This window comes from Ammodytes marinus (assembly GCF_949987685.1).
Source record: "Ammodytes marinus genome assembly, chromosome: 14".
Taxonomy (NCBI): Eukaryota; Metazoa; Chordata; class Actinopteri; order Uranoscopiformes; family Ammodytidae; genus Ammodytes; species Ammodytes marinus.
The window spans coordinates 8,358,669-8,414,714 of record NC_137218.1 but is presented as its reverse complement, the minus strand read 5'-3'; the positions used below and the strand labels follow the sequence as shown (position 1 = coordinate 8,414,714).

The 56,046-nt window shown below is 37.0% G+C and overlaps 2 protein-coding genes across 3 annotated transcripts; both read left to right on the top strand.

Annotated features, from left to right (window-relative positions):
- The first annotated feature begins 844 nt into the window (after positions 1-844).
- On the top strand, positions 845-14,508 carry LOC307261129 (hexokinase-2-like). Its single transcript, XM_080041589.1, has 12 exons — positions 845-942; positions 1,581-1,653; positions 4,317-4,433; positions 7,936-8,098; positions 8,485-8,633; positions 8,964-9,083; positions 9,457-9,552; positions 10,168-10,267; positions 11,669-11,852; positions 12,371-12,526; positions 12,977-13,210; positions 14,175-14,508. The coding sequence occupies exons 3-12, from the start codon at positions 4,317-4,319 to the stop codon at positions 14,350-14,352; spliced, it is 1,497 nt and encodes a 498-aa protein (XP_079897715.1). The 5' UTR covers positions 845-942; positions 1,581-1,653; the 3' UTR covers positions 14,353-14,508.
- Positions 14,509-19,663: 5,155 nt separating this feature from the next.
- Positions 19,664-54,229, top strand: LOC307260275 (uncharacterized protein). Of its 2 annotated transcripts, none has more exons than XM_080040471.1 (12): positions 19,664-19,783; positions 32,085-32,237; positions 33,868-33,975; positions 40,495-40,702; positions 41,555-41,797; positions 41,897-42,000; positions 42,261-42,408; positions 43,217-43,269; positions 45,599-45,696; positions 45,823-46,006; positions 46,487-46,690; positions 47,439-54,229. In XM_080040471.1, the coding sequence occupies exons 1-12, from the start codon at positions 19,763-19,765 to the stop codon at positions 48,687-48,689; spliced, it is 2,775 nt and encodes a 924-aa protein (XP_079896597.1). In that variant the 5' UTR covers positions 19,664-19,762; the 3' UTR covers positions 48,690-54,229. The 2 variants fall into 2 exon arrangements, with proteins under 2 accessions (XP_079896597.1, XP_079896596.1); XM_080040470.1 differs by having other exon boundaries at positions 41,552-41,797.
- Positions 54,230-56,046: the final 1,817 nt, after the last annotated feature.

The window sequence follows — 56,046 nt, the reverse complement described above, 5'->3', positions numbered from 1 at the left end:
TTAAATATTTCTGAAACAGTCTCATGTTTCCTCTGATGATCATAAATTACATGTAACAGCAAACGAGACCATCAGTGCAAAGAATGCTATTTTTAATTTAGATTTTCTTAATGCCTAGTCATGGGTACACTCACCCAGGAACAACAGCTGGCATAGTAAAAACAATGCTGCTTTTGTCCAAAGGGGATGCAAGAATTAAAACAAACTGAAAGTTCCTCAGAGCACCTTTAAAATAAATTCAGCCATGAAATGTTATTAAATTTAAAAATATTATAAGCAGTTGCTAATTGATTTTCAACTGTGCCTGTATAAACTGGGTATACACTGCGCACTGTCAGTGCAAATACTTGATCCGAAATCTAGAAATTATTCTTAGAACGCCTTGGCCTTCTTCAGTATTCTACTTATTTACATTCCACCATTTAGCCGTCATGATGAATCTTTTAAAGGGGAACTTATTTTGGGGAAGAAGCCTTATGTAATTGCGGTCACCATGCGCCTTTACGCACAGAGAGAAACCTGCCGCTGCAAACTAAGCAAACTCTCCAACTTTCACTTTATCATCTCTCGGCCCCGGCTGTCCTTGTCGGTGTCGGACTGTTCCTTGAAATCAGCTGTTTTGGATTCGTGCCTCTGCGCGTAAAACATGAGAGCCACAAGCGTCATCGTCATTCATCGGACTCAAACACACACACACACACACACACACACACACACACACACACACACACACACACACACACACACACACACACACACACACACACACACACACACACACACACACACACACACACACACACACACACAGCACGTCTCCACGTGTTACGAAATTAAAGCTGCAGATGAGATGGGTGTCAACACTCTCCCAAACGGAGCTCTCGCATTTTTTTCTTTCTCATTGAGGAAGTTAACTCCTTTCAGCTCGATCAAGACGCACAGGTAAGAGACTTTTCTTCACTGTTTTTCTTAAAACAAAAACACTTCAGGGCAACATGTTAAATGTTAGATTATTTTTTTAAGATGCTTTATCAAGTAGATTAAGTTGTTCCCATCATATGCCATTGAAAAAAAGCCAAAACAGAGCCTGTAAAATATTATTGTTTGTGTTGTATCCAGTCTGAGATGATTTAATTTTACAATTTTAAACGTTTTTATCCTCAGATTCTTTATGCTAATTGTAAAACAGCAGCAACTCTGCTTCCCTTTTAAAGGACCCCAGAGGGGCCCCTGAACTTCAGATTTTAAACCTTGAGCTGTATTTCTTGTGATATGTTTTTGTGACTTTAGCAGTAATTTTGGCTGTTTGCAAACCAAATGGACTTTGACTAACAGCTTGACTTTAAATGTTTCTTTAAACCTTTTTATTCTTTAAATAAGTCCAATATTGTAGTAGTCCAGTGGAAAGCTAGACTTTATTTCAGGTTACAAATCAGATTTTACCTGTGCTAATTCCAAGTTATTTTAAAAACTGTCTGATATGAAATTGCAACAGATTAGTCAGATCTGTTAGTAAAGACTTTACAAGAGTAGGCTACGGCTGAAATGAGTTAAAGCTGATTTTTTTTTACCCCGTTCAGGTGACCCAGAGACTTTGAGGAGGTGTGGCTTAAACACAGACTTCCATAAACTGACTGCATCCAGGTGAACAAAGTGAGTGTCACAGTTTTTCATTCATGACCTTCTCTGACGTTGACGGATACGAGTGTAAGTGAGAGTGCAGTTTTAGGCTCCTAAGTTCTATGAATGCAATGGGCGGAGTAGAAGAGCTGCAGGTTATTCATACAATGTCATGCTGACTCTACCCAAAAACACAACCAAAAAACTTGTATTTCAGGTAGGAGGACCATACACGTAGCAACAGTCTTGTATTCATCATTTGACTTGGGTAAAAGTACAAGAAAAAGCAACAAAATATCCTTAAAGTATTATACAGAACGGCAAGTGTCACTGCCATTATTATTATGTAATGTTGATGTAATAGGTGGTTCTTTCATGTTTTCGTTGATCTGGGAAACTAATTCTTGTACTAAGTATAAATTAGCCTACAATATAGGCTATTTCCCTCTTAAATGTATTGGAGTTGAAATATAAAATATCATAAAATTAAAATACTCAAGTAAGGAATCTCAAAATTTTACTCAGGTACAGTATTTGGGTAAGTGCATCTAGTTACTTTTCACCAAACGTAAAAGCAAACTGAATTTATTTGAATTCTTGACTTAATTTAGACACATTATTAAACTAATTCCATATAGATTTGGTTCAGTAGTTCAGTGAGTCTGATGGCTGAAGATGAAAGGAGCTATCATGTGACTATCAGATGCTTGACCTTAGTATCAGGAAATTGACGTTCCCAAGATAGAAGTGCTCCCCATGTTAGATGTATTACAGTGTCTTGAAACCAGCCTGATGGAGGACAGCAGCTGGAAGTGAAATAAGGGTTTCTTCCCCTTTTGTGCGTCGCTGGCGTTTCCTGTTTATAGGTCAGCACTTAACACATTACAATACTACATTTTTGGACAGTGGTTTAAACTCTGAAATCTAAACCATGAATCTTGGAATCGAATTTCATGGTAATCTGTCAAATAGTTCTCGAGATATTTCTAAATATAACCTACTGGTGGCCTTAGAGGAAAGGTCACAAGATCACCAAAGTTCATACATCGTTTTGGAACTATGAATGTTTGCACCAAAATGTGTGCCAATCCATCCAGTAAATGCTGATATACTTCACTGGATAGCTTAATGTGCCCTGTTGGTGGTGCTAGTGGGAAAATCACCAGGTAATGAATATCATTAGGATTCATATTGTTAACATTGGTAGCCCCCAGCGAGGCTATTAGAAATACAGATGACACAATGCTTGCAATCCAGCTCTGCAGGTTCGAGCTTCATTTTTAACATGCACACGCACACACACACACACACACACACACACACACACACACGCACACACACACACACACACACACACACACACACACACACACACACACACACACACACACACACACACACACACAGTACAAAGACAAGAAAATGTGAAGTGGCTCCAACCAATATTGGTTAAAGGTGAGCTCCAACAGCTTGTAAAGCTTCACAAATATTTGAGCATCATTAAGACCATACTACTGTAGTTAAAGCTATTTACAGACTGTAGGTCTGTATCCTTAAGTAGGCCTAACCCAAGCTTTTTATTTCTGTCAACACCACATTTTTATAGGCTACTGTTTTATAGGTAGCCTAAGTAATATCACTTGTAGTACACAGTAGCCTACAGTGTGTTGGATTTACACTTGAAGGAGAAAAGTCAGTGTGTCTGGTAAGTCATCAAACACATGAGATGTTAGCTTTCTTAACAAGAGTGTGTTGTAGCCTATGCTAATATAAAAACTGTCTTTTTGTATTGATACATTTTCTGTTGGTTATTTCTTTCTTTGTATTGTATTGTCCTGAAAGATGTCTTTTTGGTTTTTATTTAATGCTTGGCCTGTTAAATAGAAAAAATAAAACCCTCCAAGAGCAACACATTTACATTAATCTAGCTTAACTTGTTGTCTTTTTGGGATCTTATGTTAGGCTACTAAATAAATAAATAAAATATCCAAAAAGTTATTATATGGAGGGTAGGCCTAATGATTGAACCTAGTTGAGCTTTCAAAGTTTAAATTAGCAAAACTAGCTTATTGCTTTGTTAGCTAGTTTGCTACTAGATCACCTTCTGAACATGTGGGTAATGAGCTAAATTAGCATAGAGCTATCTTTTTAATCTTTGTAGTCATTTGGCTAACATTTAGTAGCTATGTTAAATAAAACTACCTTGAATTTTTGATAGCATGTACTTGTTGAGAGTGACACTGTTGGTTAACAAGATATATTATGTCAAATGTCAGCATTAGGCCTAGTTAGCAGAAATGGACACCAGTGTGCTACAAACAGAAAACCTCAATATCATGTTCCAGTTTTAAAGGTGAAACGCTTGTTTATTTTACGCTCAACATTAACCGCTCACTGCACAAGCTACAAGCTAAACAGCCATAATTTTTCAGTTTTGTTTATACATATGGACAGCAGGAGTGGTTTAAGACATTTCAATGGATATTTATTTTTTATTTTATTTTTTACATTTGCTAAATTTTTATTGTATTTGAGTAACATGGTACGGATGCGTTGTTGTATTTTGTTTGTTTGTTTTTTGCTCTAACTACTACACCACAAGCGCCCCCTGGCAGTGGAGTTCTGAGGCTAACTACATACATAAACAATATGTTTTGTAATTTGGGTGAACTGACCCTTTTATCTCCTCCGTTTAGATGAGCAACATGGTGGCAAACGGTAACAACAGCGAACCTATATCCAAGAAGTCCAAGATGAGCGGAGACACTTCGACACTGCACCTTGAGGGCATCCCCCCGGACACGCTCAGTAAGGTACATGTCATTTGACTAGACCTGCAACGATTAATCGACGAATCAATGATTAATCGATTATTAAAATAATCGACAACTGTTTTGATAATCGATTAATAGTTCTGAGTAATTTTTTAATAAATCTTTTCCAAATTCTCTGATTTCAGCTTCTCAAATGAGAATATTTTCTGGTTTCTTTAATCTTATTATGACAGTAAACTGAAATATCTGTGTGTTTTGGACATAACAATACATTTGAGGACGTCAACATGGGCTTTGGAAAATTGATCAACATTTTTCACCATGTTCTGACATTTTACGGACCAAAACACTAATCGATTAATAATCGATTAATCGAGAAAATAATCGTTATGATTTGACAAGAAAATAACTTTGCTTGTTGTCATAAATTCTGCTACTTAAATATCTGTAAATAAGATTTTAGAATTAAGCAAACACAAAGGAAACAGAAAACTTTATTGAAACATTTAAAAAAATACATTCAGGCACTATTTAAGGAAATATGAAATTTACACATTTAAGAAAAAAAGTATCTTGTGTTGTGCCAGCAAAATATGTCACAGATTTGTTGACATTTAAATAGATATCATTGGATTTGCATATTATCAGCTTTTTGGATTTTTCTGAACACACACACACACACACACACACACACACACACACACACACACACACACACACACACACACACACACACACACACACACACACAGTACAAAGACAAGAAAATGTGAAGTGGCTCCAACCAATATTGATTAAAGGTAGGGTTAAATTATATTAGTCAGATTCATGCAGAATGATTAGTCACAGTGACAGGACTTCCAGTTTTTAGCTTTATGATTTCACCATGTACAGTATATCATGACAATCCTCAAAAGGGCTGATGCAGGAGTCACACCCAACACTTTATTTTCCGGAAACTGTGTTTTTTTGTGTGTTCACTCCACTCAGCACTGTCCAGTGTACTTCAGTACAAGGTTAATGTACTTCTTCTTTACTTTAGTATTTCCGGCTTGAATGCAACCAACGAACATTCGTTTATATGAAAAAGTCACGCGCTATAGCTTTAAGTAAATTACCTGCCTCCACTGTTAACTGTTACTGTGTATATCTTCACATTGATTTACTGCACCCTATATTGCAGTCCATAAAGTTAGCATTTTATCCGTCAAACCATCTGTCATGATGGAAGAATGAAGTCCGCCAAGGCTCCGATGCAGGAACGAGCATGTTGGGACAAGACAAGGTGAAATGCTACATAGAGAGTTAAGAGACGAGTGACACAAGACTTGAGCAAGCACGCCTCTGGAAAATTACCTCAACTCCAGAGATTGAAGAAGAAGAGAGAGAGAGAGAGACAAAGAGAGGAGTGGTCTATGTTTGTAATCACACACACTTCATGCCTGTATCTATGGAAACAGGCTCCGGACCTGACCCTGATCCTGGTGCTGGAAACAGGATTTACTGAAGGACCATTTGGAAGCTTAAACAACAATTTGATTAAGATAGATCTTTTTATTTGAAGTAATTGCAACATTTGCCTTACTGTAGGTGAAATATACAAATGAACAGATGTATGCAAAACATTCATCATCATGTTCGTGATCCAGTCTTGGGCTCCATAGATTTAAACGTGGGTGCTGAACACACACACACACACACACACACACACACACACACACACACACACACACACACACACACACACACACACACACACACACACACACACACCTCACCCGGACACATATTTCATATACAGCGTCACAGTGTGTAGGGAGTGTTTGGATTAAGGAGGATTACGTTTGGTTCATTGGGCCTAATGGATTAACAGCTGTTTTATGTGCAGATATGGAGATAAATATTGAAACTAAACTAAAAAATCAAGTATGAAACTTGTATAAAATAAGTTATTCATTCAGGTCAGGTTTGTTGTTCTTGGACTGTGTTTAGGGTCTTGTTAGACTTGTTCACTTGATTTTTAAGATCCAAAAATGAAGTACATTGTGTCGAAAGAGCCAATCATGACAATGCAATAACATTTTACATAATACGTCCCCCCTCCTTATGCCCCTCACGTCTGCTAACTGTCTACAGAAAGTGCTCTTTGGGTGTTTTGACACATGTGTAGAAATATGCATGCAGTTGTGTATGGTACAGCTGCCCAGTACAGCTTTTAAACACTGCAGTGTAGAATTTTTCCAGTGTTGAAGGAAGCGGAAAATGGGATAAAGAATGTGAATTGTTGCCGTCATCTCTAGAGGATCGTAACATGTTTTACCTCTTCCTGTAGAAATTTTCCGTTTAACAGAAGCATAGGAGTTTACAAACACCCTGTGATCTAAGACACATTTGTAAGGCTGATATTTATTTAATATTAACTGTGGGTGTAACCATAAGCCACAAGCTACAACAGCTAATAATGTCTGCGTTTAAGCCATATTTCAATGGCAGCCAGAAAAAGTCAGTCAGCTCACCAACAAGTTGAAACAAACCAATAAAATAGGAGACTAAACTTAATGTGTTCCTTATTCTTCTGTGCAGTACTTTTTTTTCACGTTCACTGACACAGACTTGTCAGCAAATGAAGCATGATGTCATCTTAGATCATCATGCCACTTTTTTTCCTTTTTTACAAAAATATACTATAAAGAAAAACTCTGTTCAAGACGACTCCTCCTGGTGAGATAAGATCCAGATCAGTTATTTAAGTGGACACAGATTCCTAGAATACCACAACCTGCTTATCATAACTGGAAGGACAACTTTCTCTGTGATTGAAAACATTTTAACATGGGTGTGACCTGAAGTGGAGTATAGCTCAATAATAGGGACTGCAATAATTTGACCGGGTTGTATCGCTTGAGGAATGCATAAGGAAACAGGGGCTCACAAAATCTCGCCTTTAGAGATCAGTCTATAGAAAATGCTGTCTCTGGTTTGACGCTACAGATTTTGAGGAAATGCTGCCATCTTCTGGGTATTATTTTAATCATGGCAGTACTGATGTGTTAAGATCCTTGTTCAACCATGTGAAGCATGTTGTAACTTTATTTTCTAAGTGCTGCATGAATATATTTTATAAGCACTGTAAGTGTATTGGTATTTTTGTAGAAAACCCCAATAAATAAGGTTATTAAAAATATATAGATTTTATTATTTATTGCAGTTATTCTTCATTGTTTGCCTTTCTGTCATGGATCACGTCATGTTTGCTTTATGTGGTCAATCTGCAATACAAATATAATAATGTAATATTCATCAAAGTGTGTGTGTGCGTGTGTGTAAATTGGCTGCATAATATTTACATATAGTGTTATTTAAAGTAAAAGTATTTGCAAAATTTAAACAATAAAGCTAAATAAAATCAAACCAATTTGCAAAAGGTGAATTAGGTGATTAAAACATATACGTGTTTTTGTCCAGTCCGGACAAAATTCACCAATGTAAATTGTTGATAGCATGCATTAAACACATTTGTTTTGCGTGCCTCTCTGTGCAGGTGCAGAAATACCTGGATGGTTTCCATTTGTCTGTGGAGAAGCTGCAGGAGGTTTCAGCTCGGCTGCTTAAGGAGATGATTCGAGGTTTGGGGAAACACACTCACCACAGAGCGCCAGTCAAGATGCTGCCCACATTCGTAAGGGCCACACCGGATGGGACAGGTGAGGACACAACACTGTCAAATACCAGACAGGAAGTTGGTGGAATCAACTAACCTTTGATTAACCTAATATAGCTTGCCAATATGTTCCACATATCTAACATTCTATAAAAAAATATTCAGTAAATTATTTTCAAGAAAAGACACGCAATGAGTAAAAACTTTCAATAACTTATTGATGAATGTTGTTAGGGCTGAAACAAACACCTAGCCTAGCCTAGTGTACATTTTTTTTTTTAAATATTAATCCCGAAAAACAAACTTTGTTAATTTCAAAGATCGGACAATAAGGCAAACATTTAAAATCTTTGCTAGTTTGTAACTCAAAATAAATATAGATTATTCCAGTTTTTTAATGCAGAAACAAATCTGTCTCTCTCTTGGCAGAGAAAGGCGACTTCCTGGCGCTGGATCTTGGTGGGACAAACTTCCGGGTTCTTCACGTGCGTGTGATGGAGGAGGAACAGAGGATGCTGAAGATGGACAGTCAGATCTGTGCCATCCCAAAGGAAATGATGCTGGGAACAGGAGAACAGGTGACACAGACACCGAAGCATGAAGGATTTTTTATTTTTTTGAGCTGATATGCTTAATCAACTTTGTGTCAGCTCAATTGGCGATGGCTTGAATGTAACCAACATTCATGTATATGAAAAAGTGACGCACTATATCTTTAAGTATTTAGAAATACAAACATTGAAATTGAAATAGAAACCAAATCTTAAAGGTTAAATATAAAGAAACATTTTCAAAGCCAATATTTTACACCCTGCGTTGTTCACATCATCAGAACCTCCCTATTATCTGTACATAACTAGAGATGTTCAAGATGTCACAGTTAAACATCTGTCTGTCTCTCTGTCCAGCTGTTCGACCACATCGCGGCCTGTCTTGGGGATTTCCTTGACTCTCAGGGTCTGAAGGAACAAACTCTCCCACTGGGCTTCACCTTCTCCTTCCCCTGTGAACAGAAAGAAATCGACAAGGTAAACAACGCACAGTCAACAATAGGCTTCGTTCACATGCTGCTAGATCTGATTAAATAAGACATCATCATTATTTTTTTTTTATTATTGATTTTTTATTGCAATGCCATCATTTTTCAACTCAAAACAGAATACAAGACAGGTTGCAAGACATTATATTTCCATTCATATCACATCTATTCATCTTGTTGTTTTAATAATTTCCCCTAATTACTGTAGGGTTTTTTAGGAGGAAGTAAGCTTACTCTTTGAAGACATTTTTGTTCTCAAATCTTTTTTTTTTTTTTTTTTTTTTTTTTAACCTTTATTTATACAGGTATATCCCATTGAGTCCGAAGACTATCAAATCAAATCTATTTTTCTTTCTACACAGAGCATCCTGATCCGCTGGACCAAAGGTTTTAACTGCTCCGGAGTGGAGGGTGAAGATGTGGTGAAGCTACTCAGAGAAGCCATTCACAGGAGAGGGGTCAGTCTGGAACACTGAGGCTCAAATGTTTTTTTTTTAAATGTTTTTTTAATCAATATTTTTATGATGGGCATAAGACTGAAAAATGTCATGTAGATGTATTCAACTACTGCCATTGCTAATTCTGCTCCACTACATCAAAACCACCCAACATTGTATACAGGTACAATTGAAGCAATAATAAGTCTATGGATCAATTAGTTGATTCAATTAAAATGTATTTGCTTATTTAAATCAATTAAATTGTAATGACAGACCTCAGTATAATATGCAGTGTATGTAGAAAGTGAAGGAAAGACCAATAACCTCAGTCTTAATTTGTTCTGTAAAAACCTCACATTTATCTTTGTGGACGTTGTTGATACGATACGTCAGGACGTGTACGAAGATTAGACATTGTTTATGCAGGTTTTCCTCCTGTTCCTTTGCAGCTTACACTCTGATTAATAGGCTGCAGTTTCACAATATTGTGTGCGTGTGTGTGTGTGTGTGTGTGTGTGTGTGTGTGTGTGTGTGTGTGTGTGTGTGTGTGTGTTCAGTTTGTGTGTGGGCAGATCACTTGGTAATAAACACCTTGCAAATTGAAGGCACATAAACAAACCTGTTTCTCTGCAGGACTATGATATAGGCTCCGTTGCCATGGTGAATGACACGGTGGGCACCATGATGAGTTGCGGCTATAGAGACCAGAGCTGCGAGATCGGCATGATTATCGGTAAGCAAAACATTTTAATGAATAAACCACTTCATAGGGTCCTCGGATAAACCTGTCAGCGCAAAAGCATTTCAATGGTTCTACCTTCTCAAATGTGACCACTTGCTGCTTTTATTTTGAAATATTTTTATAATGTAAATATTTATATAATATGATTTAATAATTTAAGATCATTTTAAAATGTGTATTTAAGAACTTTGAAAGTCTGGACTGTCGTTTGGAAAAAAAATTCTTAAGGTGTCACTTTCGGTTATTGATGTCATTTCTCACTATCACTTGTTTGATGGATAAAATAATCAGCAGAATAATTCATAATGGAAAGAAAGAAAGTTGGGTAATAATATAATATGTTAAAACAGTCGCAAGGGACTGAATTTCTAATTGAGCACTTTTACCTTCACTACTGTTTAGGTTTCTCATACGTACTTAAAGTTTTGTTGTGTTGTATTAGTGTTGATTGTGTTTTTTTTGTGTTTATGATACCATTTGCTCTGCTCCTGTTTTAATGGTGTGTTGTTTTATTGAATGTTTTATTGATTCATCTCTCTTATGCTGTGAAGCACTTTGTGTCAATTCTGATCTATGAGAAGTGCTGTATGAATAAAATCTGATTGACAAGTCATTTTACTTAAGTAAAAGATCTGAAGAACTTCTTCCACCACTGTCTATTTCCACTATAAGAGATTTGTAGCTGACTCGACGACTGCTGTTCCCTTTGAAGTAGAAAACTACCTCTCAAGCCTTTGAGTTTGATATTCAGAAGATGAATTTAATATACTATAGATATACTGTATGATTTTTTTTCAAAGTCTTGTTCCAACCTTTAAAAAACAGGAACCTGCATTTACATTACCCAGGACGCCGTCCTCGCTGCTCACCATACTAAACCTTACAGAACACGGTGGTTCTTACCTAACAGACACAATGTGTTTCACGTGGTGAGAATGAGCGGCTTCTCAACAGTACGACAGCATTAAATATAATGAGTGTCGTGCTGTAGCGCTGAAATGATTCCTTTCTCTCACGTTATTAATTCGGTTTGAGAGCTGAAGCAAACTGTTTCTCCCTGTGGGGGTGATTACAGCTCTCCGCAACGCGCACGCACGCAAGCACGCACGCACACACACACACACACACACATTATTGCTATAATCAGGATTTTACAGAACAAAACATGTTGTTTATATAGAAATCTCTCTGATCCAATAGTGTAATAATCTTGCATCATAACATACAACAAAATGAAAGTTTGTACACAAAAAAAAAGCAAAAACGTATCCTTTCTTACAGCATTCAAGTGTTTTTACTGTTACAATTTAAACTAGTCGCCACATGCTCAAAATATATATTCTTTTTAATTAAATCATCTTGACCCTTTATAATGCGTTTCTCCCTCTGTAGGTACAGGGACCAACGCCTGCTACATGGAGGAGATGAAGAACGTGAAGCGTGTGGAGGGAGTGGACGGGCGCATGTGCATCAACACAGAGTGGGGCGGCTTCGGAGACGATGGCTCTCTCAAAGACATCCTGACAGAGTTTGACCTGGTGGTGGACAAGACGTCTATCAACACCGGTGTCCACACGTACGTACCACCATCATTCAGGAGAATGCTATTTAATGCTGAAACGATTACTCCATCCACAACAACTAAAGAACTACAAAGTTTTTGTGCATTTTTTAAAATCATTCCTTTGTTTGTTCAGTTTGATCTAAAGATGGAGTCAGCGATTCTGGAGAAAGCTTGTTGTCAAAATCCCTTTTTGTCAAAATCAGTGAATATCTCCTCACGATTCGCTATCTGTACGCACTGTGTGTGCAGTGCACTGAATAAAAATCCAGTGTTGATACACAGCTTCGACTCTGTGAATGTTTACCTACCCTTTTTTCCATACCAGTTTAAAGAGCCTAGGCTGTGTATTAACACTAAATTTATTTTCAGTGCACACACAGTACAGACAGGTAGCATAAAGATTGTGAGGAGATATTCACTGAATTTGGCAACAAGCATTCTGCAGATCCCTGACTCCACATTTAATTTGTATATTATGTTTGTCCATGTGTTTATATTTTTTGTCCCTTCTGCTCCTCTGTCTCCCACAGCTTTGAGAAGATGATCAGTGGGATGTATTTGGGAGAGATCGTTCGGCTGCTGCTGGTGAAGCTGACGGAGGACAAGCTGCTGTTTGAGGGTCAGATGTCCCAGACGCTGTTGACGCCAGAAAGCTTTGAGACAAAGTTCATCTCTGAGATCGAGGAGTGAGTGTTGGACAGGAGCCTCTTCGCTCTTTTCTCAGGAGACATTGATTCTTTGGTGTGGAGTTGTAAACTTTCTAATCTAGAACCAACAACTAGTGCTATACTTACACTAAGTACAAATTATTTTATCTTATTCTAAAACTTTTAGTTCTTCTCGACTCAGCCTCAACAGGGAAATAATCTACCTTTGACTCTACTACATTTATCTGACAGCATTTGATACAAATTACTTTACAGAATACAATTCAATACTATACCCTTTCCTTCCTGTAAAAAACACATAATTCCAAATTTGGTGCTTATGAATGTTTCTTATAAACTAAAGGATGATAGTTATTGAGAGTTGAGAACATTCCACTTGCTAAAATAAATAAACGTATTTACATTTTTTATAATGAAAATGCTTTTCATCATTTGACCATTTTGTTTGTCCGTGTGTGTTTTGCTCAGGCCGGACCGTGGTCTGGAGAACGCCCAGAACATTCTGACTAAGCTGGGTTTGAAGTGGGACCCTGTGGACGCCTGTGTGGTGCGTCTGGCCTGCGACGTCGTCTCCTCGCGCTCTGCCTGTCTCTGCGCCGCTGCCCTGGCAACCATGGCCAACCGTATCCGTGTCAACCGGGGGCTGGACCATCTGAAGACCACGGTGGGGGTGGACGGGACAGTCTTCAGAAAACACCCCAAGTAAGAACTGCAGACAAAAAGGATAGCCATGAGAATTAAATGGAAAAGCATGCATTTATATAGGTTATAAAAAAGTGATTTTAAGTTAGAGGTTGAAAGTTTCAAGTGTTTGGTTGCCTCTACTTATCATTTATATATATATAAACGTGTAATATGTAGTTCACATACCTGGCAGCGGGTATAAGGACATTTTAAGTGTTCCTTCACTGTTACTGAACTGAATGCTTCACAGGCATATAAAAAAAACTGTAAAACAGAAGACTTTATATTTGCTTAAAAAACACAATATAGTGTTTTATAAACCATATATAACATTTATTTTATTTTATATTTGCTTCAAAACTAACTAACAAGTCATTGAACCGGTGACAGGAAGTAAACAGCCAGTGAACCAGGAGGATGTCCTGAGATGTATTTCCCTCATTTTATTCTTTTGTCTAAATTTTTGAGAGAGATGTAAAAAATATTCTATATGTCTGTGTGAAAAGGCATCAGGCGTCCCTCAGTGTTGACATATTTACACACTTCCTGTCTTTGTGAGAAGAACTGCATGTTGACAAAATAATCTATGAATCTTTGTTTAGTACCGCCACGTCTCTTTCCTGCAGTATTATTTCCTTTCAACACAGTTGCCTTTAAATTACACCTGCATTATGTATTTTGCCCTCTGTATCTGCTGCACATGTTTAGACTGTAAATATCTTGTGGTCAAGTACGACTAGAAAAGCACTATATAAGTATAAGAACAGTCCATCCTTACCATATTCGTCTTACTGTTTATTTTTAAAATATATTATAAGACATGTATTGTGCATTTGTGAATCACTCTGCATTTCTGTTTAAATGATAAACTGCATGTGTTGCTTCAATACTGTATTCTCTTTCTCTCTCTCTCTCTCTCTCTCTCTCTCTCTCTCTCTCTCTCTCTCTCTCTCTCTCTCTCTCTCCCTCTTTACCTGCACAGTTTCAGTGAGGAGCTCCAGGCGACGGTGAGACGCCTCGCCCCCGAGTGTGACATCACCTTCCTGGTCTCGGAGGACGGCAGTGGGAAGGGCGCCGCCATGGTAACGGCCGTGGCGCAGCGGCTGGCTGAGTCCCGACTGTTAGAGGACAGCGACAGTGATGGCGAGGAAGAAGATTAAAAGGGAGGATGCTGATGATGCAAAACACAAACTGAGTCAAAAATATTTTCCCTGTTTTTAAAGTCGGATATTGTTCTAATTCTGTTGAATCTTTTTTATACTATGTGAATAGTTGTGAGTCGGAATAAAAAAAAATATATATATATGTATACTGTATATCTGTTACAAACTCTGAAATGTTTTTGGGTTTTGCCTGTATGTATATGGAAGATTCCCTGTGATACAGTGGCACAGGAGTAAGAAAATTATCTTAACCCATTTGTAAGACCTCAACACACTGATGGTAAACAGAACCTTTCCAGAATCCGATCAAAGACATCAGAATTATATCATACGTATTAAAACTTTATTTCCCTGTCAACTCACATTTCCACAAGTTTATAAAATAGGCTGCATTTTTTTTTTTTTTTGCAGATAGGATGACTGAGGGCATTAAAAACTGAAAAGTTGGAGTGTCAGAAAAATGTGTATATAAGAAAATATTATATTTACATAATTGTTGTCAGGGTGTATCAGTAAAGCTTAAGACAGCAGTTTAGTACACTTAACGAGCGCTTAAGTATTTTATCTTTAGAAAGTTATATTAATTACAACATTCTAAAGTAAGTATGTAAATATGCTAAATGTTAGCACTATAGCTAACTTAAGGCATTTTAATAGATAATGTAAATTAAATTTTTTCGACTTCACCTTTGTCTTTTGAGAGTGGTTAGAAACTTTATTTTTGTTGCATTCTATCGACAAGAAGTCACAAAAACATTGGAGCCATACTGAAAAAAAAATTATAATTTTAAATCGACCTGTTAACAAAACATTTTTTAAACAGTTTTTCTGAAGGAGCTAAAAAATCTCCCTTCTGTTTTTGTGTTAAATGAGAAAAAAAGGGGACTCTGGACAATAAGTGTTTTTTCTAGCAAAAGGTGCTATGACTGAGTTATTTGCCTGATTATTATATTATATTCATTCATTTTACACCTGAATACAAATACCATGAGTGTGCTTCACTGCAGAAAAACCTTTTTAAATCAGGATTGAAGCCTCACTGACATACAGAGGACTAGATGGAGCTGCTGCCAGTTCCTGCCATGCTGTGCGGGGGGTTGAAAGTCAAAAGCCTCTTCAGCTGCTCGGCTCCAGACTGTAGCACAACTGTCAAACCTTTAGTTCTTTTTAAGGCCCTCAAATCATGTAATGCAGGCTATAAGGATGAAGTTGCAGAGAAGATGTGATTGTGGTGAAAATGAGTGGTCTATACATGTAATATCAGGCAGCCGTGGTAAGTAACTAGTTCTCAGAATTGAGTGCCACTGCTGTATTGCAAAAAAACACATGATATGATGCAGTACTGTAGCGTACGACAAAGTAGTTAATGTATTTCAAGCCTGCTCCATGTGGAATTACTGCAACATTATAATGCTCTTACATGTTTTTTTAATTTTTATAATACTTCAACACTCTTATATAAGATTACGTTTACATTTTAATGTCAGGAATTTCACTGGTAATGGGTTATTTTTAGACCGTGGTATTTCTAATCTTGTGTAAGTAAAAGATCTGAGAACTTTTTCCACCTCTTTCTCTCTTGATTTTAACCTTGAGATTTCACAAAAACGTCTGAACAAACTGGAATAATTGTTGCTCATTTGTTTCTTCATCAGCACAAAGCCTGATCTGGGAGTTTTATCTGAGGCCTGCCACTACATGTAATGCTGGAGCTGTATGGGGGTGGGGTGGATGTGGGGGCCTTTAAGCTTTGTTGAAGTTGAAAACAGAACACGTGCTTCTTCCCCCTACTGGAGACTGCTGGTAACTGCAGCGTGCATGTGCTCACACCAGGATGCATGAAGAGTGATCACGTTTCTCTTCAAAATCACGTCAGTTGAGAGGCTTTCATTTTATGAGACCAATATTTTCAGCATGAAGCCCTGCTTTAACTGTTTCTGGGTTTACACTGCTCATGAATATGTATTGTCATACTTAGATGATTTCCTCTGGCGTGTAGAGTGCAGAATCATTAAATGTTTAACCCTTTAAGAAGAAAGTGTCTTAAAATAAGACTTTGGGGAGGAAACCCATGTAGCAAAAATGAATACATTTACTCAAGGACTGTACTTCAGAACATTTTAAAAATAACTTGAGTATGTATCTTTGAAGCTACTTTGTTATGAAGTATATAATTAAAGTATAGTGTATAGGCTAGTTGTAGGCAAAACTATCTAAGTGAATACTATAGTTCAAACTAGCTCCACCTCGAGCAGTTACAGCAGTAAAATCCTTCTAAAAAGGATACATCAGTATAACTAATAATTTTATTTATTATTAAAATTACAAGAAATAAACATTCTACGTTAAAAAAAGTAAGTTTTATATTGTTTTTGTATTTCACTTGGGTAGGGGGTACAAGTAGCCTTCCAACCCTACAAATGTTAACACATGAGTAATTATAATCCATTAATATGATTTATATAATAATATGTCTTGCAGGGGCCTATATGCATAATGAATACTTTTATCTTTAGTAGCCCACATTTAACTGATATTATTTAAAATGGAGTATTTCCATTATGTGGTATTGGTACTTATAGCAGAGTAAAAGCACTGAGTATTCTTTCATCACTGCCAATCGCCATCAGCAACGACATAGATTGCAGACTGATCTTGTTGTCATGGTTATAGGTCTGATCATTCATGAATATTTAAGCGTTTTATTCCCACAGGGACCTATACTAATTTTAGGCTGTATAATAATTCAAAGCTTAATTCCAGGGATACAGTTGGATATATACCGTATAAGGCTTATATTTGGAATATGGCATGTGTGTTAGTGTTAAACAATGACTGGGTGTGAACATGGAATCTAAAAAAAAAGAAAAAGACTGCATATTTTTAGACCTGGTGTTTGGAAGCTGTCATTACAGGCTAATGTGGGTCTCTACAGTATTTTTAACCCAAGCTGTGCTGTCTAAAAATGTGCTTCTTTTAAAAGCACAAGTCTGTTTCTGAAAATCAATAAAAATAATAATATACATATAATAATACAAAATAATTCTATTGCCCATTTTTAAGGAGTGATTGCCCACCATAGACTATATAAGACAAACGATGTATAACATGTATTTCATATCTATGTTACTTGTCTTTTAGGCTACAATTTCAATTATTGTGGCCGTGTGTAGATGACAGTACAGCCAAATTCTTGTAATCAAACTCAGAATCGTTTTTAATGCTCAGTACTTTCACACATACAAGGAATTTGCCGTGTTCAGACTGTGTACACAATAAAAATGGAATGAACATAAACCTAGAGAATATAACTAAATAATATACTGTACATAGAATATTTACAATAAAATAATGAAAAAGAGAAATATGTGCAATTGTCTATTAAAAAAAGAGGCGCTGTTGTGCAGAGTGAACAAGGTCAAAAGTGTGAGGTTATTCTCATGCTGGTCAGATTTTCTGCCACAAATATACTGAAAATGCCGTCGTTTTGAAAATAGCCACAGCCCATAATAACTTTACTTTTATTAGCAGTGGTAGTATTAGCACTAGTTCTTTTTTTAATCCCACATGGAGTCGGATCAGATCACAGTAAATCCAACCAACCTGCATCAGGTGATTTAGATCTCTGAGGTGACAATCAGTCTCATTCATGAATGTTTGTCTGTATGATGGCGACAAAGAAATAAGGAAATCACACTAGACCAGAGCAAACCTTTGCTCCCGCAGTTCAATATTCTGTTGTTGACACACATTAATTTTACTTTTCCAGGGCCCTATGTTGTTCTTTGAACATGTCAACACATATTTGTGTCTTTGTGTGTCCCTTCACTATTGATTCTTCCTGACATCTAAGTGACTGAACTGTTCGAAATGGTGGTGAACATGGACGAATTTAGCCAGACAGTAACGGATCCCTCAATACTATATTAAAATATAGATCTATGGCCTTAAGGTTATGGCACTATTTATATTCATATTCAGAATTTCTTGTTCATAATGCTATGGTTGTGTTGTTATGATATTTGTATTTTGCTTATATTGCTGTACAGCCATTTGAGGCATTTTTGTGTGAATTTGGGCTATAATACAGTTTGATTGATTGATTAACGGATTGACCTTGCGAACATGACCCCTAGAAATGGGTCATCCCTATGTTCCCTTTGCATCAGGGCTACTGGCCCTTTTATAATGCACTTAATGAAAGGGAAATAACTTGTGAAAGGACTTTATTTTTAGACATTCTCTACTAATATGAGTTAACGTGAAGCTAATGTGTTATAAGGCCATAACTTAAATACTGGCATTTGTCTCCTGTACTGAAATACTAATGTGAAGGGGTTGTTGCAGGCCTACTGAACGTTTCTTTTCTTTTCATTCCACTTTCTACTTCTACTCCAATACTTTTCATATTGGGAAATATTGTATATGACAATTTAAGTTGACTTTGTTAAGCTAACAACATACAAATATTACACAAAAATACAACTCTAAAATCTTGCTTTCATACTGATTCATGAGTAATAATGATATAATAGTAGGTTATAACAGTCCCGTTACTTTAACTTTCAATCATTTAAGTAGGCTACATTTCCTGATGACACTTAAAGACACATCAAATCAACTCAAACTTTATCAAAATGGCATTTTTCATATACATTATAAAATAATAGCAATGAGTAAGGGGAAAGAGAGACTAAGATATATAAATAGCCTACATTTAAATAAATAACATCCAATTAAAAGCCCAGAGAAACATACAAGTAGGCTAGTAAATAAATAAAAACAATAAATAAATAAATACAGTTAAATAAATGAAAATAAATTAAATCAAAAACTGAAGAAGATCAATCAAGTAAAATATAGCCTAAATGAATGTGGATAAATAGAATTCAAGTAAAAGACAATATATAAAGATAGGCTAGATCTTGAGTTTGTCTTTGAAACTTGAATAATTTTACTCTAGAGTAAACGTGCAGGATTTGAACATGAGGTAAGGATCTAAAGACTTCTCAAAGCACTTCTACATCCACAGCTACTTTAATCGCATTTTAATTATATTTTTTGGGAGGGGATGTTTGATTAAAACCCCTCTAGTCTCTAAACCCCGCCCACGTGTGCCGCGTCAGGCGGATGTACGTCACAGCTGTGAAGCTAAAGATGCATTCACTGCTGTTTCACTCACTACGAGGACTTTACCATTAAGTTGTACTCTGTGGCAAACTTTGGCCACACCTAGATCCTGTCCCATTTCCACACACACACAAACGCACACACACTCTGAAAAAAAAAAAAAAAGCAGCAGGCGTTTTTTTCTCTTTTTTTTTCTTTCTGGTGCGTTTGTTTGTGTGTCGGCGAGTCCCGGCGGTGAAACCGGAGAGGGGCCTCAGAGAGGGAATGCAGGACTGCAATGGAGCACAATGCAATACAGGTAAAAAAAAATTATATAATTTCAACATAAAATGTCGTTTTCTGTCTTATATACTCCGACGAGGCTGTGTCTGACCTGTTGACGTGTTGGCGGATATTTTAACCGTGTGTCGCTGTGAATGGAATATTATTTTATTTTATTTAGTTTCAGACCATGTCGTATTGATTGTTTTCTCATATCAACCAAGCCCCATAGCACACGAGCACGGAGAGTTCGCTCCGACTGCAATTACAACTTTATTCAAGCGGGCTCAACTTTTTTTTCCTTTCTTTTTAAATGTTCTAAAATATAGCGTTGATATTTCTATTTTCACGGGGGAAATAGTCGTCTGTGGGTCGGGGCTGTCGCCTACTCTGATATCGGAGACTCAGCGGTTAAATTCCTCTTTTTAATATTACTGATATTTTTCGACGTTGTTAATGATTAATTTCTTTGTGTGTCGTGTCGACAGTCTGGGTTTTTCTCCACTAGCGAACCAACCCCATATCTTTTCACATTTTTTATATTTTACTTAACACATTCGCCGAATAAAAATTAAAATGTTCTGGCCCTTTGCCTAGGCTCAAAAGAAAATATCAGGAAACTTTTAAGCCACTCAACCCCCCACCTCCTCCTCCCTTTTCTTTTCAACCCAAGAACAGCGAGACGTTGCATCGACATTTTTGTTTGACATTTTTTTTCTGAACGCCACACTCCAAAAAATATATTTCCACATAGAGCGACGTGATATTTTAAAGGGTTGAAATATTTTATCTGACTAGGTGGAGCAGTAGCAGCCTAGCAGCAGTGCTGTGTTTTAATAGGAAGCATATTGATATTATTATCAAATCCCTCCCGACATTTTGTCTGCGGCGTAATTGCCACAGTTTAAGGAGGAATGTTAATATTGTGTATGTGTGTGTGTGAGTGTTTTAAATGAATAAATGTGGAGTTTGTGTACTTGAAATATCGAGCATTTAGTCTTAACAGACACAGCTAGGGTAATTTGGGCTATAGTCGAAAAATGTATATTAAGATATCGGAACAAAGTCATTTATTATGACAGAAATGCTAAATTTTTAGGGTGGGGGTGGGGTGTAAAGCTTAATATCTCAGTGCTGGTTGTGTATTTTCATAATCTTGTTTTGAATATTATTGTAGCATTTAAAGGTTATTTTGTGTGTGTTGTTTCAGTGGTGAATTTGTGTGTGCTGTTTCAATAACAGGATATAGCCAAGGTCAATACTGTACTGCTGTGTATTTGGATTTTTTATTTATTTATTTACTGTCCAAAGCAGGAGACATTTTATCATTAATATTCGTCGTTTTTTTTTTTTTTGCATTCACCCCTCCCTCCCTCCTCCCGCTCTTCCTTCCCATACTGAAAACTGTAGAAAAAAAATCTCACTGCATTATTCCCAGAAATATCACGAGAATTGACGTAGGCTGGTAGGCAGGGTGCAGATTAAGGGGTTCCATCTTAAATTCTTGTGTGTGTTCACATTTTAGGCAAGTGGACTGCCTCTTACTGCTCAGATTATATTATGTGGCTTTTTTTATTTTCCTGCCTTACTCACTCAGCTCTGCCTGGTTTCCACCGCTAGGCTGGAGCAATGCTTCAGTTGGCCCTCCCCCAGAGAAGGGAGAAAAAAAGAAAAAAAAACTGGAGCTCTTTGCTTCTTCATAAAACACTCCTTTAGTAGCCTACATAATAGTATGTTTATGATACTCACTTGATGGTAGTACTTGTCATATTTTCTCACTGTAATTATGTGTATAATATTCATTCTGGGGCTAAAAGTCTGTCGGCAAAGCCAGTTAGTGAATTGAGCTAACTTTTAGTCATTGTTCTTCCTGTTTAGATAGATAGATTAAATATGTACTAGTCTATAACTAGGGATCAAATGACTTATGGGTTAGTTTATGAATACAGAGTGACTTTGTAACTTAGTTTTGAAAAGTGCTATACAAATAAAGTTTTTTTTTAAAATTATAAATCTGCTACAATTTTAATGATTGATTTATCTTTTTAAAGGAAAAAAATGCCCCCAAATTCTCCTGTTTTTGATTGTATATGAGAGCTGAAATTTAAAGCCGCTACGAGGAATGTTTATGAAACTAAAACAATTGACGGCAGGCAGACCAGAACATCCTGTGTTTCAAGAATGGTACTTCATCAAAGTTTACTAAGCTCCACCATTGTCTATTACTATTTTTAATCTTGCATAGGCATATATAGATACATTACCTTATCACGTGTATTCTGTGGTCTCAGTTCACTCTGTTCCTAAACAAATGGGGGCTGACTTGGGGGCTGGTGTTTTAACATCACTACCACTTTTGCCCAAAGGGGGTGCTAGAATCAACAGAAACTATCAGTTCCTTCCTTGTAACCACTTACTTTATTGTTTTTTTGCTCTTCCTGATTTAATGACCGATAGATCTATACTATAACTAGTGATACAAGGATGAATGGGTTGGTCAATTAATAGAGATTATCTGCTACAGTTTTGTAACCAATTAATTTTTTTTAAAGCAAACATGCGGATTAAAGCAAATTCTCTTGCATGCTTGTAAAATGTCTGCTTAAAAGTACATTTTAAGTACAATTTCCCATACATAAAAATAACTAGATCTTATGATCGATCAGTTGACTGAAAGGAAATACATTGGAAAAAAACTCTGATTAAAAAAATGTTGCCAGCAAAAATGTCCAAACTTGTTTTGTTTCAGTTAGTGGAATGCAAACATTGGCTGGTCATATCATTCTTCTGTGGTGGTAAATTAAACATTACTGTGATTGAGCTGTTGTTCAGACAGAACAAGCTTAGTTAGATCTGTCAACTGGAGCTATAGGAAGTCTTTTTACATTTTAAAATTAGCACTATTCTTTTATCATGAAGTTAGTAATAGGTACTTCCTTAAATATATTATCCTTTTGTGTTTTATATGAGCTCAGTATACGTTCCTCATCCTGTGTTGTATTAATCTGCTATCTAATCCTTTGCCTGTAGTACTCAATATATGTCATAAAGTATTACTTTATATCTCTTAAATATAGATATAATATTCCTATATTGGGTAATATTGCGTCTGTGGGGCTCAGTAACAATTTTTATGTAATTCAATCTCCAACTTCATTCATATTCTCTTAAATACTTGTTAAGTATTCTGTACTCCTTCAGAGGCTAATGCTATGTCTGTAGTTCCCATTTTGTATGATAATGTCTGTCATATCGCACTGTAATACTCTTAAAATAAACCCATACATTTCATATAGGGGCTCACAGTGGGGACTTTCTCTGGTGCTATATTCTTTAATATTCATGAAGTACAGAGATAAAATATTCATATTCATATAGTAGATCATGGTGTCTGTCGAGCTCTAGCCTGATTTAATCTTACATTTTTTATTTTTTTTATTTCCCCTTTTTTAATTCATCTCATATACTTATAAATACATGTTCAATATTAGAAATATACTCCCTTTAGTGACAATCAAATACTGTTTTATACATAGTCCATATGTTCCTTTTTATATCAAATCCAGTATAATAACCTCTTAAAACATTTGACATATTTCATGGTGGGCTCATGACAAACAGACTTTGTGTGGTATTCTTTATTTTAATCGAATACAATAATATTCCTTAAATAGAATGCTAATATTGGCTTCTTCCGTCACCCTTCGGACAACACAAAGTAAGATGTATGAAGATATGAAAAAGAAAATTGTGTATTGGTGGAATTGTCCGAAAGAATAATAAATAAATATTACCTCTAAAAATAAAATACTCAGTAGTGGGTTTTATAAGAAACCTAAATGGGTTTTCCATCTTGTACGAATATTAAAATCTACCTCCAGATATATTTATAGCAGCTATCTTTAACTGTGTAACTCAATATTATATTTTTAGAGTGTTAAAAGTGTGTCTGTGCTACTCTGTAGTTATTTTATTCAAGTTAATCCTTCATATCTCACTAAAATATATCTGTAATCTCTTCATATATGGATTTGAAATGTTCCTTTGGGAGTAAGTACTGAGTTCACAGAGAATATTTAATGATTATTTAATCCTACAGTGTCTTTATAATAGGTCACTTATATTGCAGGACTGATATATGGCCATGTTAAATGTGTTCTATTATATTAGTTATGAAATCTTTCCACAGAGCGTCTGTGGTGGTTTTCATTTGGTGTGGTTCTATAATTGCAGCTCCTATAGCAGGATATATTGTGTGTGTGACATTCAACAGTGACCTTGTCTGTGTTTAGAGGAATAGTCGCTTCTGTTGTGTTACCATATTATTCCCTAAAACACAAATAACATATCCGTTTAAAGGATTTTTGAAAGTGTGTGAGTAATGGCGAGCTAGTCTGTTTTTAATGTTGTTTTCCATGAGTATTTTTATAGTGTTTAGTTTTCCCAAAGGCCTTTTTTTTTTTTTTTTTTTTTTTTTTAAGTGATTCTCCAGTGACGTAATTAATCAAAATGTCTCCACTGTTGCTTCTTTAAATTGTCATGCTATTAATATAGCTCTTTGACTGTATGTATAGCCGTAGTGTAAATATATATATATATATATATTGCTGCTGTGCTGAGCGATATTTATCCTGTATCTTTCTAAAAATTGATCCTGGGCCTTGCTGCAGCTGGTCTGCAGAGCTACACAGCGGTGGGTGGGGGAGGGGGGGGGGCTGCTTGTGGTGGGTTATGGGTATTGAATGGGGGAGGGTATTTGTGGGAGGGGTGGGGGTTGTGGGTGATCAACACAGGAGTGAGAATTTGAGAATATTCTGCATTTAGGCAGTAGAGCTTAGCTGCTGTGTTCAAACATTACAGAAGCTTCAGGAACGACTGGTTCTTTCTTCTTTTTTTTTCTTTTTTTTAAGCAACAGCTCTACTTTAGTTTAGACTATTTCTGGTGCAGAACGGGGAGGAAATATATGCCTGCTATATGCGTTTATTTTGTGAATCTTCATGTCCCGTCTATCATGAGTAAATGGATAGCAGCTGCACACAGCCGGCCGCACCCTCAGCTTATACACTAGCCCTTTATATTTCATGTGAATAATAAGCATGGTGAAAAATATGACCTCGGTCTGCCTGATTTTAATTAACTTAATATGAAAGTTGCGCACTGTTCAGCCAGTCTTCATTTAAATATTAGAGCTGCAACTATGTATTGAGTAGTGGAATTGAAAGAAAATTGGCTACCATTTTAATATTGGTGAATAATTTTGATATTAGTGGGAAGTTAAATACATTAACACAACTACTAATTTAGTGCATCTTTGAGGTAAACTTCTCCACTACAATTTGGAGCCCGATACTTTTTTTATTCCTCTTCATTTACATGAAACCTAACCTACTCTTACTTCAAAGATTCAGACAAAATATAAATCAACTCCCTTACGAGATTTTGAATCTTATCTAAGAACTCTTTCCACCTCTGCGCATTTTCAGCAAAAGACAAATATTTGCTGGATCCTGTTTGTTTAGTCTTAACATTTGCGGATTTTCTTTGTCTTCTATTATAGCTAAAAATTATAAGTATATGAGTATTTAATAAGTATTTATGAAGAAACCACTCTGGGTTTTATTGATATTCACTTTTATTTTGAGATGTTATAGATCATTGATTATATCTGCTGATCAATCAATTAGTTGAAAAATAGTCATTAGTTGCCGCCTTAGTAAACATGTTTACAGCTGAAAACATTTGTCAATCATTGAGCAACTTTTGATAATCAATTAATTACTTCAAAACTTAATTCTTCAGCTTCAGTGAGTTTTGTAATAATGAATATCTTTTGGTTTTTGAATAACGTTTTATACTTCTAGTCCATTCATCAATTTATCATTGCTTCTCTAAACTGAACTAATCTTCCAGTTCTGGACTGTTGGTTGGACAAAAAAGGACGTTGGAAGGCATTTTATATTCATATCAATGAACTGGCAGATTATTACTAAAGAGAGACAAAACGGTTATTAGAAGAAGACGATGAAACGCAAAAGTAATAACTGCCTTTTTTCTGCTTGAATTTGTGTCAGAGAAATGATTTGTTTGATATAATCCGGGTCAATTGCAGGTAGTATGTTGCAGCTGTGGGGCTGAATATTAAGTTTCAGGTAAAGCTTTTGAAATTCAGTCTCTTCTTGCCTATAACTCCAAACATGGGATTACAGAAAGGCACAGGCTTTATGATGGATTCAATATCACAAAACAGAATCATTTCCATGGCAGCTGCAGTATTTGTCTTTAGGGCTTTAAAAACTGGAGCATCTTGTCTGTTGTGTTGTTAACAAAACGGCATGTACCTTCCTTTTTCCCATTGATGTTATCATCTCAAATACATTTGAATGTTTTCATAAAGAAAGGGGTCATGATGAAAAAATAAATAAGCTATCCCAAGAAATAAGGTGTGTGTGGTGTGTGTAAAAAAAAAAAAAAACTATTGAAAACACATCAATCACACTGTTACACTTAGTGACACTGACATGTTATTTAATTACAATGAACACACACACACACAAGTTTGTACAAGTTTGAATCAATCCCACACACACACAGTCCTCCTGCTGCCCCAAATACTCACAAGAGAATCAAAGTGGATTAATCTCCTGCTGAAAATAGTCCTAAACCAATGGACCATTTCCTCCTGTTTGAGGAACAGCTGTTAATTACTGAGCCTGTTAGGGATTTAAATATACATTTTTGTGAGCAGGAATTGCATTTAATGGATTAACAAATACTTTGTTTTCCGTCTGTTTACACAAGAGAAATATAGAATTGCAACAGCTTTATGTTGGTTTTTCTGACATTGACATTCCATCAGGCATTTTCCAACAGTTCAAGACTCTTAAATATTATATTTTTTAACCTGATCTGAAGAAAAAATATGATAATCATGTACATTTTAAAACAAAAAATGCAAAGTATTGTCTGGTTCTAGTTTCTGAAATGTAAGATTTTGCTGCTTACGGTTAGGTTTGGACTGGTGGTGGTTGGACAAAAAAACAAACATTTAAAGGTCGTCGTGTTGTGGTTTGTGAAATCAGGATGGATCTTTTTCTCTTATTTTCTGACATTTTATAGACCAACGGATCAATAGGAAAATTTGGCAGATTAATTTGTACAAATCTGTGTTTATTTATACAAAAACAAATGCCATGTTGTTGCAAAACTTTTTTTCGAACCTTAACCAAAATAACTTGACCCAAAGCCCAGAAAGACTGATCTGAAACCTTCATCAGATGTGTGTGGAGTTAACATCTCGTTAGAATGTGCAGGATCAAAAGCTTTTAAAAACAATGACGCTTATATAAAAAACGATCCTAAATGAAAACAAGGTAGTGATAATTTTATTTTCACTATTTAACAAACCAAAAAAATATTATCATTCTTTTTTTAAATTATATAAATAACATACATTTAATCAATGTCAAAGGAAACAAATCCACATTTTTAGACTGCGGACTGGTACATGACATGTCACCTTGGCTTGCGGATTTTGTGGCAGTGAATGATGTTTGTATAGCGGAGCACATTAACACACAGCCTGCTGTCTGAAGCTGTGACTCCAAAATGGCAGCTCCACAGACACAGAGATTGTCATTTTTGTCACATACCTAAAGATTACAAGAAAGTGAATTTATCTTTTGTTAAAATGCAACCACAAAGGACAGCATACTGAAACGCCATCTGAACCATAAGGGGCCTCACATGAATTCAAATGGCCTTGGAAATGAAGAAGAAAATGCTTTAAATTCTTATTCTTATTGTGGAAAAAAAGAATATACATATAACTAATACTCTGGGTGTCACAGGCCTTGAGCTTCATACACTTCCTCTTACAAAACAGTGAAATCAAAGCTGGAGGTTTATATACCCAGCAGCAGCAGCAGCAGCAGCAGCAGCAGCAGCAGCAGCAGCAGCAGCAGCAGTATTGGCTTTCAGTTGTATTAAGAACCCACTTGAGGTGTGTTCAATTTATTGTTCGAGCAACACATAACAAACACCCTCAAACACTAGGCATTAGCTGCTGGTGAGGTAAGGCGGATCAAGGGCTCCTCGACTCATCCACACTGTAAACACACAGGAAGCGCCATGTAAACTGAGCTGTAGATTAAATAAAGACAACTTCAACATGTGAGTCATAGTTGTCAAATGGCACATCCACCATTTTGGGGACAGAATGGGGAATCTGCTTTTACAGAATGTCTGCTGTAATCTCATTTTAGGTTATTGTTTATTAAGACAAACTAAGCTAATTAATAGTTGATGTTTTTGAATTGATAAGTGTAAGACTGCACAAGTTGAATGTCTAGTTGATCTCACTGCACCATTTTCACATTCATACAATCTAAGCTGCACATTAGGGTTGTAACTCGCTGTTAAATTCATAATCAATTTATCTGCCAATTATTTTTGCCATTCATCTCCCAGTCGGTCGTTCTATAGATTGTCAGAGAGTTGTGAATTAATGGTGTGCACTCTTGCAAATGAGTATTTAGAAATTGATTTAGCCATTATAAGTGCATTCATTTACCTGTAAGTTAAAACAGGTGCTCTGGCGACAGTGCATTTGTAAGACCAGTAAGACCTGTAAGACGAAATGTTGGATGTGTCAATAGTCTTTGTTCCACCAAAGGCTCAAAATGAAAGATATTCAGTTTTACTATCAAACATGACAAAGGAAAAAACTGGAAATATTCACATTTGAGAAACTGAAAATAGAACAACATCGGTATTTTTCCTTTTTAAAACTGACTTAAAATAAGTTGATTATAAAATGTCAAGAATTTCTGTCTAAAGACGTATCTATAACACAACCATTTTAGGACTATTTTCATTATCAGGTCATGAATCAATACATTTTTTTGAATTAATGTTAAACGATTTGAAAATCTTTAACCGTCCTTTCTTTCACATCTTTAAAATGTTTTGTCTGAACAACAGTGGAAGACTCAAATATATTTGGTTTAAAATTATATTTTATTGAGAAAGAGGCTGGGGGTTTGTTTCATACATAATCTAAAACCTGAACAGGAAATTTCATTCCTGACTTTGGAAGGATGGTAGCTGATTGAAAGCGTTTGGAAAAAGACCGTAATTGGATCCCAAGCTAAGAACATATTCAAAACATTTAGTTGCTTTTGTTTTTGCAGCATTTAAAGCAACAGTGACCTTTTCTCCCGGTCGCTGAGGTCAAACTGAAAGGAATATTATTCTTTCAACCGTTTCTCACTTTACTCGGTGTGAGATTTAACAATAATCTGCTGCAGTAGTGAAGCGTAATAAAGGCCTTTTCTCAGATTAGTTCATATAGTGCAGCTTTTTAAAGCACACTTTACAAACTGTTGTTTTACCAATATCACCCCTGAGCAACAAAAGCTCCTGGAGAAAATGGAGAAATGCTGCAATTTACTCCGACAGGTTTTCAAAACACCTGTCTCTTTCAAGTCACATGAAACAAACCTACAGTACCTAAAAAAAAAAATTGGAGCCTTTGTCACCGCTGAAAACAAGCAACTCATACTGTTATTCCCTGCAGTTAATTTCATCGCAAACAAACCAATTAATTTATCTTTGAGACTCAACAGGAAACTGCCCTATTGTGAGTTATGGTATAAAAACATATATGTATAATATTTTCCAGGGGAATCAGTTTAAAGTCTCATATTCTATCACAGTTGTGATATCATCTGATGTATTTAGGAAGTAGCCAGGATAGTAAGCCAACCTTACTAGTACTAACTTAAAGGTGCTGTAAGCGGAATGGTTCTTTTAGCTAACTTCCTGTCAGTTACTGTAGTTAGCAGTCCCCTCGCTCGTCCCTACGTCACCACATTAATGCACTGCGGTCTTCAAGCAGCAAGTTATCTAGCATCATCTCAGATCCATAAGTGTGATAAAACATGATTAAAACCATCAAAACAGACATTGGGAAGGATTTTTACCTGCTCCGCCATTGTCGGCGCATACACATTCACCCATCTGTTGCTCTGGCGTGCACCGGCAGTGAGACCATGGAGTGTATATACTATATATGAGTGAGACGAGTGTCAGTTTGTAGCGTTCTCTCTTCTGATTGGATACAAATTTCGGGATACTATAATAAGTTTATTTGCCGATTACATGCAAAGCAGCTGACTGAGAGATCGGCTTTATGAAACGCGCACATTATGTAAGTGATCACTGTATGAATAAAGAGCGATTTTACACTTATATTAACATAAATAAACCGCTTACTTCACCTTTAATAATGAATAAGTTGATCGACAGAAAATAAAGATTTTAATTTTTTAACTTTAAACTAGCAAAAGGGATTGCAGCATAGTAGGAGTATTCAATTATATTTGACATTTGCAAAGTTACTATTTTGTGCAAACTCACCACTTCCTGTAGCTACTTCAAACTAAAAGCTGTCTTTAAAAGAAAAGGGATTTTAGTCTTTTACTTTGAAGCACTTGCAGGAAGGAAGTATTGTCTGACAAGTAATTACCTGTTTTACCTGAATATACAAAAATAAGACTGATATGTGGATTAATAAGACTATAAATATTTGATTTTGACTTTTAAAAACATGTCTGCAGGGACCCTTTTATTTTATCACAAAATAAACTTTACTTAAACATTTAAAACGGACAAACGAAATGCAGTGCAGAGATGCTTAATCAATAATATTTTTGTACAGTGAGATTATTAAAAGTTAAAACATTGTGTACGTTTTAAGTAGTTCTAGTCAAAGAAAAGAAGGGAGATGACCCCCCCCCTCCCCCAGAATAAAATAACTAATTTACAAGTTGGAGCCCCCTACAACACATACATAGCAGATACTGAATGATTAACTAAAACATGTGATTTTATGGCGTCTTACTTGGAATCGTTTGGTGAAAGTAAAACTAAAACCGCAGATTCTATTAATGAAACCTCCAACTATTGATGTTTGTTTATTTAACATACAGGAGAATACAGGCATTTTTAAAAGGAAGTGTCACCACTATGTGTAAAAGTGAAACGATAACAGGAAGCTAGGTGCTGTTGAATTAGGCTACTGAACATGAAATCAAATGTAATGATGTTTTCTTTGGATGAATTGTGACACATTCGGAAGATTAAGATCATACAAGTTCATAGTTGTCTTAGTTTTCAGCCTTTTTCCATTCTAATGTTTTCAACAAAGCAAAAAAGTAGCGCTGTCTGCCGGTAGTCAGGCATCTCAGTATAACTCTGTTAAGCTCTGGTTATATCTGAATATATTTTGGTTCACTATCATCGGTGACAGATACCGTATGCCTGATGCCTCTGTCATGCTTAACAGTCTGATGAGTTAATTTTTAACATTTCCTCTCCAAGTTGTTTAATATATTACAATATCCTGCTCTGAGGGCTGTGAGCATGTGAAAATACTCCGTCAATGCAAGATGTTGCAACTTTATTGACAGAGGATTGAGATTCTGCTTAATTTACAGCTTGTACACACCTTAGAAAATATGTAGTGAGGGCACTGTGGCTTTCATGTAACACACAGGCTTTTAATTGTTAATTTGATAGTTTTCACATCAAAGACATTTCCCTTTCTTATTTTGAGGCTGAGGCAAAATTTTAAAATGTTGAAAATATGTGACATATTTTCAACATTTTATTCAATCAGTTTTAGTTCATACCTTAATAAAATGGGAGGAATAAATATTTATTTTCATCTCTAACTTTTCATGTAGATGTTAACCTTTAGTCATTGTAATTAATAAATAAGCAATGAATTTATTTTGCATAAAAAAACACTACAGCTCTATCCAGCCATCCACAACACTAAATAATAATAATAAAAATTGTAATAAACTTTATAACGCACCTTTCACACAAGAAATACAGCTAAAAGGACTTTACAAAGATACACTGAGATGCATTACATTCTTCACATTAAAATACAAATACAATGAATTGTAATATTATCCAAATGATATCTTTGCAATTTATGGATTGGATTTGTAACAATTTGCGTGGTTATGAATGTCAATATGATATTTAATAAGATGTTATTACATATGAATATGTAGCTTGATTGTATTAAATTACGTTAGCTTCCTCATATTTAACTTTCCTTTTTCGCTTCTCTTGCTTTCACCTCTGAGATCTCACTCAACCATAGATGTTATTTCTGTCCCTAAGAGGTTTATGACAGTAACATTCTGGTTTATGATTGCTCTTCGAGTTTTACTAAATGCCAATCTCTTAACAGTGAAAATGCCATGGATACCTGTTGAGCTACACAGCGTCCATTAACCCTGTGCTCTCTTGTGTTTTCCCTCAGTGGTTGGGTGCTCCCTCCTACCAGCGAGGCAGCTATGCCTTCTATAAGTCAGTGAGCGGCAGAGCTCAACCTGACGGGCCGGCCCAGGTTTTGAAGCTCGGGGAGTTCTACTTCATCCGCTGTGGACCGACGGATCCACTGTGCATTGCAGAGGTGAGAGAAACCTGTTATAGCTATAGTGCGTAGCTTTTTCATATAAATGAATGTCAGTTAGGTTCAAGCCATTGTCAAATGAGTTGAAACAAAGTTTATTTTGATCAGCTCCACAAAACTCTTTGTATTTCTCAGTAAGGCAGCGTTTACAGGAAATGCCACAGTGGAGCTTTTCATTGAGTTTCATTGACCATGGCTGACTGAAGAGTGAACTTTAGCATTTTAAATTATAGCTGCTTTGTCACAGGACACGTGTCACAATGTGTGAGAAAAGGTCATTAACATACCTTCTAACTGTGTTGCTCTCTAGTGTTTTCTTCATGTGTTTATTTTGAAACCAAAACATTAGTTGATGGTTCTACTTTCTCAATAGTGTGTGCTTGTTTATTTCCTTTCTCATATGTGATAGTAAATAGAAGATCTTTGGAGTTTTAGACAAATTTGAAAATGTCATCTTTCCTTGGGGAAATTATTGTTAGCATGTTGTTTTCTTACTTTTCGGAAACAATGAGTGAATTAACATTACATTGACAATGAAAATGATTGTTAGTAGTAGCCCTACATTTTTTGTGTGTAAAGTATTGATGTTTTTATTATAACTCTTTATAGGGTAGGCCTACTCTAATGTTTAATATTTATTATTACTTTAATGAAGTTGGCTTACCAAAAATGGATTGATTGGGAAAAAATAAAGAATTTGAAGCACCAGAGACTTCCTGACTTTATGTCCCTATTAGATCAATAATCACTGGAAACTACATTTCCCTAAATGCAACCCTGCCTGACACCAGTTTTTCAAACCCTACACACCTATTTATTTTATTTTTTCTAACACAGAATTTGTTAAACATTCTCAAGCTTCCTGATGCATCACTGTGAGATCATTGTGCATAATTTATTTACATTTTAGAAAGCCACCGGCAAAGCCATTCTTGTTGTGTAATTTATTGGAGCATCTCTCTTCAATTGTTGACTATGAGTGAGCCAAACTAAATCTACAAAATAAATCTCTGCACATCGAACCCTAAAATGGGACGGTGGACATGAGCTATAGAATACTAACTGTATGTTTTACTGAGTCTACTCTACATCCCACGGCAAGGCTAAATTTAATGAATTTAGGTCGCAAGTCTAAAAAGTGCTAATGAGATTGCATTGTATTTAGGTTGATAGTAGTATATTGATAGTGAATCATTGTCATGAGTGATGTAAATTGTTTTCTGGGATGGTATTTGTTTGGATGACATACCTTGAAAAAAAAAGAGTAACGATGATACAATACAAACCTAAAAAGTTTATCTTCTTTCCCTAATTGAAAAAAAAATCTGTAAAAATGAATTGGCACATGGGCCAGTACCAAACAACAACATAGGCATTTCTTTGCTGAGCCCATTTTCAGATATTCATAGATGTTAATCTGACTGCAATGTAACATGTTGGTCTCATATCTGAAGAAACAGCCTGGCCCAAAATTATGCTATAAAAGCACTTTGAGTGATACGAAACTGTAAAGTCTCTTCTTTAAAAAAAGTATTAACATTCAGCCTTAGCTGTACTTTGGAAATTAGATATTTTTTTGTGATGCTACACAACCAAAGTTTTGAAGGCCTTTCTCCTTCTTCATGTGTAGTTGACCTTACTATGGGAGGACCAGTCACAGCGCCACCTGCTGGCCAGCACCAGACTTTACTTCCTGCCTGAGGACACACCAAAGGGCCGGACGCAGGAGCATGGAGAGGTGGGTCAAAGGTCACTGTGGAGGACTGATTCCTCTTCCATACAGCATCTCTACATGGGATGATATTTCAGTCATTTGTTTATTCTTCCATGTATTTATATAAATATGTCTCTTGGTCACGGCTTATTTTTTTACTAAACACTTATTTACTTTAGTTTTAATTTGAATCAAACTGTGCATCCGTTGCCATCTTTCATTTAAACTACAAAAAAAAAAAGTTTTCAGTATAAGCCATATCCACCACAGGATATGACAAAAGTTGAAAGTTAGACATTTGTTTAGTGGCCTTTTAAATTTTTTATTTAAAAATGTTATACAACTAGCTAAAACTATTGCAGTTAAATTCAACAATCCTGCTAAAATCCTCCCTTCATAATGAAAATGTTCATATTTTTTGTATGTAATTATTTAATAGAGGAGAATTTAATTTGTAGTTTAAAAAAATAAAAAAGTTAAATCAATGAGGGTAGTCTGGAAAACAAAACACTTCTCTGTTGAGCTCTAAATGTATACCATGTTAATCTATAGAATACATTTTGATAATGTGTTGTAATAGTGTAAATTGTTACCTCATAATTTGATTACGTTACAGTACACCAGTAAAAATAATAAGTTCATTTCAACTACTATAAATAAATGAATATTGTAGATAAGTAACCTTGTAAACAACAAAATAAAGCATGAAAAATGCGTAACAGTACTGTCCACGTGTAATTCCTGTGAACTGGTAATGGGAGTGAACATAATCTGCTAAAAGAACATCTATTAATATACCCTCGTCACGGCAACACTGTCCCCTTTTTTTAACCTAGCATGTTTGGCCAAGAATCTAAACAGGTTACCGTTCAGTTGAAGTGTTGTTGATCAAAAATGTCTTAACCTTCAAGACCTCCTTTTCCTTATACTAATTTATCTAAATAATAGGCACTCAAAAACAAACTAATATTATTTTATGGTTTTGATGATATTCAATGATGTCGTAGATTATTTATTATCTCTAGATCAGAGAATCAGTGCACTTACTTTAAATATAAGAAAAATAAACATTGTTATCATATGACTTGAGTAAGAATATAAGTATCAGATGTAGCAAAGTGAGTGTTTTTGATTATCACAGTTCACTTGGGCAGCTCAGCTTTCAAATGAAAATATCCTTTTTTAGGAAAGAGTATAATGTATTACCCAAATGTAAATCCCATGACTTGTCTGAAGCCAAATTTTCCACATTTTTAAACATAGATCTTCCACTGTTGAAGTCTCTATTGACAGGTTTGAATGTTCTAGTTGGAAAATGAGTTGTTTTTACAGTGCTTTCCCCACAGTTTCTTATTGTATGAATAATTTATTTAAAAAAAGTTGTATCAAATATTTCTGAAAGCTCGCCTTTTATCTTATAACAATCTGTAAGACCATTCAGTTACTCAAATGCGTTCATCAGCAGTTATTTTTAAAAGGAACAAAATACTTTGATATATACAAAAAACAATATCTATATGGGTTAAACAAACACGATGTGTCATGTTAATGTAGAGGTTCTGGTAAGTAGATTTTCTGTCGATGCTAGTTGTTTTAACCCATTTCCAATCTTAATGCTAAACTAAGCTAACTAACCGGCTGCAGCTTCAGCAAAAAAGTAGAAACATGTTTTCGCCCAGAATGTCCAACTATCAACATGACACGTCTTGTTTACCTTATTGAGAATGCTGCAACAAATGTATCACTTATCTATTATGCGGAAAGAAAAGAAAATCTGTTTAATAAACTATGAAGCCAATTATAATTTGTTGAGCAGATCCACTTATGTTGCACTGGCAGCAGAATTTGCTTTTCCAAAACCATTAAATAATGTAATGTGAGAGTCCTTGAGGATCTACTGTGGGAAGAGAAAGATAATAATTAAAGTTTAAGAGAATACTTTTTTATATTTTTCACAAACCAAGTGCCAAATATCGCGCAAACATTGTAGAACTTTATGTAAATGCTGACATGTCTGAATAAAGCCGTAAGGAACATTATCAATAATACACGTCCTCAGTCTGAAATGCAGAAAACAAATGTTCTTATTCCATGTATGAAAATGACTCTAGTAAGATTTCCATTGTTACTGTTATTTAGAACGGAGCAACATGTACAATTGGCATCACATTTAAAGCGGCTACGAGTAACATTTAAATATCTTTTAAACAGCCTCATGTTTCCTCTCATAATCATAAATTACCTTTAACAGCAAACGAGACCATCAGTGCAAAGAAAGACGTTTTTATATAGTTTTTATTGCTGCATTTGATCTGGTCGTACACCCAGTCCGATTTTCGGTTCACGCGTGCATGCTCTATGGTCACATATCCGTATTGGTCACAGATTTCAGTGTGGCGCAGGAACGTGAATTGAGAAGCCTATCCCTCCTGGTGAGGGAAGGGGAGCGGGAGCCTTGTTTGAGACAGTTGTTTGTCGTCATAATGACTGATAACGGGGCTGAACCATAAAAGAAAAAAAAAAGAAAATGCAATGAAGAAAAGCTAAAAGGGAGAGTGATAGTCAGGCGGGAGGGCGTTGCCAAGCAACGTATACACAATTTCACGCAGCGAAACTAGACTGCAGTGTTTACTCCTAAATGAATGAGCGGTAGCCTACTAAAACAAAGTTTACTTTGCCTCACCAGCATCATCAGATGACCATTATTCATCGGAAATAGTCATTATTTACAACATAAACACATTACCTCATCGTGATCCATACTAACTAACTGCCATCTCTCGTTCATTCGCTTTGTGTGGGGACACGGGGACTCGTTCAGCTCCGTGAGAGGTGACAATGCATCAACTCATTGCAATCAGGTGTGTTTAGCACTTACTGGCATTAGTTGATGCTGTGTCACCCATAGACTCACGGAGCCGAAAAGAGTCCGGTGCCCTCACACTTTCAACACACGGACACGCACCATATTGCTTCCTGATTATTTGAATCTTGCGCTCCCTGCACGAGCTACAAAACAGCTTCACGACAGCTGGCGTCGTAATAATACTACCGCTTTTGTTCAAAGGTGTCGCCAACATGCCGACTTACTCGTAGTAGCTTTAAGTAACAAAGTGCATTTTTGGAAGGGGCTTGAGTCAGCAAAATCATGACTTTAAGAGAGTCAATGAATTTCGAGTTAGTTTATTTGAGCATTTGAAAATGTTTATTCATAACTCCTGTGGATTGGCTTGGTGGAGACTCCTTGGCCCTTTGCAGTTTATATGAAGTGCTGCAGGAGCAGGAATGTGGGGAGCTCCCACCTGGCTCCATCTCACAGGAGGTGGAGGGTTCTGGGGGAGGGGGGGGGGGGGTTGGGCTTGTAGTTTTTTGCCTCGAGGACAAAACAAGATCACAGCTGACAAACTGGAAAGGGAGGAGTCTTCAGCAGCCCCTGCTCCACTTTAAACACATTCTACACACGTGTTAACTGTTTGTATTGAAGGAAACTTAAAGGACCAACACGTACAGCTTTTACTGAGCCTGCCTGGTGCAAATTACTTCTAGTGCCAAACAATCTTGCAATTTTTCAATTTAAAATAATCTTCAAGAAGACTACAGACGTAAACAAGCTGCAGTTCATCTGGTTAGTATAAAGTTTCAGTAAATGAGTTCTGATACAGAGCTGGTTTGAAACTGGTTGCAAATGCAAACTATATAATGCATCTTTTGAATTAGCATCAGCCTCTTTACTGCTGTCCTAAAGTATTTTTTATTTTCTGACATTTTGTTTTTGAACCTCTCTCTCAGTCCGGTATATCAGTGCTACATATCTTACAACTGCTTTTCTCAGACGTTAAATCTCCGATGCAGTGTCCTCTGCTGCAGCGGTCAGTCTGCAGTGATAAATCAGCTGCAGTGGCTATTTCTATCAATTTCCATTCCCTCCTCTCATACTGTGCACCTTCAAACAGGAACGCCTTAAAATACATAGTAAATGAGACCAGCGATGACTAGTTTCATCTATATTTAATACCAAAGCAAAACCTGATTTTTGTGTTAAAAATAAAATAAATAAAGAGCTATTGCCACTGTCTCACATATTTAGTAAATAGCCCCTTATAAGGCCTTGTTTAGTTTCATACTTGAGCTCAGATAAAGCCACATTTGAAATAATAAACTGTACATGCAAATATACACCCAATAGAAGACTGCGTACTACAACTGTAGTAATTTTCCAGTAATTAACAGCAAATACATAAATAATTTCACTCCATCATGGATTTCTTTCAGTGTAATGACATTTCCTGTTTTGTTTTTTAAATGTTAAAATCCCTTTTCAAGAGTGACCTGAAGAAAAAAGCACCACTTGCTAGTTTGATCTGTAATTAATATTAATGAATCCTGTGTCTGACCTTTTAAACAAAGTTTATTAAAGTCTTCAAGCAAATATGACATAATGAGAAATAATAAAAAATAATCATGGAATAAAATTAGTAAACATGACATTTAATTGAGAAGCCTGGTGGAAAACTGACGATGCAATTTGTGAAATGTTTTATAATAAAACAGGCAATTACTCAGTTAAATAATGTTGTTGGTGAACTGAAGGAAATAAACAAAAGCAAAATATCAATTTACTTTTGAAAGATTTTAAAGGATTGTCCCTCAAGTTTTAGTTAAGCTTATGTCCAGTCATAACCAACAAAAGCTTTTTTTATATAATGAAACCATATTGGAGCAGCTCCAGCCTTCTCTCTCACACTCACACCTGCCTGAATATGAATGAGCAGGTGATAGTTGAACAGTTGGAACAAGGAGGGAACATACTGGTGTTAAGAACATATGATTTACTACCCATGTATTATATTTATTACCCCTACACGTATAGATATATTATTTATAGATTATCCTCCATTGTCATTGCATATAATATATGACAACATTTAGTGTGTGCAAACAGATAGACTCAGCACCTTAGAAGCAACAATAAATTATAAAATATATGTGCATACTTGAATTTTGCACTTCTGATTTGGTGCTATGCAGATCTGTATTTCGTGGTCTCAGTATTTGCACTTAATCTAACAGAATCTAAATGTGTGCCTGTGACTACTGATAAAGGCTGTTTTAAGAGCCTCTCTTTGTGCGTCTCTCGGTTCTTTTGCAACTTCGACCTGAATCTATGTGGTTTGGAGTTTAGTTTCACTGCTGTGTTCCTGTTTGTACGGTTTAGAAATCTCTGTTATTTTAATGTTTGCTGATTGTTTTCAGCTGCTTTGGAGCTGTGTGAAGTTACTGCAAACTGAACCTTTTATGCTGTTGCTGCTTCACATTAAACATTTCCACTGGCATCGTAAAGTTAACTGAGCTTTAAAAGTTAACTGAGCTTTATTAGTAGTGCTGTTCTTCAATAAATGCGAGACATGGCAGGCAAAAACATTTTCAAGCACCGGCCAATATTTTAACTTTGACTTAATCAAAGAAAATATGCAAGTTTACACATAATGGTTAGATATTGCTGAATTTGCATAAATATTCAAACTTATCTGAAAAATTATGTAAATAATCAACTGGCAAAGTTTCATGATGATATCTTTAACATTTTACCCGATTTACCTGCCGTGTCTCTTAACACAGGTCAACCAGACATGGAAAGGTTCTGCACTAGTGTTCACTCAGCAAATCAGTTAAATATTGCAGGGAGGTATAGTACAAAGAGAAACAAACTGTGAACATCAAAGAGCTGCAGGCCCAGAGTTTTTTTTAAAAGGTCCAGAGAAACCTGTATGTAGCCTGAAAAGCAAAAACTCAAGGCAAAAAAAGTCTGACAATTTTCTGCTGCTTCACTCACTTCGGCTTATTGCTCTGAGCACAGTGATAATTGAAGGTGATTCATATGAGTGAATCAACATTTCTCCTTTCTTCTCTCATCAGTATTATGGAGGCTGGACGGTAGAGAGGTATAATACAAAAATTACCTTCATTACCAGTGGAAATGAGGTCCCTGCCATTACCTGGAGTGGTGTCAATAGCTTCAGATTTAAATTAATTTTTTTCATGAAATACTGTGAACGCATTGAATCACTTAAACCGGCTAGGAAGAACATTTAAATGTTTTATTTATGTAACTGTCTAATTTTTCCTCGGATGATCATAAATGACCTCTAACAGCAAATGAGACCATCAGTGAAAACAACGCTCATTTTATATCGTTTTCTTTGCTCTGGTCTCATTTCCCAGGAACTTAGACAAAACAATTTACGGCAGTCAGTCCAAAACATCATATTTTTCCCCAACAGTATGTTTACATTGCTTCACCATTCTCATATCACAATTATTAATCTGACATAGTCTCTTGTTCTTAAAAAACCAAAGGGGAAAAAATGTAGAGTTTATGTGCTGGTATGATTTTCTTCTGGAAAATTATTCACAGAAAATCAAAAACTGATCAACCTGCTGAAGATATTCAGAGATGACACTGAGCCGTTTTGAACTAAAGAAAGACACAGCTAATATATCAAAAAATCTAATCATGACTTGACCTTTTTTCCTGTGTATTAGGATGAGGTTTTGGCGGTATCCAGGAAGATGGTGGTGCGGGTGGAGGACCTGGTGCGATGGACTTGTGAAGATTCGGCCGATTGGAGCAGCAGTTTGAAAGCGCAGCCCTGTGGGACCAACGGCCTCAACAAGCCTCCCCAGAGCAGCGACGATAATGGCAACAACACTACAGACAAGAGCAGTGAGAAGCTCAAAGAAAAAACTGAGGGTAAGAAACACCAAAACACAGTTATCAAACACACCTATATACCCAATTGAAAATGTTTATGCTACCGATATGGTCCTCTTAACAGTTGGTAAATGAAGTACTGAAGTATTGTTCTTCATCTATTGTTAATTTGTATGCTACTACTAGTTGGTTAATTAAGTGTATTCACATGTCGCCATCGAGAAATAATGCTGAGTTTGAATCAACAGTAAAATAATAAAGGAGCGTATCGAAAGAAATTGGACCATCTTGCAGCTACAGTTGATCAAATATGTACATATACAGCGTACAGCTTTAAGGACAACCAGTGCTGATTCTTTTACTGCAGTCTGACAAACATCGACTGCTAATTAGATCAGTTCTCCTGCTCAGCTCGTTGATCAGGTGGTCATATACTGTAATTAAAGGTAATAGTCACAGTGATGGGTGAAGTCATGTGTAGACAGACAACAACATTATATTATTATAATAAAGGTTGTCTGAGCGTGGTCTTTTTGAAATGTGTGCTACAAATCAATTCCTCTTTAATAAATATCAAAACATTTTACCCAAACCAAATCTTTGTTCAATCAAATTTTGCATCATTCATTCTTATGTTTTGCACCTGGGACCAGAAGAAATTCAATTTCATTTCTCTATGGAAAATACCGGATCAAATTGAGAAGAACGATTCACACTTGTTTTAATGATAAGGGTCGCTATACAGTAATTAAACAAAAGGAATTGATTGTGAACCCAACTTACCAGTTTCCTCCAGCTGCAGACACTGAACTGGACAGTTCGTTGGACGAATGATGATTTTAATTTACCTCATAAACATTTAGTTAATTTGTGTCTTGTCCCTCTCAGTAGATCTGGTGGAGCGTCAGAGTGTAAAAGTGCTCAGCTACCCGCAGTACTGCCGCTACCGCTCCCTACAGAGACGTATCCAGGACGGAGCGAGGGGGGTAGAGCTGCAGGACACCCACCTGATGGCCCTGGGAGGGGTTAAGGCGCTGCCCAACGCCCGGCTCATGTACTGCATGGACACTTTCAACCATCCCACACTCGAGAGCCACCCCAGCTTCTCCTGGCAGTTCAGTGAATGTTTTAAAGGTAAACATAATAGGATTTTAATATTTAATTTATCGATTTATTATGGATTAATGTGCTGTTTATTTTCTCCATTCATTGTTTTTTTTCCTTGATCTGCAGGATGTCCATCTATCAGTCTTCGAGGGCGACCTCGCAAGAGGAGAGGTCGAGATGACGACTCCCCGAACTCCAGCCAATCAGAGTCCTGGATAGAGAGGATGAAGGTTTGTCCTATATATTTTATACATTATCTATCTACTGTATCTCTCTGTCTGTCTACTGTTTCTATCTATCATGTATTTAATTTTATTACTATTTCACCACACAATCTGTTGTACTTTTAGTTTAATGCTGATTAGAAAATGTTAGCATGCTAACAAGCCAAACTGAGTAGGTAAACATGATACCCGCTAAACATCAGCCTGTTGTCATTGTGAGAGTGTGAGAATATCCTGTCATTATCTGCTCCATGTGTCCGTCTCAGGAGAACGTGATGGGAAGTGTGGAGGTGGGCTGTGAAGGCAGCTGGCTCCCCCACCCTGACGAGCAGCTGTTCCTGGATCAGCTCTTCGCTTACATGGAGCGTAACGGCCAGCCCATCCACAAAGTCCCCAACCTCGGCTTCAAGAAGAGTGAGGCTCTCAATCACTTAAATTGTATAATTTGTCCTTTCTCTCCTCTATGCTCTTTTTAATTTCTCTCACATTTTATTTACGACTTTCCTGATAGAAAGGTGATTGAGGTGAATCATGCTGTGTTCTTGACATTTGAGAAATGAAAGGACAACAACGTCACAGGCTTAATCCCACCCCCCATCATGCGCTCTGCACCACTGAGATAAAAAATTGCTTCTCAAGAGTGTTCTGTCCAAAAGAGGCAGAAACAACCTTGAGTAATAGACACAATCTAAAACAGATGACACTAAATATATATCACAAGATGACAAATTTACAAACTGAAATGATGATCTAATACACTTTTCCCACACTAGTATTAGAGATCACATGATACAAACATCTCTTTAAAGCACTGCTTTGTTAGGATTGCACATTTTTTTAATGGATTTAGTTAATTCATTTGAAGTATAATACGTTTTTCTTCAAAATTATTCCAAATAAATAGTTCATCCCATCCAATCCGGGTTTATCATAATTTAAGCGACAGACCCAATTTATTTTTAGAACTTAAATTATAAAAACACAGGGGTTATTGTTTTGTTTGGATTTTTAAGAAGCAGGAGGGAATAAAGTCATTATGCACATTTGAGGTACCTTGTTCAGTTTTATCAGAGCAACTGTGTTAGTCAAACTGTTTCACAGTTAGTCAATCAGACTAACAGGTTTTACACTTAAATCTGCTCAGTTTCATATTTGCATGTATCTTCTGTTTGTACTTTCTGTCTGATCCACTGAGTTAATACATTTCATCCTCTGTCCTCAGTTGACCTATTCCTCATGTACTCTTTGGTCAAGCGGCTCGGAGGCTACAACAAAGTGAGTCTCTACCACACCACTTCACTTCAGTTTATCTATTTACTTTTACGGAAAAGTTTGACATTAGGAAATGTTGCAGAAAAGAAAAAAATTAAGCAACCTCGAACAGCTGTTAAGCTTAGCATAACGACTGAAAACAGTGGGATACAGCTAGCATACCCTCTTAATACCGCATTTTATTAATTACTAAAAAGCTGACCTGGCTAACTCACTTTACTCTTCTGACTAAGAAATATATTCCTGGCAATAATTTCCCACAATGTCAAACTATTCCTTCAACCACAACGGTAGTACTCCAGATGTATATCAAGGCGTCTCAAGATGAACCAAAGATAAGTTTGTTGTATTAAACAATGATGATGATTCATGAAATTCAAGGCTTCAGGAGAATCTGATAATGTGTCTTATTTAATTAACTTTAACCTTCAACTTTATAAACCAATATTTGTCTATTTGAATTTTAACACTGGCGTTCTGCCTGAAACGGTATGAGTCATTTCTCAGTACTTTACAGTAAATAAACGCTATTCAGAAGCAGCTTTACAATAAATGAATGCCTGACAGAAACAGGCAGTTCAGTTCAGCTCACTGCTGCACTGCTCACAACAAAAGGCCTGTTCAATCATTCATTTCACCCGCTGTACTGAACTAAGCCTTGTACTGAACAATGCTGTATTATACAACGTAGTGTTACACCCCTAATGACACACTGTATAATGCAATTGTTTCAAACATGTCACACACATACACACTGATACCACTCCACTAAGCACAATAAATTTTTTAACAAAATCTATTAAAAATGAATTCCAACTATTCTACATTATAGTATACTTATATCAAAATTGCCTGTATTTGGGGGTTTGCACCTTTTAGGATGGGACAGTGGACGTAAGCTAATATATGTGTTATTTTATTCTTTCAAAATACTAAGCTTTTGTGTTCATAAAGCTGTTTAAGTCCATGTAAGGAAGCTGAATTTTATCAAGTCAGCAAAAAAAACTGACAATGCATTTCATGACCTCCCCCACTGCTGGAGAACAAGTTACAGCCTGTTGGCCCTCTTCAATATCCTCAGTGTTTATTTAAAGTTTGAGTCATCAATTCTGGAAAATGCTTGATGTTAAAATCACTCTTTTGTAAATACAGTGGCTTGCAAAAGTATTCATACCCCTTGAAATGCTCTACATTTTGTCACGTTACAACCACATACGTACATTTATTTTATTGGGATTGTATGTGATACACCAACACAAAGTGGCGCATCATTGTGAAGTGGAATGAAAATGAAATGTGGTTTTACATTTTTTTTATAAATAAAAAACTGAAAAGTGTGGCATGCAAAAGTATTCAGCCCCCCTGAGTCAATGCTTTGTAGAACCACCTATCGCTGCCATTACAGCTGCAAATCTATTGGAGTATTTCTCTACCAGCTTTGCACAATCTACAGACTGATATATTTTGTCCATTCGTCTTTGCAAAATAGCTCAATGTTCAGATTCAGCATCAGATTGGATGGTGTGTCTGTCAACAGCAATTTTCAAGTCTTTCTCAATTTTCTCAATTGTTTTTAGGTCTGGACTTTGACTGGGCCATTCTAACACATGACTATGCTTTGATTTAAACCATTTCATAGTAGATTTGGTTGTATGTTTAGGGTAGTTTTCCTTCTGGAAGGTGAACCTCTGCCCCAGTCTCAAGTCTTTTGCAGACTCTAACAGGTTTTATGCCCTGTATTTGGCTCCATCTATCTTCCCATCAACTCTAACCAGCTTCCCTGTACCTGCTGAAGAGAAGCATCCCCATAGCATGATGTGATTCTACAAAGCATTGACTCAGGGGGGCTGAATAATTTTGCACGCCACACTTTTCAGTTTTTTATTTATAAAATAAAAATAAAACCACGTTTCAATTTCATACCACTTCACAATGATGCGCCACTTTGTGTTGTATCACATAAAATCCCAATAAAATAAATGTACGTATGTGGTTGTAACGTGACAAAATGTAGAGCATTTCAAGGGGTATGAATACTTTTGCAAGCCACTGTATTTACAAAAGAGTGATTTTGACATCAAGCATTTTCCAGAATTGATGACTCAAACTTTAAATAAACACTGAGGATATTATCAGTGAATATCGCCCCATGATCCGCTACCTCCCCGTACTGTGTCCCCGTACAAAAACAAGTATTCTACAGAATCGCTGACACTTTTTACTTATTTCACTATATGAAAGAGTGATTCACACATTTTACACTAATTTCTTTTGAGCAGGGCTTCAGGACTTCAAAGCTTATCATATTTCCATTTGTGTGCGTTTGTCACAGGTGACAATAGACCGTCTCTGGAAAGTGATTTATAACGAGCTGGGCGGTTGCCCCGGCAGCACAAGCGCTGCTACCTGCACCAGACGACACTACGAAAGGTCAGACACAAACACTAAGCCCCTCCCACCCTCCCAAAAAATATTCAGAAAAAATATACACATTTTTAACTGCTAAAACCCTCATGTATCAGTCAGTAACTGTGTGTGATTGTGTGTGTGTTTCAGACTGATGCTTCCTTATGAAGAGCACCTCAGAGCAGGAGGAACAGAATTCAAAATGCCAGATTTGCCCATGATAACTCCCAAACCCAGGGGTATACGAGGAAGGAAGCCCCTTCATAGAGGCAGAAAACCAGGACCCAAACCCAAGGAGAAGAAAATTATAACCGCCGCTCTCCCTTCACCGACTGTAAGTAACAGGCAAACGTAGCTTATAGTGTTTATGCAGAATGTCTTGAAACAAACAATCTGACTTTGCTGAGTTTATAAAGGATCAAATGTTTTTATTTTTTTCAAGCAGTAACATGCCACTCTTTCCTGCACATTCAAATGAAAATTGTGTATTGTGTGGAATTGTCCGAAAGAATAATAAATAAATAAATAAATAAATAAAAATGAATTGAACATGTGAAGACAACAGTTTAAATAACATCAAGTGTTATGTCTAGCTAATGGTGAAATACGGTTGTTTGAACATATGGCCCCAAATGTAGATAATTTGATTGATCTAGCACATTTCATTACTGTCAAGCTTAATGTGCTTTATATTAATATGTACAGAAAAACATACATGTATTTCAGGAGTGCAATACAATGTACAAAAAAGACTTTTAGCAAATCCAGGAAAGGCTTAAAGATGGCATAAATGACAGCTTGTGTCTCTGTTTAGATCGTGAATCCTAACGGCACAGTGGTTGTGAAGAGAGGCAGAGGGCGACCGCCGGGAACACGCAACAAGGCCACGCTGATCGCTCAGGCCAAGCTGCTGGCTCAGCAGCAGGCTAAAGTCAAAGCTACAGCCGATTCTCAGCAGCAGAGTCCACTGCTTCCAGCCAGAGTGGGAGGTGGACCGACGCCTATCAGCACACACAGGGTAACACCTCCGACTCCTCTATACTGCATTAGATTTACAGACCTGATCCATCCCAAATCTCCCAATATCAATCACTGTAGGCTTGATATGGCAATAAAATAATGCCAGATTCAAGATCCAAAAGGTGTATGTCAAACAACTAGATTGCAGGGTTTTTACTTTTATTTAATTTTTTACATTTTATATCAGCTATAGTCTATAGAACTACAATATAATTACTTATGATTATAACTAGATTATAATTACCTATGATTACACTGTTACCACATCATTGTGGTAATATTATATCAGCTGCTAGCTCTGAGCTATATAACCTTTATTTAGTGTAGGCAGAGGACAAAGCAGGTGAAGCTCCCTCTGCTGGCTCAGTTTAGAAATGTGTTGTGGTGATGTCATTCCACCTATAAGATAATAACTGTCCAGCAGAGAACACATCTAGTTAAAATATGAAGTTGTTTGTAATCATAAATATTCTTTACCCTTTTATCTGATTTTATATGAGTTTAAGTTGTTCATAGTTAAAAAAATCCATTCTGAGTGTTGCAGAGAACAAAACAGCCTGCATGGCTCACGTCCAATTGCGCACATAGCATTATTACTGCAATGGCATCCTTTAATAACGACTATCCAACATTGTAACAACATTTATAAGTCAGAAAACCATAATAGGTCCCCATTGAAAATAAATTACAACACGTAATCATTATCAGTACCGCTGACAACATTTTTTTCTCCCCCCTCCCTGCAGCCCATCCAGCCGGCTCTCCTCCCTGGCAACATGCCTCTCACCCCGGACCTCTCCCCCATGTCCACCCCCTTCCTCCCCTTCCTGCCCAAACCAAAGCCCGACCGTGGGGAGCCTGTAACTGCTGCCCCTGGTGTTCTACTCTCCACTCTGCCTCGCCACTTTGTCGGAGGCTCTCTGGGCGGCTTCAGCCCCATCAAAGGCGTGTGTCCCCTGGATGTCTTTAGGAACCGAATCAGCATCCAGAGGGTCCCAGAGACCCAGAGCCCGGCCGTGACTCCTCAGGACCGGACCCAGCACCTAACCACCATCTACACCCTCCAGCCCAAGAGTGGAAGCCCAGATACGCCTCATCCAAGTGGGGAGCAGCTCCTGCCTCACCCCCACCACCAGCAACACAACCACTGCTCAGGGTGTAACGTGGACGAGGCGGCCCAAAGAGGAGGCAGTCGGGATCGGGACATTCGGCCCAGGCCCCTGCTGCCTCCTTTGCGGGTCTTACCTTTAAACCTTGACTGCAGCGTTCAGGTGTGTGAGCTGATGAGGACTCGCATGGGCTCGTCTCAGTTCCAGACCTTCACGCGTCGCCTGTCGGAGGCTCTGTCCCAGGACCTGAGCACCAAGCCCCCCATCGGTTCCCCCATCGGCTCCCCCATCACCCCTCCCCCCGAGCAGGCGCTGCCACTCAACCTCAGCAAACGCTTCCCGCTGAAGAGACCCAGCACAGAGGGACCGGAATCCAGTTTGTCAGCGGTCAACGGTAACCAAGACCAATCGGCTTCTAAACGACCTAAAACTAGTAGCACGGACCAGGCTGAGGGTTTCAGTTCAGGGGACTGGTCCAGTTCTGGGGTCAGTGGAGAAGGAGAAGATCAGGATGCGGAGATGAGGAACCAAGAGGAGCCCGCAGACCTGAGCTCCCCCAGCAGGATCCGGGCCTTCCTGCTCGGGCTGCCACCATTCCCGGTGAAGTTCGAGGATGATCTGAACGGGATGAGGTTTGGCAAGTTTATTCCACCAGGACCTATGGTGTCAGAGACCCAGCGCATTGACACGGATAACGGAGAGATGAAAGTAGCAGCATTAAAGAAAGAAGTAAAGCAGGAGAAGAAAGAGGTGGAGGAGATGGTGGAAATAACTGAGAGGAGCAACAAACAACAGCAGTTTGGAGTTTCAGAGGAGAAAGATCCCATCATCCTCTCTGGTCCCGGCCCGGCAGAGTTGAAGAGAGCAGCCGGCCCCCTTCAACACTGACAAACACTGTTTCTAGCATTATTTCCCCTCTGTTGATATTTACAATTTTGTGCCCAGAAAACCTTCAGTTGGGTTATTTGGAATCTGGGAACTCGTATCCACCGTGGGGCTTGGTGTTGGTTTGGGACGCCGGATGCTTCAGCAGTTGGTCCGGCTCAGGTTAAAGCCTAAACATGCGGGGCAGGGATTTATTTTATTTTATTTACTTCATCTATGAGAACATTTGAACTACTTTTTGTCTCCTAATAGTTTTCTCCTGTCCCTATTTCCTGATATTTCTTTATTTTTTTCGATCACGTTGTCGATTGAACTTTACAGAGGAACGACAACACTGATACTCATGACAATCACATCCGTTTCTCTTCCTTTCTCTGTTGGTGTCTGTCTTTTTAAGGTAAAAAGAAACATGAGATGATTGAGACTGTGACTCTTTAACAAACACTGCCATAACCCTCCATAACACTATTAACTCCACTATTCAATGTATCGGTGAAACATTGAATGAGATCCATATTACTTAAAATAGAAATCAATATTACATCTATGGGTGATGCTATGCATCAAGACTTCATTGATTAGCATATAGTGTACTGTAGTTTGGTAGTTTCATTTTTAAATTGTACTCTACTTCTGTAGAGAGAGTTATTTTCTGATAAAGTGTATAGATGTTATCTGGAGCTCCTCAGTCTTCACATTATAGCTCGTTAAGTGAAGCGTTTCTATAGTCCTGCTCGTTAGCTGAAAAATTATATAAACTTCTCTTACACATATGTGCCTTAAAAAAAGGCCTGCGATCTGTGTCATCGCCGGCTTCAAAACACTTTAAGTTAAAGAGATACCTTGATGTTGGACCTGTTTAGCTTTCATTCGCCCCACAAAGCGGCTGGGTATCGTATTTCAGTTGCTTTGAGAAATGTTTTCTACAAAACTTTGAGTAAAAGAATGGAAAATATATAAAATCTTAAATGTTGTTGTTGATATTAGCTGCCGTACAAGAATGTTGGTTTAAATCAAGACATTTTAATCAAACACTTCGATGCCAGCTACCAGTGCATGTGCTGAATTTAATAGGTCAGCATCAGCACAAAGTGTTGAGGTTCGATAGCCAGCCGTTTGCATTATCGCCACACGTTTCCTCTGGAGAAAGAATTGTGTGTAAAGATCATACATGAAGATGTAGCCCAAACATTCAGACTACCTCACTTTTTTTCCTTATTATTAAAACAATTATTACAAAGAGCCTATCCCAGCATGCATTTGGGTAGACAGCAGGGTTGGATGCCAGTCCATAAACACAGACACAAACTTAGACCCCATTTCCACTTGGTATTAACGGTAAGGCTGTTATTGTTCGTAATTTTTCTTGCCATCAAATCTCGCCTATTCATTGATTTTAATAAGAAAAATACAGAATATCACCAGAATGACCTGTCCGACTGTTATCAATGTCTGGACACTGTACATATACAAACAGCAGGGACGTCTAATCTGTCTTGTAGTCTGAAACACAACCTCCTGCAAAAACAGCAATTTGTTGTTTTCACATCTAAGTTTTTGTATACATTTAAAAATGTTTTTGATTTTAACAATTGACTTTAGAGGTGATGCAAGGTACATTTTGGTACCTTTGGACCATACCAAACCAAGCTAGCTGTTCTACTCCCCCTTTACAGTCTGTATGCTAAGCTAGGTTAACGATTTCCTGACTATGGCTTCATACTTAGCAAACGGAAACCAGAGTTGTATCAATCTTCTCATCTAGCTCTGATGATGTCCAGATAGCGATTAAATTCCACCTGAAAATGAGGAATCAAACCTGCAGCGTTCACTCAGCTTCACCAAAGAACATGTTGGCGTTTTTTCATGTAAACCAATCAACCGTTTCGTCATAAAAAGTGCCAACACAAAACACTGTCTCCTTATTTTGACAAAACAAAATAAATAAAAACTTGTGTAGCTGTAAGAATTTAAAATGTCAAGGTATCCCTTTAATAGCCACCGCCTTTTCCATTAACTTGTGTCTTGTTTGTTTTTCTGCCACAGACAAACGTTGGTTCAGATTTGCACACCTACTGTATAAACTTGCTTCATTTATTTTTCCATATTTATATTTGCCAACGGTTTGTTATTTTACCATATAGTGGAATTGACCACGACACCGAAAATAACTGGTGCTGTTTATTCTTAGTGATGTTGCTTTGTCTTTTTTTATTGATAAAGCTGCAAATTCTTTTCATCTCAGCAAATGGTGTAATCTTTACTTCAGTCTCAAACAGATCTCAGATTCTCTCTTATTTGTCCGCAGAGTTTAAAAAAAAATGTTTTAAAGAACTAAATTTAAAGGTACAGTACCATGACTTGTTATGAAAATATTTGCAGTTTTTAATCTGTGATTTATTCGAATGTTTGCTTTGTGAGACAGACATGATCGTTTGTGAATGAATGCATGAGTAGAGTAATGTGTTTCTCTGTAGATCATGGCTGGGCAGATGCACCAAGGCACATACTACTCCACCACAACTCACCACACTTAAACCTCTGACCATATCTCTCTATAACATTTATAATCTTGGTGTGGTCAGGGTTAATATTTCAGGATATGATTTAAGAAATGTATCTTTTCATGGTAATGTCTTTTTCTCCTTCACATGAGTTAAAATAAGCAGTAACAAGGCGAAGATGGTAAAAATACTTTCTTCGTCTGGGATGACTTATTGAAAACATTTGTATTTGTATCAATGCAGTAGGATTTTATTAATCTCAAAGTAAATTTAAAAGTCTTGCAACAGGATAAATGTCTATTTTATGTTTTGCTCAGCGTCATGTTGTCCGTTAACCTGTATTTATTAAGGTGAGGTGTTTCTGAGCGAGTTGCGCAGTGCTTTCCTGTGTCACACTAGCAGTAAAGGCCTCAGTATGCTTCAAAGGAGATGGTTTGAATGACTATTTCTAAAGGCAAAACTTCTCATAGCTGAAAGACCACACTCGATGGGGTGAAAAGTCCCTTTTTCCAGGTTAGCTGCATCACAACATTTGTAAATGTACCATCAGTGCAGCTCCAGTAAACTGCTTTTGTGCTGCTTGCAGTCTTGCCATTATGATGGTACAGATGTGATGCAACACACACAGCTGTTTTCCCACTTCCAAACACCTGACCAATCATTGCACATATCTGGCCGTTGGATATGTTGGATTGTCGGTTTCGGTAAAGGTTTGGATAAAAATCGGACAGTTGAACAGCTTGAAACGTGTTATTATATATATGCTTCAACTAAAGCCCCAAATCATCTTCACAGTAATGCATGAAAGTAGAAATGACATACTTACAGTACACATGGTATTCCATGGTTAATTTTCTAGCCTTTGGTTTTTGCTTATTGCGCGACCCGCTTTACATTCATGTAAACGATTTACAAATATGATATTAATGTAAGAAAAATACCTTTATTGCACTTCTAGGTGGCCCTGAAAAACGTTCACAGATATCTTTTTTATAAAAGAGCTCATTGGGGTCAAAATATTTTGAGCTGCATGGGGATTTTTCATTGCAGTACTGCGAGTGGCCACTGGTACAAATAGTCAGTTCTCTAAATATGTAGAGCCATGGAGCTGCTGCATACATTCTTTGTAGCTTTATGAAACTTGCATATAAATAGGTGGAGTTTGTTCACTTTGAAACTGAAAAACCATTAAGGTCCGCAGGCTTTTCACTCCGCCTTCGAGTGTGACCCTACGTATATATAAAAAATACTTTTGTCTTGAAACAATACTTCTTGCAAACTTGATCATTTCAAGTATACTCTGGCCTTTACCACATTTTTCCTTTGTTTTTGTATTTTTGTTTCCTGCATCTCTTTATGTTAACAACAACATGCCACTGAGGGCTGACCGCTTGCTGTCATTCAAATGGGAGGGGAGATATTCTAGGTATAAATTGAGCAACATGTTAAACCAGTATGAGAAATGAATAGTTTCTTGTCTTTGGTTATTTAAGCTTTAGTTTGTAAAGGTTTCTTTAGGTATTATTTCTTTTTACTTTTTATTTTTTCCTCTTGATAAAGTTAAATTTAAATGTTTACATTTTGTTATGCATGTTCAAACAGATTTGTTATATCCAGTGTTTTGCACACTACTTTAGCATCAGTCTTGAACGGCACTGCGCATTTATGTAAAGTACTTAAAATGAAGTGCCTGATACTTAAAAAGTGAAACAATTGGAGTTGATGTTTGTAAGCAAATGAACGTTAAATTTGCTAATTCGCCTTCATGCCATTGACTTGAACTACGGCTTCTGTTGTGTGATGTTATATTGATCCTGTGGTTTAAATTGAATCACACGAGGGGAGATTGTCTGGTTAGCCATAATCTCGCTAAATGCAAAAGGAAGCTCTCTAGCTCTGTCCCATGGCATTTTATATAATAAGTGCAAAATGGACCTACAGGAATCAACAATGGGGACACCTAGTGGCCATCCAGTGAGCAACATTCATGAAGATAAATGATCAAATAATTAAAAAAAGAAAGGTGCCACATGTGACATTACAAATATATAGGCCTATATTAATTCTTCGAGTGAATTTTGAGCATCCTTTTTGGATTCAGAGGGAAATCTAGAACATTGCTTTGTCGCACAAAATAGGAAGATGGTGGTAAAGATTTTTAAAAGAGCTACAGTGCTAATCATACAAATGAACTGTGAAATGTGTAGGGCTATGACAAACAATTAATTTTTTTTACCATTGATTAAGCTTTGAATGCTGTTCTTTATTAAGACAGTTAATCTTACAATGTCTATTACGTCTTCAAATGGGTTGTTTTTCTCACCAGCAGTCCAAAGATACTCAGTTTAGTATCATAGTCTAAGAATGTAGACTAGATTTGTGTAGAAAATGACAATAATTTAACCTGGGCCCGGTCGCTGATGTTCTCATGATAAAGTTTGTGGCAGCAGTGGTCATAGTCACAGGAAAAAAACAGATTAAAAACGCACCCACTACTTAACATACTAATCTTGTGAAGGGGTTTATGGGAGATGTAGTGTAAATGTGAAGAAGCACCAGCAGTGTACAAATTACAGAACTGTACATTTTAAACCATGTGAACATTTTAAAAAGCTGCATGTGGCACCTTTTTTTTATAAACTGTTGGATGTTGAGAACCAATGAATGTCTCGGTCAAATCTTCCTTTGATCCCATTTGTTATCACTTGACAACCTTTACTCTCATGTTTTTGTCATTGTTTTTTTCCTTTAAACAAAAATCCCAGATCAACTTTAAAACACGTGTGTGTCTCTTTGCAAACTGTGAACTTTTGAAGAGAACGGATGCTACGCTGTGTCATCACAGTCACCTAAAATGGCCACAGACGTGTTTGACTTGAATGGAGAATGTTGTTTGCCAGTGTTGCTCACGTGTAATTTGATGATTGCAGATCTGCAGCACAAACTCCAGTTCCATTATTTTGTTTCTATAAACTGTAAACGGCTGGCAGTGTCAGGTACCATTCCATTTTAACACTGTATATTTATAATAAAAGTAATCTGTTAATAAAACCTGTGTGTGAGTGGCCTTTGTCTTTTGTTCTATTTGATATATTGCATAATGGGTTGACACAATTCCTGTTATTTCCATTAAGTGGGTAAAGTAACGGGATCGCCTTCAGGGGAAAAATATGTAGATTTTTGCAAAAAGAAATGTGCTTTTCTTAACATCCTGTCATTCCTCAGACTGACCACTAGATGGAAGCAAATACATGTTTTAAATAGTTCCAAGACATTTTCATTTTGTCTGTTATCAGCAGTGCGGAAGTGTCTAAGTACTTTTACCCAAGTACTGGATTAAAGGTGGCCACTTTTTCTCCAATGATGTGTTCAAATGTCCCTGAGATTTGTGGCACTTTTGGTACAGCATTCAGTTTCTGCTGGTGCCTGCTCTGGCCCTGATGCTGCTGGGTATTATCATGAATAAGAGGACGTGGAGACACTTGACAGGTCGGCACCACACTTTGTGCTGCAATCTGTGCCAGCAGAGGTAAGGAGACAAGATTTTGAAAAATGAAAACTTGGGACAATTTAAGTTTAGCATCCAATTATAGGCCATCATTGACGAACATTTTAAAAATTTTACATTTACACGGATAGTTCTGACGGGGCCACCCAGAAAGGTGACTCTTCCAAGGAAACAGGGACGTGTTATACTATCTATGGTTGAAAGGGGTGATAATAATCACCATTAATAATAATTAAAACAGGATGATGCTGCTCGTCAGCTTCATTGTGGTAGGACCCGGCTGTGTGAAAAACTGGTCAGACCTGCTGGTCGTGTCAACCTGAAGACGTATGTCAAATGTTGGAAGTTGGAAATGTTAGAAGTTATAGTCCCCAAAGGGAAATTGGGGAGAGAGAATTTAAACCTGTTTGTAGACTCAGGAAAATTACAGAGTAAATGGAATGTAGAACTACAAAAGGTACCCAACCTGTTTTTTCATGGGGTCCAAATACTTTGCACCCAGACAAAAGTAGCAGGTAGCTACCTACATGTGTTTTCCGTGAGCAGGAATGACTCAGGAAATATAATCCAGTCAAAACTGACAAATGGTGACAAATCTAGCCACCATTTGGCACACAAAGGGTTTATAGGATGGATTATGTTTGAAACAGTTACACTCCGCTGTGCTCAATCTGAAACATTTAGAACATTTCTGCTTTTCTACTGCTTTTTAAATGGCCGTAAGCGGAGCCGTGGCTCTGTGTAAACACCCAACTTTGAATAGATATTGAAATAAATATCTAAAAATAAAGTTTAGTTTAGTTAGGTTCTTGGCTTCCAAAGGCCATGGGCCCCCCAAGTGGCTGGGCCCTAGAAAGCCTTCCCACTTTCTACCCCTTATGGGCGGCCCTGTCAACAGGCAAAGCCAGCCTAAATGTAGTTCCTAACAAAAAGCCAAGTTGCATGAACACGAATGGTCAAAGGAGAAATAATTGAATAGCATACCTGCGGGAGGAAAAGTTAGTGCAAGCAGCCAAAAACAGTTCATTAATAACGGAAAATAAGTGTCTGAAAGGTGCAATAAAAGTAAACCTGCCTTGCCTTGCTTGTTTTAAAGGCTTTGATGGCCGATCAAAACAGTGAGTGGGCTATCAGTAATTGTGTTTGCCACAGCGACTGTGGTGCAAGGCTATAGTGATACAAGGGGGGATAGATATTTACATCAAACTGCTGCTGCAGTGGTCAGTGGGCTAAGAAATGTAAAAAACATAGGTGTCTGTGCTTTGAGATGTAAAATCGGCAAGAGCAAACAAAGAAAACTATTCACCAAGGGCCAAAAAGGTGATCAGACAATCGCTACAGGGGGCCT

Coding starts and splice junctions, on each gene's coding strand:
- LOC307261129 (XM_080041589.1), top strand. CDS start 4,317: ATGAGCAACATGGTGGCAAACGGTAACAACAGCGAACCTATATCCAAG. Junction 8,634..8,963: donor TGCTGGGAACAGGAGAACAG/GTGACACAGACA, acceptor CTCTCTGTCCAG/CTGTTCGACCACATCGCGGC. Junction 13,211..14,174: donor GTCTTCAGAAAACACCCCAA/GTAAGAACTGCA, acceptor TTACCTGCACAG/TTTCAGTGAGGAGCTCCAGG.
- LOC307260275 (XM_080040470.1), top strand. CDS start 19,763: ATGGAGCACAATGCAATACAG. Junction 41,798..41,896: donor GTTCAGTGAATGTTTTAAAG/GTAAACATAATA, acceptor CTTGATCTGCAG/GATGTCCATCTATCAGTCTT. Junction 42,001..42,260: donor CCTGGATAGAGAGGATGAAG/GTTTGTCCTATA, acceptor TGTCCGTCTCAG/GAGAACGTGATGGGAAGTGT.